Here is a 71777-nt window from a genome sequence, read left to right as displayed (position 1 = left end):
GAATAATATACTATAATAGTATACAATATACTGCAATAGTATATAATATGCTGTAACAATATACCGTTATAATTGGAGCATTTTTCAAATTTTCAAAGTTTTCAGGTTCTTGTTCAAATTTTAGACGACGTTTTCATGGTAGAGATTTTGCAGTAATTTTTTTAAATTTGGGTTAAAGCTGAGTTGAACTGGAAAAGAAGAATTTGTATTGTATACTAAAATGATATACTATATATCATTTTGGTATGCAATTTATTCAAACGATATACTGTTACAGTATATTATATAATGTAATAGTATACTATTACAATTTGGTCGTTTTTGAATTCGTTGAAATTTTCATTAGGTTCTTTTTCAACTTTTCAACGAAGTTCTCATGTTTTTTTTAATTTTTTTTTTTTATTAAAACAAAATATTTAGTTTGAAATATTTGATTGGAGTTGTGGCTAAAATTTGAGTTAATTTGGTAAAAATTCTGAAGTAGATTTTTGAAATTGAGTTGAACTAGCGAAGAAGACTTGTACTATACACCAAAATAACATACTATATACCATATATAATATTTAATTCATTAGTGTATAATTTATTGTGTTGAAGCGAAGAAGAATTTGTACTATATACCAAATTGGTATATAAAATAATATACTATATACCATTTTGGTATACAGTTTATTCCAACGGTATACTGTTACAGTATACTATATAATGTAACAATATACTATTACAATTTGGTCCTTTTATAATTTTTTGAATTTTTTGCAACTTTTCAACAGAGTTCTCATATTTTTTCAATTTTTTTCTTAAACCAAAATATTTAGTTTGAAATATTTGATTGGAGGTTGAGGCTAAAGTTTGAGTCAATTTGGTGAAAATTCTGGAATAAAATTTTGAAATTTAGGTTGAAATTGAGTTGAACTAGCGAAGAAGAATAGTTTGTATTATATACCAAAATAACATACTATATACTATTTTGGTATATAATATTTAATTCAATTGTGTATAATTTATAACAATGGTATACTTTACATTATATGGTATAATGTAAGTTAAATTTGGTATTTAAAAAAAAACATTAATGGTTCCTTTTTCAATTTTCTAACAGAGTTATCGATATCATATAACCAGTCAGTATATAATATATAGCATGTGGGTATCATAGTATATTGCAATATATATTTCAACTGCTACTAACATATTATCTTTGATATACTATATGCTAAAGTAAGTTATTTTCCAATAATTAATGAATAAAAATGTGTAGGATTAGATTATGAAAAAAAAAGGAAATAAAAATTGATTTGAAATAATGATAAATAAGAATTAAAAAATGAAAGCACAAAAGAGAAGAGAAAATAGTTATAATGTATAAGTTATTCTAATAATTGAATTAAAAAATAAGAAAAAAGATAAAATGTATATTATACCGGTTATATTTTAAAAAAAGTGAAAAAATATTTACTATCAGTTATCTTTTCTATTGTATAAAGTAGAAGAATAATAAAAAAGAGCAAACAAATCAATTAACTTAGATTATAAAGAGGAAAAGAAAAAAAAAAAGAAAAAAGGAGTTAAATGAAATTAGAAAAGGAACAACAATTAAGAAAATAAACAAAAGGAAAAAAATAAAAATTAAAAAATAAAGAAGGAGCCAAAATTAAGCGTGAAAATAAATAATAATAATAATAATAATAATAATAATAATAATAATAATAATAATAATAATAATAATATGATTTGGGCAAAAAATAAATGATCTGAAAAGAAGAAAAAAATAAGAAGAAAACGAGAAAAAAGAAAAGGAGAAAAGAAAGAAAAGAAGGAAAAAAATAAAAGAAGCAGAGAAATAAAAAAGAAAAGGATAAAAAGAGGAAAGTAGGAAATGTAATTATAACGCAATATAACTAACATTTCCAGCTTCAATATTAAGTATTTGTTCAGCTCTTCACTCTCCCTACAGTCTATTCAATTTGATTGCATACATTTCTCAAATTTTTACAAGAAAAGAAGAATAGATTGACTTCATTTTCTTTTTTTGCTAAAATAGTCTAATAACAAAGTATGTCTTCACGCTAAGGCAATAGGTTATCTATCTTTATCTTGGTCATTTTCGAGTGGTATCATAGATTATAAGATGTTCTTTTTGATCTGTAGAGTAAGAAAAATGTGGGGAGGGTGATTTGCTTTCTGATAATCAATAAGTAGTGTATACTTCCATAGGTTTCCGATTCTTATATCAGCAATCAATAGACCTTGTATTATGGTGTTACGGGAGAAGAGGCGGATCCAAGATTTAAAGTTTATGAGTTTCTATTGTAATCTCAAATTAATATACAATAATAACTGAGTTCACAGTTATATATTTATAGATATTTAATGAATTTTTTAATAAAAACACAGGGTCTCCGCAAAAGTTACTGGGTTCCCGGGAACCCAGTAACTATACTCTACATCCGCCACTAACGGGAGATGCTCCATAAAATATTCGGAAAAGGGCCAAAAATGCCCCTAAGATATTGAAAATGGCTCACGTTTGCCCTCCTTCCACCTATTGGGCCATAAATGTCATTAACGTTAGTTTTTGAGCTCAAACTTACCCATATATCTAAAAGAAGGGCCAACAAAACCCCTAACGTATTGAAAATGGCTCAGAAATACCATCTGTTAACCTTTTGATCCGCAAATGCCCCTAACGTTTGTTTTTGGGCTCAAACTTACCCATATATCTAACAGAACTAACCTGGTCAATTTTTTGACTTTAACTTCGCCATGTGGCATTTTCTTAATCCGCACGTGTATTATTTGTATTAAATAAACCCACTTGTATCTTTTAAAATATCCAACGACCCTGACCAGTTCATATATATTTGGACGGTCGGTTAAAAATAATTACATTCGCTAGTTAAATATATAAAAATATGTATATTATACATTAATATTTTAATATATATTTTACTTGATATTATTTTTAGGAAAAAACTATACGGTATAGTTTTCCCTATGAATTATGATCTATAACTCGAATTTATTAAGCAAACATGACAAAGGAACGACAGTTTTTGCTAATATTTTAGCTCTATCGTTATATATTAAAACACTACTAGTTCCCATTGAAAAGATCATGTGAAGTCCATTAATGTGCTAAGTAGTTGGATATGTATATAATTAAAGGTTTAAAATAGTTTCCTTTCCATCAATTTCTTTGCTTCTCCTTTAGAATCATATAAATAGAACATTATTATTTTTATGTTTGCAAATTAAAATTTATATTTGTTAAACTTGTTAAGATTTGTAAAATATGAAGGGAAAACTACACCGTATAATTTTTTCTAAAAATAATATCATGTAAAATATATATTAAAATATTAATGTATAATATACATATTTTTATATATAATCAATGTATATTTTTTATATATTTAACTAGCGAATGTAATTATTTTTAGCTTACCGTCCAAATATATAGGAGCGGATTAGGGTCGTTGGGTATTTTAAAAGATACAGGTGAGTTTATTTAATACAAATAATACACGTGGCAGATTAAGAAAATGCCACATGCCGAAGTTAAAGTCAAATATTTGACCAGGTTAGTTATGTTAGATATATGGATAAGTTTGAGCCCAAAAACAAACGTTACGGGCATTTACGGACCAAAAAGTTAACGGAGGGTATTTTTGAGCCATTTTTAATACGTTAAAGGTATTGTTGGCCCTTCTGTTAGATATAGGGGTAAGTTTGAGCCCAAAAACTAATGCTAAAGGCATTTATGGCCCAATAGGTGTAAGGAGGACAAAATTGAGCCATTTTCAATACCTTAGGGTCTCCGCAAAAGCTACTGGGTTCCCGGTCTCCGCAAAAGTTACTGGGTTCCCGACCTATACTCTACATCCGCCACTGACGGGAGATGCTACATAAAATATTACTACTGTTTGATATGACTTCATTTTTTTTTTTGTCAGCAAAGAATAACGATTATTCTTAATCTTGCTTGAGTTTGATGAGAACTTGTATAAACAAATTAACATAAACAAAATGAGATTTTGTCCACTTAAGTCAAAGTTAGAATATTCGCTCTTTCTGATCTTATTCTCTCTTTTTCCCGACGTGCGGAAGAGGAAGGAAAAAGGGTGAAAACGAAATGATTATTTCAAGATACTTCACTAATTTCCTTTTTTATTTGTTATGTATTCTTTAATTTTGGAAAGAAAGAAATATCAGTTGATGGAAATAAATAAAATGACATTTACGAATTAGTTTCATGATAAAAAGAAATATTTCCTCGTAACAAACAAAGAACCAGTGGTCACTGTCCTCCATTTATTTTATGATGTCCCCGTAGAAGCAGAGAACAAGGGGAGGATCAGAGCACAACGTGCATTCAAATTCGGAATTAAGATAGTGTGACGTCTTCATAAGCACCAATTCTTTGTTGATTCAATTGCTCGCTCATTCTGCAAATTTCATTGAACAAATTAAAAAGAGAAAATGAGGGAGTGCATTTCCATTCACATTGGCCAGGCCGGTATTCAGGTCGGCAATGCTTGCTGGGAACTTTACTGCCTCGAACATGGCATTCAGGTATTTTCTTCATTTTCTTGTTACTTGGCGCAGAAGAAAATGTTTCTATTGTTTGTTTGGGTATAAACATTTACGTATTACATATGCTACTCGTACAAGGCTTATGACATAGACTGAGGATAATGTTTCGTGATCTTTCAGACTTTAGACTCTAAACTCTAGAGTATTAAATGCTGCTGAAAATTTAAATGTCTATGATATGTTGGTTGTGGCATGGAATAAGAGTCGGGATATTTGCGAAATAAAATGATCTTTATTCATAAGAAGACCATGTAATTCTGCCAACAAAGATATAGGGCAAAGAGTTGAGAATTTACACTCTAATGCTATTGTGAGGAATTAAGGAACAAATAAAAACCTACATTTTGGTCATGAAGCTCTCATCCAAAGACAAGTTTGAGAGGAATTGACATCCACTGCAAATTTCTATAGAGTTATTAGTCATATACAATACCGTTTTAGGGCCTCACCAAGTCTTAGGCATATAAGCAACACTGGGATAATTGAAGCCAATGATATGAAATCTCCGAATTTGACTTTAATAGAAAATAATTTCCGTGGAAAACTTTCTACATCCATCGATACCAAACAATGAGATCAAAGACTATCAAGAGAATGTGCTACTTTTCCCCGTACCAAATTAATTTAAGTATATATGATGGAATAGTTGTTCTTAGTGGCAACTGAAAGTATGGAATTAAGCTATTTTGAAATCTCTTAAGCAAAGAGTAAATGATACTGTAAATTAGTGTTTTCCACTCCACTAAGCTATTTGTGTCTTTGATAGCCTGATGGGCAGATGCCAAGTGATAAGACTGTTGGGGGAGGTGACGATGCCTTCAATACATTTTTCAGCGAAACCAGTTCAGGGAAGCACGTTCCTCGAGCCGTCTTTGTTGATCTTGAGCCCACTGTTATTGATGAAGTGAGAACTGGAGCATATCGTCAGTTATTTCACCCTGAACAATTGATCAGTGGCAAAGAAGACGCCGCCAACAACTTTGCGCGAGGCCACTATACAAGTGCACTTTCTCCACCTAGCTAATTCAATTGTATCTTATTTTCCATGTAATTCTCATGAATTAATGAGAGTTTTTTTTTTCTTTAATTAACCAGTTGGAAGGGAGATAGTTGATCTTTGCTTGGATCGTATCAGAAAGCTGGCAGATAACTGCACAGGTCTGCAGGGCTTTTTGGTCTTTAATGCCGTTGGTGGAGGTACTGGTTCTGGCTTGGGTTCACTACTGTTAGAACGCTTGTCAGTGGACTATGGCAAAAAATCCAAGCTTGGCTTTACGGTGTATCCCTCTCCTCAGGTTTCAACTTCTGTGGTGGAACCATACAATAGTGTTCTCTCAACCCACTCCCTCCTTGAACACACAGATGTTTCCGTCTTGCTTGATAATGAGGCAATTTATGACATTTGTCGTCGCTCCCTTGACATTGAACGCCCCACCTACACCAACTTGAACCGACTCGTCTCTCAGGTATTGGCCCTTTTTTATTCCGTTTCTCTTATACAGGGTTCCACATTGGAAATTTATAAGGAAAACAATCTTATAAGGTGTAAGGATAGACCACACCATGTTAAGAGTGTATTTGGATTGGATTAGCCGAACATCTTATAAATGAAGTGAGTTTTCTAACTTGTTTTTTGATCAGGTGATCTCATCCCTGACTGCTTCTTTGCGGTTTGATGGAGCATTGAATGTTGATGTGAATGAATTTCAGACTAACCTGGTTCCGTACCCAAGGATCCACTTCATGCTTTCATCTTATGCCCCGGTTATATCAGCTGAGAAAGCTCACCACGAACAACATTCCGTGGCAGAAATCACCACTACTGCTTTTGAACCAGCTTCTATGATGGCCAAGTGTGATCCACGTCGTGGCAAGTACATGGCGTGCTGCCTGATGTATCGAGGGGATGTAGTGCCCAAGGATGTGAATGCTGCTGTATCCATTATCAAAACCAAGCGCAGCATTCAATTTGTGGATTGGTGTCCCACAGGCTTTAAGTGTGGTATCAATTACCAGACTCCAACCGTTGTCCCTGGAGGCGATTTGGCCAAGGTACAGAGAGCAGTATGTATGATATCCAATTCCACCAGTGTTGCTGAGGTTTTCTCAAGAATCGACCACAAGTTCGATCTAATGTATGCGAAGAGAGCCTTTGTTCATTGGTATGTTGGTGAAGGCATGGAGGAAGGCGAGTTTTCTGAAGCACGGGAGGATCTTGCTGCCCTTGAGAAAGATTACGAGGAGGTGGGTGCTGAGTATGGCCAGGGTGAAGAGGGTAGTGAAGGAGAAGAATACTGATTGAGGGGAGAGAGTATGTGTGACTGATTATTAGCTGTTTTTCTTATTGCCTTTTCTTGATTTCAGTATATATGCTGATTTAGCACTGTCACGGTATTTGTGAAAAGATATCTTAACTCTGTACATGTACTTTATCACTGCTAAAACTTTTCCTGGTTTTAATATATGGCATCTTTTGAATTATTATGTCCGTGGATATTGAAAAGATTTAGAAAAATGGGATAGGCGTACAATCTTTATCCAGTTATCAGTTTCTTTCCTCTGCCCCCTACTTCTACAGTTATGCTGTTTAATTTACTCAGCCAAGTCCGTTATCTATGGTAACCATGATATCCTTGTTTTTGATTGTGATATGTTGGGTGCACGAATAAAGTTCCACATTAGTTGGCGAAAATATTGGGAGACTATATATAAGGTGTGGAGATCTCTTAATGGTGTGAGACCTTTTACCGTGCGGGTTCACTATAAGGTTAAGAGTGACTCGCTTACGCTGCTGAATAATCTTCACTTTAGCGAGCCCGTAGTAGCCCTGGAGTTAGGTTATGATGGTCGTAATGAGCTCTACTATAAAGAAAAATCTCCTCTATTCGTAATGATAATTCTGACATCACCACAGAAAATTTGATTCTTTCGCGCCTTGTTGGCAGAGCGGCATACAACCAAGATTCATTTTATGGGGCTTTCTCCTTTGCTCTAGCGAGAAAAAAAAGTTTCTCTCTTATAGAGGCTTCTAAAAAGGCCATTTTCTTCGAGAGGGATTCCCATTCAGCATGTAAGTTTTGTCTCTCTTGCATCTCCAATCGGGCTTGGTGTTTTAAGTTTATAAAGCCACGAAAATGATGCGCTTGAATTGCTTTTACATCTTCATAAAAAGGGAATCATGCATCTCGACACATAGACTTTGTAAGACCTCCGCGAGACCGGCTCTGTATTTTTTCAAATTTTTTTAGTTTTTTCGAGGGAATGTCAGTTAATAACTGACGGAAATTTTCAACCGACTTGTTATCAGTAACCCAGTTTGTCAAAATTTTCCTGGATGTCGAAAATTTGGGTATTTCCAGTAGTGTAAGTGCATTGTTTATTACTCCTTTAACTCTTGAATGTAAATGAAGAAACTTTTTTTGTGTATGCAACGATGAAGAGTTCATGTTTTAAAATTGAGGCTTGTGAGCTCTTAAGTTTTTTCTTCACAGTTCTTCTGCGCTTAAATTTATCTATTGAAGAATTTGTTTCTAGAGTTCCAGAATACTATAGTGTTTTCTGCATGCCCGTTGATGGATAAAATAGTTTTCCTTGTCCGAGATGAATGAGGAGCATTCTGCATTGATATTTGGCACTGGCTTAGAACTAAGAATAATTGGTTAAGCCACCAGGCATTGTCAGTCTAAGGATTAGTATTGAATTGGATCAGATGTTAAATCATACCTTGTATTTTGAATGGAATAAATAAATATAGAGGTCTGTTTCTAGGGAGCACCATGTTATATATGTTGTAATATATGCATCCTGTCGATTTAGTGTTTAATTACTTGCCATATAATTGCCAACATAACTTAAAGTGGAATATGAAGTAACATTAACAAACTTAAAAAGCAATTTCTTGACATGCTTTTTATTCATAGTAAGTATAGCATTAACATTAACTATGTAATAAATAGATCAATATTTTTCATTGTCTTGAGGATCAATTCAGCTTTTGCAGTCTCAGCTGTATAATGGGAACACAGTTTTGGACTCGGATTCTCTGTAATCCGAATATATGAATTACATTTAATCAAATGTGACAATACACGTGACAGAGAGACCTGCGCACCAACTATAAATCACACAGGCGTTTCTCTCGAAATTGCTCAGGCTTATTCAGCCAAAACATCTTCTTAATATTCTTCTATATTTGCTTTTTGCAATGGCAAGGAGGACGAGTAGGGGTAGGCAAAAGATTGAAATGAAGTATGTCGAGTCAAAAGAAGCACGCTATGTTACCTTCTCAAAAAGGAAAGCGAGCTTGTTCAGGAAAGCGGAGGAGTTTTCAACTGTGACGGGAGCAGACGTTGGTGTTTTGCTCTTTTCACCAAGTGGAAAACCATGTTCCTATACCTCCACTAGTGTTGAAAAAATAACAGAAAAATTTCGTGAATGGAAACTACAGAATGCTGATGAGGGAAAATCAAGTGTGTTTCAGGCATTTGATGATCTCTGCAAAGATATACAAGATGAGAACGAAAAGGGAAAAAGTCGAGAACTAAGGTATAAGGTAATGTACCCCGGCGCTGAAATACCGCCTGATAAAGAAAGGTTGGAGAAGTTGGTGGAAATGAAGCTGCGGTTGGTCAAAATTAATGAAGCAGCAAAAAATCACATTCGGGCTGAGCGACTCAAGTTTGATTTAAATGTTGTCCCTGAATATGAAGTGGGGGAGAGTTCGGGAACTCATCATTCATAAACGTGGCTGTGGCAATTGGAGTCCTTGAATTTGGTACTAGTGTTTGGAGGAGAGTTTAATTACCAGTTATCGAGTCTTTCCCTTTGGTCAATTGTTGTCTTTGTTATTGAGTCAGTCATTGTTTGTCTTTCAGTGGTCAAATTATCTGAGGTTTTAGACCACAGAAAAGAAGTTTATGAAGTTGTTATTGGGTCAGTTGTTGTCTTTGTTATTGTTGGTCTGACGTCTTTCCATCATACAAAATTCAATAAAATAAACTCTTCTCTTGTACCAAACATGCCATTGAATTTTGTGCCATCTTTAATCTTCTATGATGCTTTGTTTTGTCTAGATTGGTAAACCTATTGAAACCTTTTATTGAACTAGTGAACAATGTGAACTGATATAAAGAAATAACCTCTTCAACTCATTGGTGTCTTTTCATGGTTCCAGCTCCCCCCGTGAATTTGGCGCATTAACACCTAAGCTTGCTATATGTGAGATGGTGGAATGAGTTGAGTTGGGTTTTTGGCAATCAAGCGCCTTACTCATGGTAGAAAAATACTTGAGGGCTGTTTAGTTGGTGAGATAAAAGATACTAACAATTTCAGGTTAAAATACGGGTTTATCTTATTTCGTATTTGGTTGAATTTTGGGATTCCTTGATTAGTTATACCATACTTGTTGTATTATTTTTAACCCACATTGAGGGTAAGATGACAATCCCGAAGATACTAATCCCGGAATAATGCCCCAAAATAACAAAGATGCTCTTCCCAAGGGTTTTCTCTCAAAATCCTTTAAAAAATTCAAGGTTAAAATATAAGTTTAACTCAACTTATTTAGTATAAAACCAAACACATGTTCTATGTTATACCTGGTATATTTATTTTTAGTCGAATGAATCAAACATTTATCAATAAAAGTATATCCACTAAATAATTCTGACATTATTTATTCCTCTTATCATAATCTCGTCATTGTAATCCTGATCAAATATCTTCTGCTTTACTTACATTGTTTGATCAAAATCTCTACTTGACCAAATTGGAAATCTACTTGTATTGTAGGTTTAAGAGCACATTATAGAAGCGGGTAAAACGTTGCAGGACTTAATCCAATATCTTACGGCACGAGCTGACCCAAAGACACCCCTCTCTTTCAAGCAGATTCTCGGCATGTCAAGTAAATTGAACAAGAATAGGATTTGATATCAAATTGTCCAAATTTCACTCTAGTGCTAACGTTTAAGAAAAAATTCAAATATATTTTGATATTGGTTGGTTTTGTCTTTTCTTTTCTAGTTTTTTCGGAGAAAATTACAAGATATATTAATAAATGATACATAATACAATATAAGTAACAACTTTCTCGATTCTACAAGTAAAATGAACTACAATAGTAAGTTTTTATAATCAAAGAAATAAGAGTTACTCTTTTCCTCGAAGAAAGTAGGTGTAAACATAATTAGGGGCCATAAGTTGAAAATCATATTCGTGCAATCTGATTTTGTGTAATCTCTCTATGTGAAGTGTAATATAATGTGGGATTTGAATTCAAAATTCCAAACCAAAAGTTTCATAAAAATGTTCAGTGTTTCTTTTGTTTTTTTGAAGATTTTTATGTTCAGCTGACAAATAACATCCTCTAATATCTAGGATATCATCAAGCTTAGCTTGATACATAGTACATACTTAGCACTTGTACTTGCAAAAGAAAATTCTCTTACGTGTCTTAACTTTGCGGGTGAGCTATTACACTCTAACTTATAAAAAATGGGCCTGCATATAAAAAATTACTTTTAAATAATCGATAAAACAACACATATCTGCAATAAACACTTTTCTTTTAAAGATCTTTTCAAATATACTTCGAGTTCTCTTTGCAATCTTTCCACATATTTTTTTTTCACAAATGTTTATAGATTAATAATAATTGTCACAAATTAATTCATATATTTAATAATTTATAATTATTGTTATAAATTAATTAAGCCAATATAATTATTAATCGACAGCTAGAAATGAGCTAATAATAGTTTGTACTCCAGCCAAAAGTAGATTTATACAATTTTTTAGTTCTAACTAAGTGACTTTTAAAAAATATTTGTTTGAGACATTGTTACAAAAATATTATTTCAACTCCTTGAAAATTTTCAAAATCAAAATTTGAAATTTTCAAGAGCTCAAAATTTCCCCTTGCATATTTCTGGTTTTTGAAATTCTCAAGCAAACGCTACCTTAAACTTAGTCAACAGTCCAAGTGGGCTACAAACCCGGCCCTTAAAGAATATCTTCACACGCGCGAGAACGGAAAGCGTGCGAATTTGGTGTTTAACAAGGGCAAGGGGCAGTAGTATACACAGAGACGGAAAGTTCAATCCACAAGCAGAGAACAAGAGAAATCCTAAATGGCGACGGCGATGTTCAGATCTAGTATTCGCTCCGCGCTCCGCGGCGGCGCTCCTCGTGTAACTCCGGCCTCCAAGAGGACCCTCTCTTCTCACTCATCCGTTGAGGAAGAGGCCCGTATGTAGTCTCATTCATTTTTAATTTGAATTAGGTTTTATTCATTCGTACTTGCATTGAATCCGATCTTTAATCTTCAATATACAGTTTTCTTCTTTCTGGATGCGCTTTCATATGCTATTGTTTATTCACTTTGTCTAGATCTTATGCTCCGTGTATGCTGTATTTACATGTTTTATTGGAATGTAATTAAGTGAAATTGACTTAGAGTTACATTTCATAAAAGAAGGCAAGATGTTGGAATAAAATTTGCCTGAGCCGAATTAGTAAAGAAGACTTTTATAGCGTATCCTGACTAGTTTGGGATTGAGGCTCAGTTGATTGATTTGTTGTGTTTAAAGTGCTATATTTACATGTTTTATTGGAATGTAATTAAAGTGAAATTGAATTAGAGTTAAATTCTGTAGAAAAGACAAGTATCTTGGAATAAAATTGGCCTGAGCAGAATTAATATAGAAGATATGTATAGCTGATCCTAACTAGTTTGCGATTAGTCCTAGTTGCTTGATTCGTTGTGCTTAAAGTGATTAACTTGGATGTGTATCTTTCATATGATGTGGCCAGGTGAAGCCTCTAAGTGGGAGAAAATTACTTATGTTGGAATAGTTTCCTGCACTATTCTTGCTGCGATTTGTCTGTCAAAGGGTCACCCTCACTCTGATGAGCCTCCTGTAAGCATTTTCTTTGAATTTCTTTTACTTTATTTAATGTCAGGAATTTGGATTTTTTGTGTTCAACAGTATGTTCCTCTGTCTATCTTTCAATTTTAGATGCCGACCTTAGGCTAAAAGTAGAAAGTCATGTTGGCGTTATCGATCAGAGGGATTTTCGCTTCTTCCCTTCAAGTAGTGGAAAAATTCTCTTAATGGCCTAGAAATAATGAATTCACCACATAAGTGCAATGTGTAGAAATATATCACATATTCATGATGAGCCGTCAGCCTTAAAAGGTTTAAGCAGCTGGAAAATTGCCAACACTTACGAATGCAAGGAGGATATTTATGTTCTTTTTGTATTAATTCAAAAAGAGAGTTGTGACAGAACATTATAAATCCATGATGGAGGTTTTGCTTGGTTTCATCGAAAATATATACAACTATGAATAAGATGACATAAGTTCTCTCTATTCTGAAATCTTTCAGTTATTCCTCTTCTATGCTTGAGAAACTCTAATAATTTAAGAAGGTAGTTAACAATACTATTTGAAGCAAGATATCAATGCCCTAAAAATAGTGGATAAAGCGCAATAGGGTTGGCGGAGGGAATAGGAAACAGTAAGTAGGGAGGTGCAGTTAAAGAAGAGGATGAATGTCTTCTTTAAGAAAGACAAAATAGGGGAATATGGTTTTAATTTCATATTGTTAGATTTTCATTATTTGTTGATATATCCAATGTAAAGAAAGGGTAGAATGTACTTATCAGGAAAAAAGAAAAGAAATGGTAGAATGTTATTCCAGCAATTCTATGTTATGTGACAATTTGACTTGTGTTATATAAGTGGTAGTTGAATAAAATATTAAAATAGTAGTTGAGAAGTTAAATTGATATGAGCGGAGTAGCTTCTTCATTTTTTTCTCTTATTTAAAGGGTTTGCGGGATTTCTGTTATAGAAGGGACTTTTGAACAGTCGAGTCATAGTACGGAGACACTTGCTGCAAGTGGCCTCCTGAGAAGCAAATATCTAACTTTTATTCCCAACAAGGTTTACTCCTGTTATGCATGTTTTGGTGATTTATTTGGGGTTGCACAGAGGGAAGTGGCTTGATGGGATTAAAAGGATAGTCTCAGGAGTAAAGTGTCTCGATCTGTTTACTTCACGATGACAATGTGGAAAACCGTTGTATTGTCATATGTTTTTGAATACAAGTGGGTAATATGTTATTTCCCTCATCCTGTGTGACTTAATATTACAACTTCAATTATACCGTTGCTTATTCTGCTCGCAGGCTTACTCATATCTGCACATTCGCAACAAGGAGTTTCCATGGGGTAATTATGTGACATAAGTCATTTTTTCATTTTGCTTCTCGATAATTTCATGTTACGAACTCTTACTTATGGATTAACTTATTTAAACGTGATGGTTGAAAAAAATTGAGTTGGCGTTTGGACCATATTTGGTTGAAGTTGAAAGAGTATTTGGATGTTGATATGTTTGGATATGCATTTCATCCGGAAAAAAAAGTTGACGTTTTGTGATGAAAATCATTATTTCACTTGAAATGCTCAAACAGGTTTTTCAATATTTCACCAGAATTTTAAATAGTGAAGTTCAAAATTTGCAATTATTGATTGTCAAACAATTATTTGCAAATACTGAACTAAGAAAGATTTGGATCATGTGCCTCCAAGTAGTCTTTTACAATTACACTAATTAAAGCTAGAATTTGTCTCAATCTCACATAAAGTTTTAGAAGATAGTGCATTATATGAACAATTCAAAAATGTAGGACAAAATTTGCATGGCCCTTGAAACTAGGTACAATATATGCATTTTGCTCTTCTAGATTTTACCTATGTGATTGCTCTCTTGATCCCTAGTCCCTTTTGGAATTGCATAAATTGATTATGTGATTTGTTGAACTAATTACATATTGTTGGCACCATCCCCAGATAATGAAATGAGTGGATTTTTCTTCTAGTTGCATCTGTTGCGAATAGGAAACTGTGAGCTGAAATCAAGAATGTCATGTTCTGCTGCATATCTATTCCTGTTTTGGTTGATCAATCCAAGCTCTGAATTGCCTGTGCTGCAGGCCTTGTTTTCAATTTAAACATGATTTCACGTATTCTCATTATTTTAATTAATTAATTCAGTGCTTATAGTATGTTATTATACAGTTTCTGTGGTATACATCTCTCTGAGGATGTAATATCCATGTTTGCCATATTTTGTGTTTGCATTTAGATCTTCTGTCTGGCTACACTGTTTTAATACCATACTTTCTCTCTGGCCTTTGGTGAATGCAGGTCCAGATGGGCTTTTTGAGGTCAAGCACCACTGAAACTGCGTGGTTTCTCTGGAAGGCGTTAAAATAATTTCTATCCATCCGCGAGGATCATCACATTTGTTGAATTTTCATTAGATGTCTACTTTTGGTTCTTTGCTTATAAGAAACCATTGCCTTTTCTTTGACATATTTATATCTTTTGCTGTATACTTACAATGTGCTTTCTAAAGAATAAGAATTCAGGGATAATTATTCGTTTCGATATGGTTGCTCTTAAATGTCCCATTATTAGAGGGAATTATAATTAGCTGAATTTCTACTAATTTGCATTCTGAATGCCTTAATGCATGACCTTCATTTACTGGATATTATTGACATAGGGGGGTGCGTGTCCGGTGATTCATGGTTTTTGTAAACTTATAGGATATGATTGAATCCTATCTCTCGAGTGATGGAGGTTGGTTATTTAGCTTGAGTAATACATGTGATATAATTTGGTATTCGCGACAATGACCCTCGCCGAAATTTTGGTATACATATAGTTTAAGAGCTGAAAGATGACTGTAAACAGGTCTTCTTCGAACGCTTGAAGGACGGTGTTGATGACTTTTCTGCTAGTGCCGGTATCTTTCCCTTGGCAATTCATTGTTTCTTCTTCACAACCTTCAAATTGTTTACCAAACTTAAATACTTTATATACGGAAAAGGTCCAGATATGCTTACGAAATTGTACATATTTGCCCGTCGTTAAAAGATGGACTCAATCCTGCCCTTTCTGTGTATAAGTTGGGTCACATATGCCTTTTTTTTAAATAGACCTCACTAATAAAATATTTAGCACTATATTTTGACACATGTCACAATCTGGTGCATTCCATCTATACTCTGATTTTAAATAATAAACCAACCAGACCCATCACTCTTACTTTGTTAAACTGACCCGACCCGATATTCTTTTTTAATAAATCCCAATCTTATTTTATTAACCCATTCTCACACCTCGCTTTCTCCCAATTTCTCCTCTCACCATAGCTGCCCCATTAGGGTTTTTTCCCAAATCGTTGACCCAATTTCAGAATTATATAGGGTTTAGTCTTTGAGTTCCAACAACCTTGGTCCTTTATTTCTTTTCTTCGTTCGTGAAATGTCGCAAACATCGAGCTCTTTTAACCGGAGTGTAAGGAATTGTCCATGTGAAAATGTTGTGCTCCACCTCACTTCGTGGACTCCTGAAAATCATGGGAGACATTTTTTTAAGTGTTATAAACCTGGTGTAAGTTATTGTTTTCTTTTAAATTTTCAGATTTGTGTTTATAGTTTTTTTTTTGTTTTTGAATTATAATCAAATTTAGTTGTTATGTTGCAGCCAATATCATGCGGAATGGGATGATGACGAATTTCATCCAAGAGCCACTATTGTCATCAACAAATTAAAAAGGAAAAAGGATACTCTTGTTGATGAAAATGATTACTTAAAAAAAGAAGCTGATTTTTTTGAGAGAGAAACCATGTATTTGAAGGAAAAAGTTGTTGTTGTTCAGTTTGAAACTAAATCATTTGGGGATATAGTTGCTGATTTGGAGGCATCTTCTGTTATTGGTAATCTCCCTTCCTCTACTAAAAATGATGGGAGATATGCAAAAAAGAGAGAAAATGTATTAGTTATGTTATTGTGCATCATTGTTGGGTTTATTGTTGGTTATGTATTACATAATTAAGTTATGTAGCTTTTGAATATTGGATGGAATGTAATCATATTTTGTGACTATATGAATGAATGGAATGTAATGACTTTATGAATTTTTTCTTGTGTAATGGTTTGATCTTAATGTAATGAGTGTGCAACAACCTAGATGAAATGTTTAACCCAAAATGATGGTTTGAACTAATAATGTGCATCTTAGAACGAGTTTCAACAAAAGTAGTTCACTTGTTAACAGAGTGTAAATGCAATCTGATCAAATATGCCCTTCAACTAAACGATTTTGATCAAATATGCCCTCCATACATATAAGTTCTTTCGAAACCTATACAATAAAACCACAAACATACACATGCTTCCTTACTGAAACCATTTCAAATCAAGCAGAATCCAACAACTACAAACCAACAGCCAGAACAACAACCAGAATAACATTTAGAACAATATTCATTTGCATAAAACCATTTCAAGTCAAATAGAAAAGGTTTGAATTCACCAAAAACCAACGGCCAGAATTTCATCCATAATGTAAGTTTTTAACCGAAAAAATATATATCCCAAAGGTCTGAAATCAGCAAAAACCAACAGCTAGAATTTTATTCATAATGTAAGTTTTTAACAAATAGACATCTACCCCAAAAAGGTTCCTAAACTTGCTAAACTTTGCAATTTGATGCCATCTTCAATTTTTTTTTCTTTTTTTTTTTGCTTCATCTTGGATCTGCTTGAGTGTGACAGTTGGTTTCCCCTTCCAAGTTGCCTTAGTTGGTGAGTAAGGCAAATTTGATGGTATTGCCACTCCATCTACATCTTCATAAAATTGAATTCTTCTTCTTCCTGTTGGTGGCATTACATGCAGCTTTCTAACTGCAAGTCTTGTTTCTGATTCAGCAATAACTATTGGCCTCAGAGGTGGATCTTCATCAGTACTAATAACAGAACCATAGCCTTATGATAAGCCAGTTGTGGCATAAGAGGATTCTTGTGTCTGTTGTGTCATAGGTTCACTATCAAAGTCCATTCCTTCATCTTCAAAAGCAGCAGATGCAAGTGAAAATTCTGGAGCTGAGGTCTGACTTGAACCACCTTTCTGGTGTTTCCTTTTTCTTGATTTTGAAGTGTCTGCATTAGTTTCTCCTGGCACCCAAAATAAATTATTAGAAGTTGTGACAAATCATAGAAGCCAAATCAAAATTCTTTACCTTGAAACAACCCCTAACATTGTGGTTTTCCCCACTACAATTGCTGCATGTCATCACAACTCCCTTTCTTGAGTAACTCCACTCCCCGACTCTCTTTCTTGCTTCATCTGGTTCCCTGGTTCTCTTTGCTCTAGGTCTGCCCACATTCTTGGAAACATCAGGAGGTTCCATTGCCTGAGCTGGTTCTACTTTCCAAAAAAATTTCCCCTACTTTCCAGGATTAGATTGTTTAAGTTCTTGTTATAGACCTCAAGTTTCTTATAGTCATCAACAAAACTGCCCTCTAACTTCTTAAGTGCTAAATTCTTGGCCCTCTTAAGTTTAGACATTGACATATTTAATTCAAATCCAGTCTCTAAATCATCTTTCATTTCCTTCAGGCTATATTGAGGATTATACTGTACTTTTCTCTTAAATAGGTGAGTTAAAGTATTCTGATCGGCCCTAAGATTTTTGAAGCAAGGATCACATGTATGGACATCTTTCCATGTCTTCATTTGATAGCTATCACTATTGCCATCCCGTGAGATATAACATCTAAATGGACATAATTAATTTTGATCACATGCAACCCTCTTCTATTAGCCAATGCATCAATGTCCTTCTAGCTTCTTCAATATCTTTAAATGTTATACCTAACTCCAACTCCTTAAAATGTTCTAACCTATCAGTTACAACCCCTTTTTTTCTTCTGGACTAATAGCTTTAAGTTCTGAATAATCATATTTAAAACTTTCAAGATCATCAAAAATACCACCACCTAAACTACTTTCACATTTAGAAGCTGCATCAATGTCTACAGAATATTTCTCTTTATGATGAATAATATTTGAGCAAACACCATAGCTTCAAACTCATCCACAGCAAAAAAGTTAATCATATTAAACTCTTTAGAGAATAAGTACTTAAGAGTCTTCACACCATCATCATCACTTATCAGGTAGTACCTCCTCAAAGGTCCAGTCACTAAAAGTTGCTCGACTGAGCTAAATCCTAAATTTTTGGTAAATTCTTCACATATACTTTTATAGTTGACAAGGCAAGAATCATAACCAGACAAAGTGTACACATGCTTTTTATCATACACTATTTCAAGTGAAAATATCCAATTATCCCCATAGTGAAATACGAGGTCCACTTTAGCAATCATCTTCAGTTTGTATCAGATGCAAAGGCATAAAAAGAGGGACAAGTGAAGGTCTACAACAGTAAGTAGAAAGCCATAAGCAAGACACACGTAAAAAATCCTAAAAACAAACAGTTTCAATACAGGACCACAACCAGATGACAAAATCATCAATTACAACACATTATTTACTTTGTTTTATTCTTTAGTAGGATAAAGTACAAAATAGATATCAATAAACAATAACCCCATTATAAGAAAAGAAACCCTAGCCCCACATATAAAATACAAACAAACAAATTCTAACCCACAAATAGAAAAAAAAAAGAAGACAAAAAGATAACATACCTTGAAAAAGCATACAATCTTCGAATTGTCTCTGAAAAGAAAACCCTAGAGGTTTAGCTTTGTGGTGTGGTCGGTTGAGGAAAAATTGGGAGAAGAAAGCGAGGTGAGAGAGTGGGTTAATAAAATAAGATGGAGGTTTATTAAAAAAGAATATCGGGTCGGTTTAATAAAATAAGAGTGATGGGTCGGGTTGGTTTATTATTTAAAATCAGGGTATAGATGGAATGCACCAGATTGTGACACGTGTCAAAATCTAGTGCTAAATATTTTATTAGTGAGGTTTGTTTAAAAAAAAGGCATATATGACCCAACTTATATACGGCAAGGGTAGAATTGAGTCCACTTTTTACGACGGGCAAATATGTACAATTTCATATAGTTTACTGGCAAATCTAGACCTTTAGAAACTTTTTTAAGTATATTGAGATCACAATCTCCAAAATATTTTTCAATAATATTTCTCCATTATAAGATTGTCTTTCTTATAACATAGGATTGTATCCCTCCATAAGCGTTTTTGTGAAACACAACTTAAGCGATTTGACTTCACAGCATCGGAAAAAAAAAAAAAACTCAATTATTTATAAAATAAATATTAGTAACTGAATATGCCATTTTAGAAATATAAACAGACGATTTCTTTAAAAAAGTTGTTTAAGTATGTTCAAATTACAATCTCAAAAATATTTTGATTTAAGATCGTCTTTCATATAACATAGGCTATTATATCTATTCTTAAGCATTTTTTTGAAACACAACTTAGGCGATGCACTTTAATATATAAAAATAGACAAAATATATAAGTTACCCCGGAACTCAGGATCAAATTCCGGTGACACACTATTTGAACACGATTAGCCTTTTACATTAGGGGTGTTCGTCGGTCGGTACGGTATTTAGACATTTCGATTCGATATTTTCGGTATTCGGTTTCTTAAAATGCTATACTAATACCGTACCTAATTAAATTCGGTATGGTTCGATTTTTCTCCTTTCGGTTTCGGTTTATTCGGTTCGGTAATTTCGTTTTATTCGGTTTGAATACTAACTAGCGCATAGAATCATAGACGGATTTTTAATTAAAATACTCGAAAGTATAAAACAAAAAACGTTTGTTAACAAAAGTTTTGTCCAAAACTAGCAAATACCAACCTAGAAAGAGAAAGCTGTACACAAAAGAATAAATTTGATCATTAGAAATGTCTTGTTACTTGCTTAGAGTTAATTGATGAACTTAGAGAATAATGGAAAGTAAAATTTTAAATTTTTTATATTTATATTATAACTAATAATATGTGTATTGTGTAATATAATACTCCATCTGTTTTAATTTATGTGAACCCATTTGACTGGGCACAGAGTTTAAGAAAAGAGAGAAGACTTTTAAACTTGTGGTGTAAAATGAGGCACATATATTTTGTGTGGTTATAAATCATTGCATAAAGGTAAATTGTTTCCAAATAGGAAAGAAGTCATTATTTTTGGTACAGACTAAAAAGAAAATAAGTTCACATAAATTGAAACGGAGGGAGTATATATTTCGGTACGGTATCGGTATTTCAGTATTTTATTTTAAAATATCAAATACCATACTTAATACCATTTTTTTTAAATTTAAACCAAATATCATACCGAATACCAAAACTCTATTTTTACGCATCCAACTTATTCCAAAGTGTATTTAAGACATCATATTTGCTACGTGGTCTGTGAGTGCGTAACCAAATAAATAAGAGCGTGAACCCTTAAAAATAATTTCCCCAATCCTCGTTTATATATATATATATATATATTTTAAATTATTGGTCCCCACAACCCCACCCTTTCCTTCTCCTCCTCCTCCTTGTCCTCCTCCTCTTCTTCCTCATACCCCTAACCCGAAATATAGGGACAAAATAAAAAGCATGGGGAGTTAAAGCGTCCAACTAACCTAAAAGGTTTTTACAACTAAAAGAGAATCATCTATAAAATACTCTTTTTCTGTATTATCTTTAAAATTTTCAATTTAGATTATAGTTACTGTAAATAAACCCAGAAAAGATTAAAAGACTGTGAAAACGTATATTACTCTTCTCTGTGAGTAATGCTTTTTCTCTCAAAAATTTGGGGGCAACGTGTGCTAAAATCATAAGAACCAAAACGAAGAAATATAAAGTGAATTTTTTTGACAAAGGTCCATCGAGATTTGACCTGAGATTATCATTTTCCTCTCTGTTTTTTTCTCAAAGGTGAACAACGGAGAAGTTTCAATTTAGTTTTTATGTCTTCCGTTCTCTGAGCTCGTTTGGATTAGCTGATTTGAAATAGCTGATAAACATTATGTGCGGAAAAATACTTTTAAGGGGTGAAGCTGATTTAATAAATAAGCAGTTACGTGTTTGGATACAAGTGCTGAAATTGATAATAAGCTGCTGCAATGTTTAATAAAAAAGTGCTGATAAGTTCTTTTTCTATTAAAATAACTTAAATAACCTTAGAACTGTTTATACTTTTAAGAGTGTAATTTCTTCAAAATTTTAGATTCGAGATCGATTCAAATACAAAATATTCTATTTGTCATTTTATTTTAAATATAACTGTGATTAGATAAGATAATTTTTATGATAAGCATAGTTTAATGAACATAGTTTGAACTGAAAAGAGGTTTAAATATGTAGGTTAGGGTTCCTATAATCTTGCAATAAAATTTATAATTCAAAATATAGTCTTCAGTTTTAGTAGTTAATATTTGTTATCAGAACAATACTGCAATAAGATAATTGAAGACCTAATGCATAACTTTATAGGATTCATCACGAAGGACACTAGTGTTTACATAAATACAAATATGCAAAGAAATAGAGAATTTGCTTACCTCAAATATTAGTGAGAAGTGCAGACTTGAAAATGCAAAGGTTTAGGTTTGAATCAATACGTGAGGAAATAGATTTGTGGTGAAGAAATAGGTTTGACGTAGGGATACATGAGTTTTATTTTAAAAAGGAATATTTTAGGGATAAAATAGTAAAAATTTTGGTCAAACTTAAAGTGATTATAAGCTAAAAAATTATAAGTTAGGGGTGACCAGCTTATAGCTTTTGGCTTATTTTTGGCTTATAAGCACTTTTAACTTTGCCAAACGCATAGATAAGCATAAAAGTGCTTATAACTTATAAGCTTAGCCAAACACCCTCTTTGTCTAAGGTTTGTTATGGGAGGTATCATTGCAAAAGTGAATTTGTGTGAAGGTTAGGAGGTGGTTATGGCTTTTTTTTTTTTTCGAGGTCTCCGGCGACGGCAAAGGGCAAAAGAAGATGGGAAGTTAGTGTATTTTAAATCAGGGTTATAAGAGTAATTTTTGATATTTTCTTTTATTTTTTTCAGTTAATAACACGTGTCACGATCTTATTGATGCGTGACATTACATATATTTTGAAAAACGGATCAAGAAAAAAAAAGTGAGTCTCAGACACACTTTGTAAAAGATTGAGTGTGTAAAAGATTAACCGTGCTTAGAAAGTGTGTCATAGAGATTTGGTCCTAAGTTTCGGGGTAAACTATGTATTTTTCCTCTAAAAATATAAAAGAGAAACTTATTGTTAATAATACCAAATAATACCGGAGCACGAACACGGAAGAATAAAATTCAATTGTCAGATAGGAATAATACCAAATAATTCATAGTTCTGATTGATGAGTCGCGAGCCGGTGTTAACGAGAGGCTGGAAGTTTGGAGACAAGCTTTTGAGTCTAAAGGTTTCGAGCTGAGCAGGAAGAAGACGGAATACCTGGAGTGTAAGTTTAGCACTGAGCCGGGAGAAGTGGGCGTGGATGTGAGTCTTGACTCACAGGTCATCCCAAGTAGAGGCAGTTTCAAGTACCTTGGGTCGGTTATCCAGGGGGGAGGGGAGATCGACGAGCATGTCACACACCGTATTGGGGTAGGATGGATGAAGTGGAGGTTAGCATCTGGAGTCCTGTGTGACAAAAGAGTGCCACTGATACTCAAAGGTAAGTTCTATAAAGTGGTGGTTAGACCGGCCATAATGTATGAGGCTGAGTGTTGGCCTGTTAAGAACTCACATATCCAGAAGATGAAAGTAGCAGAAATGAGGATGTTGAGGTGGATGTGGGGGCACACTAGGATGGATAGGATTAGGAATGATGATATTCGAGAGAAGGTGTGCATGGCTCCCAGTGATGACAAGATGCGTGAAGCGAGTCTCATATGGTTCAGGCATGTACAGAGGAGGAGCCCAGATGTCCCGGTAAGAAGGTGTGGGCTAGGCTTGTGCATGGATCGGATCGGATCGGATTTAACACATTTCGGATCAGATTTTCGGATTTCGAATTCTAGAAAATGCAATCCGAATCCGATTCGAATTAATATCGGATTGGATCGGATTTTAAATTTTGGATCGGATCGGATTTCGAATCGGATTATTATGCCTCAAAGTTGCAAACTCATATGTATATTTTCTTTGTAAAAGAGGCAGTACAGTAAGAAAAAATTATGTTTATACAATTATGAGAGTACTATGGTGCCAATAGAGCTAAATTCATCAATTGTAAATGTAATAACTTGGAGGAAAATCTAAAGGAAGTACTAATTATCCGAATTAAAGTTTAGAATTTATACATGCCCTAATAATTTCGGATCGGATCGTGTTAAAATTATACCAATCCGAATCTGATCCGAAATCTGAAATTTTAATAAACACAATCCGAAATTTGATCCAATCCGAAATTGAAAGGATCGGTTCGGATTTCGAATATTCGATCTAAATGAACAGCCCTAGTGTGAGCGGCTGGTTGTGGAGGGCACGAGAAGAGGTAGAAGGCGGCCGAAGAAGTATTGGGGAGAGGTGATCATGCAGGACATGGCAAGACTTTAGATTTCCGAGGACATGACAGTTGATATGAAGATGTGGAGGTCGAGTATTAAGGTTGTAGGTTAGGAGCTAGTTGAGTCTTGCCTTAGTTCGTACCATTATAAGACTAGTCTGGTAGGGTTTTTGTCTAAGCTAGCTAGTGGCAATATCGTGTCATACTATTTCGCTTTTCAGTGCCAGACCTATTTACTAGCTATCGCTTTTGCTTTGCATATTTCTTCTCGATTTAATGTTTGTTCCTATTTTTCGTACGATTTGTGCAGTGATACTCATATTGTCCCCTTATAACAGCCTCAGCTAGATATAAGGTCTGGGATTTGACTGGCTTATTGTTGTTGTCAGATAGGAAAATACTGAAGAACAATCGGAATAGGATTTTATCAATGGAGTTGGAAACATCTCAACTGGAAGATACTAGGATTACTACGGTAACAGGGTCAACCTCTTTCATGATGTATACGCCACCCAGTGGATCCAGCCATAGCTTGGGGAAGCAACCCTTAGCACCAACACCTAAGAGTGCTGCCTCAACGATACCGGTGCAATTAATTGCAAAGGAACATCAACCAGAGCCGATTGAGGTTGATGCGAGAAGTTTGGGGAAGACGAATCCAGGACAACTGGCTAAAAATACAAGCTCTGAGATCCTTGAGAAGACAACTGGAAAGGAGAAGGTGAGTGAGAATCGGGAAAATAGTAGGGGTGCGAATCGAAACCTGGTTATGCATTACTTAGCTGATAAGGAGAAGAATTGGGCAAACATATTCTCTAGCAATAGGTTGGCTGCAAAAGGTATGAGCTTAAAATATGTTGCCCCTATGATTAAGGAAGGTGAAAAAATTGTGCAATTGAGAAAAGAAGATGTAGAGAAGGAGACAGAAAAATGGAAAACAACAGTAATCCTATATGTAGTAGGGGATACCCCAACTATAGGAGCTCTGGAAAGATTTATAAAAGCTCAGTGAAATTTTGTTGCAAAACCTAAGATCTACTACCACAATGAAGACTACTTTGTCATCAAATTTAGTACAATGGAGGACAGGAATGAGGTAATCTTCTCTGGACCACATACTTTGAATAATAGGCCTATAATTCTCAAAGCTTGGGAGCCAAACTTTGATTTCAGTGAGGAAGTTTTAAGCACAATACCTCTGTGGGTTAAATTCCCAAATTTACCTCTTAATTGTTGGTTTATGGAATCACTGAGTAGAATTTGTAGTGTGATGCGGAATCCTATATATGCGGATGAATGTACATCGAAGATAGAGAGGATTTCTTTTGCTAGAGTGCTAATAGAGATGGATGTGACCAAGCCACTGCCCCGAATTATTAAAGTCCATGATCTAGATGGGAAAGTATTTGAGCAGGAAATATGGTATGATTGGCAACCACAGTATTGCAACAAATGTTTACAAATTGGTCACATGTGGTCTGTTGAACTGCCTCCGAAAAAACCAGCACAACAGCCAAGAGGTTATCCTAAAAAACAGATGCATGAGTGGTAAACAAAGGGTGGAAAGCTGGGCGTGCCGCAAAAGACAGTTGATGCTTAGAAAGATGAGCCGCCTAAGTGTCCAGTTGTTCATCCAGTTGTGCAGGAACCAGAGCAAGTAGACAAATGAAAGATGGAAGTGGGCAAGACTGCTACAAAGAATGTCCAGGGACCAAGAACTGGCAAAGATCTACTCAACATTACTAATGGGTTCAGTCCATTAGGTGACCAAGGGAACATTTTGCAGCAACATCCTGGTGGTACAAATGATAAAGGCAAGTGTAGTAAAAGGAGTGGATTTGGTAGTACTGAAATCCCTACAATTCTAACATGAAGTTGATTACATGGAATGTAAGGGGAATGAATAAGTTGTACAAATAAAAGGAGATTAAGGTATTTATTAGTAGAAATAAAATAAAGATGATAGCTATAGTCAAGCATAGAGTAAAGGAGCAGAATGCCGGACAAATCATAAAAAAGATAGTCCCTGGTTGGAGTTGGCATGATAATTACAATTCAAACACTAGAGGGAGAATTTGGATTTTGTGGGACCATAATGTTATAGACTATACTCCACTGCAAGTGGCAAGTCAATATATACATGGGTTGGTGAAGTTTCAGGCTACTGAGTTCTATTTCACTGCTATCTATGGCCTACACACTGTTGAAATAAAAGAAGTTTGTGGACAGAACTGAAGCAATTAGTGACCTTACAACAAGGATCATGGCTATTAATGGGAGATTATAATGCTATGCTTCAGGTAGACGATAGAATAAATGGTGCAGATGTCCAGGAACAGGAGATTAAAGATTTCAAGGACTTCCTAATTGACACAGAACTAACTGAAATAAAGACAGTAGGAAGGCAATACACTTGGACAAACAATCACATCTACAGCAAAATTGACAGAGCACTGGTGAATGTGGAATGGATAGTGAATTGGCCTCATCTGGAAGTTATGGTACTAGACCCTATGTTCTCGGACTATTCCCCCTATGTATTACTTTCGAAGATCAAGCAGGCACATGTGGTAGACTTTTTAAATTCTTAAATCACCTCTCTGATCATCAGGACTTTTTGGCAAGAGTGATAGAGGATGGAGCAAACCAGTAAATGGAATTTATCTGAAGGGTGTTTGGCTAAAATTAAAAAATGTTAAAAGTATGAAATGAAACTGTTAAATAAGGAAGAATATGATGCTGTGGATAGGAAAATCATTGATATCAGGGGCAATTTGCAAGAGGCACAAGGGCAAATGAGGTGTCCCGGGCATGACCCTGTATTGTTTGACAGGGAGAAAATACTGAAGATTGAACTAGAATAATAGACAATGGTTGAAGAGACGATTGCTAAGCAGAAATCAAGGGTAAAATGGTTGCAATTGGGGGATTCTAATAGCGCTTATTTTTTTGCCTGCATGAAGAATAGGACTGCTACTAATCAAATCAGAAGACTTGTAACTACAGATGGGTGATGTTGCAATCAGAAGATGAAGTAAACAAATACTAAATTTTTATAAGAAACTTTTGGGTACTTCAGCTTTTCAATTGCCTGTTGTGCAGGATTCACTGTTCTCAAATGGGCCTAAGCTGAGTAGAAATCAACAACTCCATTTGATCTCTCCTGTTACAAAAGAAGAAATCTACATGGCAGTGAAGGATATGGATGATATGAAGGCACCTGGAGTGGATGGATTTAATGCTTGTTTCTACAAAAAAAAAGAAGCTTGGCAAGTTATAGGGGAAGAGGTAACAACTGCTATCCTGAACTTCTTTGAGAATGGGGATATGTATAGGCCAATGAATTGCACTTCTGTAACTCTTGTTTCTAAAGTAAACAATCCGTCAATGATTGAACAATTCAGACCAATTTCATGTTGTTCAGTGATATATAAGATAATTTCAAAGGTGCTAACAAAGAGAATGCAAAAGGTGATAGATAGCATGGTGGATATGAGTCAATCAACTTTTGTCCCATGAAGATTGATTGCTGATAACTTTATTCTCAGTCAGCTAGTGAGGGGCTATGATAGGAAAGGTATTTCTCCAAGATGCATGCTAAAAGTGGATATGCAAAAGGCATATGATTCAATGGGGTGGATTTTTGTAGAACAAGTTCTGAAGGGGTTGCACTTCCCTTCTAAGTTTACTCAGTAGATCATGATGTGCTTAAAAACTATCTCTTATTCTATCCTCATAAATGGGAAGCCATGTGAACTTTTTCCTGCAAAGAAAGGATTGAGACAGGGCGACCCAATGTCCCCATTTTTGTTTGTTTTGGTGATGGAATATTTCTGTAGAGCTCTAAAGCAGTTAGGACAAGAACCAGACTTCAATTACCACCCAAAGTGTGAAAAGATGAAAATCATACAGTTGGGATTTGCTGATGACTTACTTCTATTTTGCAGGGGAGATGTGAAGTCTGTCCAAATGCTATTTGACTATTTACAGGAGTTTTCCTCATCTTCTAGACTTAATGCAAATAGGGACAAAAGCTCCATTTATTTTGGAGGAGTGAACGATATAGTGCAACAACAGATTATGGAGGGAACTGGTTTTGCAAAGGGTGACTTGCCTATAAGGTATTTGGGAGTTCCCTTGAGCTCAAAGAGACTCTCAGTTATTCAATGTCAACCCTTGCTTGATAAGATGCTAGGTAGAATTCAAATCTGGACATCAAAGCTCTTATCCTAGGGAGGTAGGGTCTAGTTGATAAAAAGTGTTATGTTCTCAATACAAGTATTCTGGTCACAAATCTTTGTGCTACCCGTAAAGGTAGTCAAGCTAATAGAGTCTACTTGTCGAAAATACTTATGGACTGGCGGGGCTGAACCATCTAAAAGGGCTTTACTTGCATGGGAAAAGAGTCTGCTACCCCCAAGTAGCAGGTGGAATGAATGTTTTGGATGTGGCTAGTTGGAATAAAGTAGCCATATGTAAGCGTATATAGAATTTGTGTACAAAAAAAGATAGTTTGTGGGTAAAATGGGTTCACACTTACTATATAAAAAAGCAGCAAAACTGGAATATTGCACCAAAACAAGCCTCATGGGTAGTACAAAAAATTTTGAAGGCTAGAAAGTATGTAGATCAAGCAAGAATGGGGGAACCTGAGTTTCAGACAATGGCAATATTCTCTATCAAGAAAATGTATGTCTCGATTAGAGGTATTTTCCCTAAGGTGTCACGGAGGAAATCAGTGTGTAGTAACCTAGGAGCTCCTAAATGTATATTGATAATGAGATTAGTAGCACATGGAAAGTTGAATACTAGGGATAGGCTGCTAAAATGGGGGTTGAGTGTTCCACAAAACTGTCCTCTATCTGTTACTGAAACTCAAAATATAGCACATCTATTCTTTTCAATGTGACTTATCTGCACATATCTAGAATAAGATCTTACAATGGCAAGGTATAAGCAAACATCTCGCTAAGCAGCCTTAGGTGCGCCTCCTGTCTTATTTCAGAAGAAGAAGGAGGGTACCATGCGCTTATGTATTGATTATCGGGCCCTTAACAAGGTCACTGTGAAGAATAAGTACCCTATCCCTCTCATTGCTGATTTATTTGACCGCTTGGGGCAGGCCAAGGTGTTCACCAAAATGGATTTGAGGAAAGGTTACTACCAAGTGCGGATTGCCGATGGAGACGAGCCCAAGACAACTTGTGTTACACGGTATGGGGCTTTTGAATGGTTGGTAATGCTATTCGGTTTGACAAACACTCCTGCAACCTTCTGCACTTTGATGAACAAACTATTCCATCCCTTCTTGGATCAGTTTGTTGTCATATATTTAGATGATATTGTGGTTTACAACAACAATATGGAAGACTGCGGAACACCTTCGCAAGGTATTCAAGGTAATAAGGGAAAATGATCTGTGCATCAAACATGAGAAATGCAGCTTCGCACAGCCCATAGTACAATTCCTCGGGCATACAATCAGGCATCGGGAAATTCGAATGGATAGAGACAAGGTGGAAGCTATCCAGGACTGGGAAGCTCCAACAAAGGTACCGGAACTTCGGTCCTTTCTCAGCTTAGCCAACCATTATCGGAGATTCATCTTCGGTTACTCGGCTATTGCAGCCCCCCTCACTAACTTGCTGAAGAAGGACAGAGAGTGGGAATGGAGCGACATCTGCCGGAAGGCATTCGAGAAACTCAAGGCAGCAATCACCAAGGAACCCGTATTGGCACTGCCTCATTTCTCGAAAGTTTTTGAAGTTCAGACTGATGCGTCTGACTTTGCTATAGGAGGCGTACTGATGCAAGAGGGCCATCCTATAGACTTTGAGAGTCGAAAGTTGAATGACGCTGAAAGGCGTTACACGGTCCAAGAGAAAGAAATGTCTATTGTAGTCCACTACCTGAGGACTTGGCGTCATTACTTGTTCGGGGCACATTTTGTTGTCAAGACTGACAACGTTGCAACAAGCTACTTCCAAACACAGAAGAAGCTATCTGCCAAGCAGGCCCGTTGGCAAGATTTCTTGGCCGAATTTGACTACACCCTGGAATATAAATCGGGGAAAGCAAACATAGTTGCCGATGCTTTGAGTCGCAAGACAGTACTAGCAACCATGGTTATCTCAGCAAGCAGTGGCATCATCAAGACCACAAGGAGGGCATGCAATATGACCCCGTGGAAAAACAGCTTCTTGCCTTGGCCAGTCAAGGCAAAACTCAGAGATTTTGGGAAGAAGGCTGGCCCGCGGCGAGGGGAGCCGCGGGCGCCGCACAGGCGAGCAGTGCCGCTACCCAATGTAAGGATTTGGGCCCGTGACACTACCACTTGTCGCGGAACTATTTTTCTGAGGGTTCGGCGAGGGCAGCAAAGTTAGCCTGAGTGCTACTTAGCTTCAGCCCTTAGACAATAAATAGCACAATCGTGCTAAAGCGATGGCAATCACACGAAACAAGCAAGAAAGCTATGAAAGAAAGAGACTCAAATTTGGGAGGCAAGTGCCAATTTTCTGTTGTATTATGCAATATCTGATGCTTTACAAAGAATGAATACAAAGCCTATTTATAGAACTAAAATGGCCATACAAAGGGGGTGGTTGGCAAGGCTGTTACAGCAGCCTGGTGCATTCCAGCATGGAAAGCTGCCTGGTACATTCCAGCATGGAAAGCTGGAAAGGCAGACTTTGTGGGATCTGATGTCAACCATGGCCCAGAAGGTCAAAGATGCCTTCCCACTGATGGCTGCTTGTCTCTTGGTTAGCAGACTTTCTGCCAAAGGTGCTTTCAGTGGGCATCTCATCATTTCTGTGTAGGCCTATGTGTTTTTCCACTGATGGCAGCCCGAGATTTGAGCTCGGACAAGCCACGCCATTGCTGGTTTTACTGAAAATTAATAGGTGCGATGGAGGGGCGGTGCACACTCCCCCACTTAAAATGGCGACGACCCCGGTGCCACACAACTGAAGATAATTGTGGACTTGTTCCCTGAACTGCCACAAATCTTCATACTTCTCCCATGATGCCTCCTCTAGCAAAGTTCCTTTCCAGTGAACAAGGAACTGTGCGCTCGAATTGCCCCATCCTTTTCCACGGACCAACTGATGGTCTATGATGGCTTCCAATTGCTTGTCTGTTGCTTACGGAGTAGCAAAAATTTGGCCTCGGCTGGACTGTGCCCGATCCTTGTCTTCCATGTCTTCAAAATATGGTTTCAATTGGCTAGCATGGAAGACTGGATAGATTTTCAGATGACGCGGCATGTCCAGTCGATAAGATATTATCCCCACTTTGGCAACAATTTCGAATGGGCCCTCATATCGGCGAATCAGACTATGATGTAAGCCTCGCAGTGATTTGAACTGCCATAGATTTAATTTTACCATGACCCTGTCTCCAATCCTATAGTTGACTGGACGACGCTTCCGGTCCGCAAATTTCTTCATTTTGTGGGCAGCCTTGTCAAGATATGACCTGGCTAGATCGGCTTGTTCCTCCCAAAACTTGGCCATGTGAAAAGCCCCCGGATTCTTCAATCCGACGTTGGCGGGCAATGATTGAGGAGTGTTGGGCTGTTGCCCAGTTGCAAGATCAAAGGGACTCTTCCCAGTCGCCTCGCTGCGTTGCAAATTGTAAGAGAATTGAGCTATATCCAATAGCTTAGCCCAGTCTCTTTGATTGGCGCTGACATAATGCCTCAGATAGCATTCAAGCAAGGCATTAATCCTTTCCGTTTGCCCATCTGTTTGCGGATGGAAACTTGTTGAGAAGTGCAGTTGAGTTCCCAACAAGCTGAACAATTCTTTCCAGAATGCGCCGGTAAAACGAGGGTCTCGATCGCTTATGATGTGCTTAGGCACGCCCCAATATTTTACGATGTCCCTCAAGAATATACGTGCTGCCTCTTCAGCTTTGCAACCGGCAGTGGTATCAGAGCCTAGGTTCTTGCATGGCTAAGAACTCACAGCGTAACATTGAAGAAACTCACATTGAAGCGAACCCAGAACCACAAAGAGGGATGGGTCGAAAGCGCGACAAAAGTAGGGCCAGTGACGCATCTCCGCCTGAAAGCGAGTTGCTGCCCTATGTAGAACCCGAAACTTCCAAAGCTACATCTCTCGATGAGAGAGTTGGGCTGATAGAAAAGGGTCTGAAGGTCGTACACCGTCGTATTTCCGCTGCAGAAAACAATATCTGTTCACTTGAGTCAGTTGCCCTTGATGGACTTGAAGAAGTGAAAGGGAACGTTCAGGAGCAAGACGACGGGCTAACCAACCTTGAACTCAAGCTCACTGAGGCTTTGTCTGCCTTACAGGCAGAAGTTGAAACTTTAAAACTGCGTCAAGAGGAGACAGCAGGAACCACTGGGCGAGGTCCCATCACTGTCTGGGAAACACGTATTGAGGCTCCTAAACCCAAAGAATTTCGGGGTGAAAGAAGCGCTCAAGACGTGGAAAACTTCTTGTGGCAGCTGGATGCTTATTTCGAACATGTAAGCATTACCAACGATGCTGCCAAAATCCGAACGGCAGCCATGTACTTATCAGATACCGCCATACTTTGGTGGCGCAGAAAGAAGGCAGATATGGAGAAAGGAACATGCTCCATTGACACTTGGAAGCAGTTCAAAGAGGAGCTAAAACGACAGTTTTATCCTCAAAACATTATGCACGAGGCTCGCCGACAGTTGAGGGAGCTTAGGCAAACATCCTCCATCCGTGAGTACGTAAAGGATTTTACAAAACTCACCGTTCAGATTCCCAACTTGACCAGTGAGGATTTATTGTTCCATTTATTGGGAGGAGGCATCATGGGAGAAGTACGAAGATTTGTGGCAGTTCAGGGAACAAGTCCACAATTATCTTCAGTTGTGTGGCGCGGTGTCGTCGCCATTTCAAGTGGGGGAGCGTGCACCGCCCCGCCATCGCACCTATTAATTTTCAGCAAAACCAGCAATGGCGTGGCTTGTCCGAGCTCAAATCTCGGACTGCCATCAGTGGAAAAACACATAGGCCCACACAGAAATGATGAGATGCCCACTGAAAGCACCTTTGGCAGAAAGTCTGCCAACCAAGAGACAAGCAGCCATTAGTGGGAAGGCATCTTTGACCTTCTGGGCCATGTTTGACATCAGATCCCACAAAGTATGCCTTTCCAGCTTTCCATGCTGGAATGCACCAGGCAGCTTTCCATGCTGGAATGTACCAGGCTGCTGTAACAGCCTTACTAGCCCTGCCAACCACCCCTTTTGTATAGCCATTTTAGTTCAATAAATAGGCTTTGTATTCATTCTTTGTAAAGCATCAGATATTGCATAATACAACAGAAAATTGGCACTTGCCTCCCAAATTCGAGTCTCTTTCTTTCATAGCTTTTTTGCTTGTTTCGTGTGATTGCCATTGCTTTAGCATAATTGTGCTATTTATTGTCTAAGGGCTGAAGCTAAGTAGCACTCAGGCTAACTTTGCTGTCCTCGCCGAACCCTCAGAAAAACGGTTTCGCGACAAGTACGAAGTTGAACAAATTACACGGTCCAAGAGAAAGAAATGACTGTTATAGTCCATTGCCTAAGGACTTGGCGTCATTACTTGTTGGGGGCATATTTTGTTGTCAAAACTGACAACGTTGCAACAAGCTACTTCCAAACACAGAAGAAGCTATCTGCCAAGCAGGCTCGTTAGCAAGATTTCTTGGCCGAATTCGACTACACCCTGGAATATAAACCGGAGAAAGCTAACGTAGTTGCCGATGCTTTGAGTCGCAAGACAATACTAGCAACCATGGTTAGCTCTGCAAGCAGTGGCATCATCAAGACCATCAAAGAGGGAATGCAACATGACCCCATGGCGAAACAGCTTCTTGCCTTGGCCAGTCAAGGCAAAACTCAGAGATTTTGGGAAGAAGATGGTCTCTTGTACACCACTGGCAAAAGAGTTTACGTGCCCAAATGGGCAAATCTCCAGCGTACTCTGCTGAAAGAAGGTCATGACTCTGCCTGGGCAGGTCATCCAGGGCAAAAACACACATTGGCCCTGATTGAGTCTTCTTATTATTGGCCTCGGATACGGGATGACATCGAGGTATATGTATACACTTGTCTAGTTTGTCAACAAGACAAGGTGGAATCCAAGCTTCCTGGGGGTTTACTTGAGCCGCTGCCAGTTGCGGTGAAGCCATGGGACAGCATAACCATGGACTTCATCACGTGTTTGCCAAATTCAGAGGGATTCAGCACCATTATGGTGGTTGTCGATAGATTCACCAAGTATGCAACATTTTCAACCACCACTGCCGGTTGCAAAGCTAAAGAGGCAGCACGTATATTCTTGAGGGTCATGGTGTGATGATGTCACAACTCGCATTTAGGAGTTGTGATTTCGGCCAAGAACTGGTGAGAAAAGGTCCTTCTGATGGTCTGACGTAGAGCAGTCTACTTGGGCAACTTGGGCTTTTTAATTTTAAGCATATATAAGGGGAGTATAGGTGATGAAAGCTCTGACCTGCCTCCCCCATGCGTGCTGCCACTGAGCCGTATAGAACGAGCTACCTTGGGGGCAACCTCAAGGTCCTGCCTAGATGACTCAAAGGAGTGTCAAAGGTATCCACACGAGTTTGGGAACTCGTATGGACGGCGTAATGCCTTCGAGCCTGCGTTGGGCATCAAAGTGGCGCTAGAGGCTCGAAGTGTGGGACGGCCAGCCCCGTGGGCTGCCTAATGTCGGAAGGAGACCTCCGTGCCGATTGGATACTTGACGCACCTGTCATAGGGGCCTCATGTGTCGACTTGTGAGCATGGCTTTGGTTCAACCATGCAAGCAAGGGTCCGTTGGCCTAAAGGTGCAGGTGTGGGCGACACTGCACTACTTCGGAATAGAAGCATGCTGCAGGAGGGCTATGTATAGGCATGACACAAAAGACGCGCATGACAATGGCCAAGGGCTAAAGGTTGCCTTACTCGGGCGAGGCACGAGCTAGTCGCGGATACACTAGGCGAGTGTCAAGCTTGAGGATTGGGCTGTGCACGCGGGAGCCGGACGGGCTAGCAGGTGCCGCTACCTAATGTAAGGATTTGGGCCCGTGACACTTGGTATCAGAGCTGATTAAGGCCATACTATGCCATGGCACAACATCAAGGCAAAGGGTGGATATGGCGAGTGCATTTTGGATGTCAGTGCTGAGATCACGTCAAAGCAGAGATTGATGTTCATATGCCACCAAAGATCGAGAAACCGATACTGATGGTCGACGAAAGAAATGTGTGATTCCATTGTCTTTCATGAGTCTAAGGTGCTACTGAATGAGGTAATATGCCGATGAGCCAGATGGCCAAGAGAAAGCCATGTTTTCCAGGTCGTGCAACCATATTACGAAAGAGTGGGAGCCTTGGACTATAAACTTGGGCATGATCATAGCGGAGATCTTGCCAAGGATACGTGCAACACATCAAGTTGAGTGTCTTTCCTTCGGGAGAAGACCTTTGGGTTGCCTGAGGGCATTGCCAAGGTGAGGAAACGAATTCGAGGGTATAGCGAAGCTTCGAAATGGGGCGAGTTTCCAAGTTAGAAGGTGTCATCATTCTGGAAAGAGGTATGTCGAATGATCGGGGACCGTGAGTGTCCAAGTGCGAGGCACACCGAACCGAGAAGCCGTGCTAGCAGGGCCAAGAGGGTGCCTGTCTATAGGGCGAGTATTGAACTACTACCGGGAGCATTGGCTACTTGCTGAGGAAATGACAACTGGAAAACAAAGAGCTTTGTTCGGAAATGCGGCAATGCTATGACTTTGGGAATGTAGTACTCAGCAAAGGTCGTCCCAAGTGCTGGCCGAATGCCAAGTGGGACGACAGAGCTAAGATGTATCCTCCACATTGAGTGTGGGAGGATCCCGCCTATGCAAGAGGCATATGGGCGAAGTCGTGGGTCTGGAAGCGAACACATCTTCAAGGTAGTGAAGGCAAAGAAAGCTACGGGAGCTATGCCAAGAGGGCGTCTTAATGCTACGGGAGCGAAAGGCTACGAGAGCTATGCCAAAGAGGGCATCTTAAGGCTACGGGAGCAAAAGGCTACGGGAGTGACGTCAAAAGAGCACATGATGTGCTAACCTGTGAAGGAAAGCTTCAGACGGACATGAAGGCCGTGAGGGTCATGGTGTAATTGACTAGTGTGGGTCAATCACAAAGTTAGACACCAGAGGGTGCAAGTGCGGAGGCACTTTCCAAGTGAACACCAAATGGAGGTGAAATGCAGAGGCACGCTTGGAAGATACTTGGGGGAGAAGTGCATGGGGCATGACTCCTTTTGAGAAAGGACTTCGAGGAAGTCCAACCCATAGGACAAAGGGAGCTTGAATGGGCATACCTGAGGGGGCAGACTCCGGGATGTCTTAAGCCATGATGTGTCATCGGGGACGATGACATTATGAGTGTGGGAGGATGTCACAACTCGCATTTTGGAGTTGTGATTTCGGCCAAGAACTGGTGAGAAAAGGTCCTTCTGATGGTCTGATGTAGAGCAGTCTACTCGGGCAACTTGGGCTTTTTAATTTTAAACATATATAAGGGGGGTATAGGTGATGAAAGCTCCGACCTGCCTCCCCAATGCATGTTACCACCGAGCCGTATAGAATGAGCTACCTTGGGGGCAACCTCAAGGGCCTGCCTAGATGACTCAAAGGAGTGTCAAAGGTATCCACACGAGTTTGGGAACTCATATGGATGGCGCAACGCCTTTGGGCCTGCGTTGGGCATCAAAGTGGCGCTGGAGGCTCGAAGTGTGGGACGGCCAGCCCTGTGGGCTGCCGAATGTCGGAAGGAGACCTCCGTGCCGATTGAATACTTGACGCACCTGTCATAGGGGCCTCATGTGTCGACTTGTGAGCATGGCTTTGGTTCAACCATGCAAGCAAGGGTCCGTTGGCCTAAAGGTGCGGGTGTGGGCGACACTGCACTACTTCGGAATGGAAGCGTGCTGCAGGAGGGCTATGTATGGGCATGGCACGAAAGACGCGCATGACAATGGCCAAGGGCTAAAGGTTGCCTTACTCGGGCGAGGCACGAGCTAGTCGCGAATGCACTAGGCGAGTGTCAAGCTTGAGGATTGGGCTGTGCATGCGGGAGCGATGCTTAGTCCTGGGCTAAGGACAAGGCATGTCCTAGTCCAATCCCCCCAGGGCGCGCATGGATCGTGATCCTAAGATGAAGCGCCACGACATGTCTAGGGCCAAGGGCCTAGGCATCTTACGGGCGTCACAAGTTGGGGCGCGCCTACGGGCGAGTCCCACCAACAGGCACAGGATCGTGCTTGGGAATCCTGGGAAAGGAAGAAGGTTGGCCTGCAGCGAGGGAAACTGCAGGCACCTGACGGGCGAGCAGGTGCCGCTACCCAATGTAAGGATTTGGGCCCGTGACAGTGGCACTAGATTGGCATGATGAGTTGAAGTGGCCTGAGATCTATGCAAAAGGGAGGAAAGCTGAGGCAAAGGTGTATATAATGGCTCTAGCAGCAAGCTTGTATTACATCTGGAGAGAAAGGAACCTCAGAATTTTTCAAAACAAGCAGTCTGATCTTGAACATAATTGTAAAGCAGGCAAGATTGGCTAGGAAGCTTGAGCTACTTAATTTTTATCCTTAGAACTAAGGTAAAAGTAGTTGGATAGGGGTGCAGATAAATAGGTGGGGCTGGTAGTATGGTTTAGTTTCTGAAATTCTTCTGATGTTGAGGCTTCATGTCCAACAATCAAATTGATTTTCTTTCTCTGTATAGATAGTTCACTGGTAATAAAAATCTTTTATTTACCAAAAAAAATTACCAAATATTAGTAACCGAGTAGGCGATAATCAAATTTAAATTTCAGTTGACCAATGACCTCGTCATCCATTTAGTATTTTTTTCCCCTTTCTCCGCAAGGCGTTAACATCGGGAAGAAAAATACCTGAAAAATATAAAATTGCCTCAATAAAAGGGAAAAACAGTGCAACAACTGGTAGAACTTCACTATTGAGTTGTTATTCATCAAAAGACACATGACTATTGTCCCAAAGTACAGAGAATGTTGGATGGCATTTTAAAGTGAAGCCTCACATAGCTTATACACAGGCTTGTTCGAGCTTATTGATATACAAACTGTGACACCAATTCAAAAACTGCTTATGAATAGTGTTGTATCTTTTAAGCACGTCCACGGCAATCTCATGCCACTAACATCTAGTTAAGCAATCAAGTCTACGACCAGGGGATTAGGAATTTGGGATTTGACTATAGCAAAGTCACATAAACTGGAGGTGCACTCATTTTTGGTAGCACATCTTCTCTGATAGTGTTTCAGGACCTATGCCACAAGTAGGTACATTTACTTGTGTAGAAGCTAAGCAATCTAAAAAAAATTAGAGAACCTAGCATGTCCAAATTAGAAAATAATGAAAATGATGCAAGCATATTTTTTACATGAAAGACAGTAGTCTCTGAAAATATCAAAGCGAGCAGTTTCAAAGCTTGATATTCACCCTATCAGGCGTATTACCAGCAACTCAACCAAAACATAATGACAACAACAATATACCCGGTGTAATCCAACAAATGAGGTTTGGGAGAGGGTAGTGTGTATGCAAACCTTAGCCCTACCATGAGAAGGTAGAAAAGCTGTTTCTTATAGACCTCGGCTCAATGACCATCATCAACCAAAACATAAAATCGATAAATAAGCAATCTTTGTGATCGCCGTTTCACTATAACATTAAAAATAGGCGATTATAAAATTATGACATAGGCGGTCACCAAATGTAAATGGGCGATTACTGATATATAACATAGTCGATTTCATTAAAAAGCTAATAAAAATCAAATTTTCTAGAAAATGCGATAAACCATGTTATCAGTAACAAAACAACCGACAAAAATCACGAAGAAAAAAGAATCAAATGGTGACTTGTGCATGAGACTGGATTCTTTAAGTGTGAATTATATTCTTTTAAGTCGACTAGAAAGTTGATTAGCCATTTGAATTTCTGATTAGCCATGCCTAACCATAGCAGGAACTTTGTGATACTATCTGCAATCTGAAAGCAATTAGCACATTTATAGGTGATATAACTTTCTTTATTCATATGTTTGCCAATATTGAAGAGCCTTCATTGAATTGGAATTTATTTTCTTTATGCATTTAGTGTTCTTCAAATTGGGGGAAAATCACAGAACGCAAAAGATAAGTAGAGAAAAAAATCTTAGACTTCTTTTATCAAAGTTGACATGAATGAACAAGAGAAACAAAGATGAAGTTCTTTCCGAAAAAGACTCAATCAATTGATTGCAGGATACTGCTACAGAGTAAAGAAGGAGAAAAAAAGATGAAAGAGCATCAGTCTTTACGGTAAAAGGGCGCGTCTTTTTTTCCGTGTAAGAGATTTTATTTTTAAGATGATGAAAGCTCGCTGAAGAACATCAACAGTTGCTTTAGTTTTTTTCTTTCCTTCCTCTTTCCATGCAAAAAGATAAATAGCTAATAATAGGATCACCTGATTATTAAACTGCGTTTGCACAAGTGTTGGAAATTCTTTTTAAGTAAAACTAAAATTCCTTTGTGTGTGCTTGTTAGTATTTCTAGGAAGCGTTTTCATGAAAATGTCAACCAAATATTTTTTTCTGAGATACAATATACACCCCTCTCCTTTAAGGATCAACCTAAGAAAGTAAGATGCTACTTCAAAAGAAGGATAATTCAATGATCAAAATTGATAATCAGATGCTTTTGGCAGTATGCTCTAGATGGAGAAACTCTTACCATTAATCATGGAACATTGCAAGAGATACACGTTTATGGGATAGAGATAACCAATTCACAAAGTTCTGGCGCAACATCGAACTTTATATTTGTTACATAGTGGGTTCTTCAGCATCGACCAGCAAGCAACCCAAGTTATCTTACTTTCACATTTGCCTTAGAATTTTAAAAAAGGCAACAAAAGAAAAGAATGTGGAATAAAACCTTGAACAAAGAAATAATAAGAGGTATCTATGTTACTCTGCTGCAGCTTCTTCATGGCTGTTCCCCTCGGTTCCTGTCTGTGGCAACGTACCCAGATCCGTACGAGCCTCTGTCTCCTCTTGAGGAATTGCAGAATTTGTCGACTCAACTTGGCTTTGCTGGCTATCATCAGGATTGCCATTTGAGCTGGAAGAATCATTCGATTTGTTTTGATCTGTGTCTGTCTCGTCATTGTCATTTGAGGGATTGATTTTATTCTCAGAACCTGAATCAGAATTAGCGTCTGATTTCTGGTTTGCCTCATTTTGGTCGTTCCCACTTCCTGTTGATTTCTCAGTTGCCCCAGCTGTAACAGAGTTGCCATTTTGGTCAACTGATACAACAGATTCAGAGCTGTTTGAGCTTGTGACTGATTCTTCATTTGCTGAGGAGTTTGAATCACTTTTCTCAGACTGCTGGTCATTTGAAATGTTCTGTGTGCCATCTCCAACAGAAGCAGCCGCGTTGGCTGCGTTCTTCTCATTCTCCTGCTGCTGTTTGTTGGCTTCATTGGTTCCTTCTGCAGAATTGGAGTCTTCACCAGAGTTCTTCTCATTTTGTTTGGTACCAGAGGCAGAACTGTCATTTTCCTGCTGCTGCTTATTGGCTTCATTGGTTTCTGCTGCAGGATTGGAGTCATCACTAGAGTTGTTCTCATTTCCTGCTGCAGGATTTGAGTTATCACTAGTGTTGTTCTCATTTTGGGTATGAGAGGCAGAGTTTTCATTTCCTTGCTGATGTTCATTGGCTTCGTTGGTTCCAGCTGCAGCATCGGAGTTATCACTACTGTTGTTTTCATTTTGATTGGTCTCAGAGGCAGCATTGCCAGTTTCTGTCTGCTGGCTAGTCGCTTCATTGTTTCCTGCCGCAGGATTAGAATTGTCCTCACTGTTGCTTCCGTTACTCGCTTCTCCAGCAGCATTTGCATCTGAAGAACTACTTTGTTCAACCATCTTATTTTCTCCAGCATCTGCCTCCGACTTGTTCAGACTTTCATCACTTCCCTCGTTCTTGTTTTTATCGTCCTGCAACTCATCTTCTCCCTTCTTAGATTGCTCCTCATTGTTCACGGCTACATTACCATCTCCTTCTGTCCCTGTCATGTTTTCAGAATCTGAAGTCTCTTTGACCAATGAACTCTCGTCCTTGCCGTTTTCTACGGTTGCAGCCTCACTTGTCCTATCGTTTTCATCATGAACCTTATCTTCTCCTGATGAGCCAGATTCTTCATTTTTGTTTTGGTTCTCTTCCTTCTCTTTGTTGACTTCATCGTTCTCTCTGCTATCTCCCTCATTCTTCTCTTCTTTGCTCTCATCATTCTCTTTTACTTTTTCCTCATTACTTTCCTCCAACTCTGCTGACTTCTTTTCGCTTTCATTTTCAACTGCTTCTTCGCTTTTATTCTTAGAGATATCTTCACTTCCACTCTCTTCACTTTCTACCTTCTCTTCCTTCACATCAGTTTCTGCATCAACGTTTCCCTCAGCTACCTTCTCTTTACCATCTTCACTTTCACTTTCCTTGTCATTGTTTTCTTTAACATCCTTCTCTTCCTTTTCTATTTCCTGGTCCTTATTTTCTTCACCCTCAACGCCACTTAGCTTTCCCTGATCTTTCTCACTTTCTTCTTCTCTAGTTTCACTGTTGTTGGTGTTCATGTCAGTGGCTTCCTCATTACTCTCACCTTTGCCATCTTCCGTATTCTCTTTGCTTTCTGCTTCAGCATTGTCTTCTCCTCTTGCTTCATTCTCGTGGATTTTCTCCGTTCCTGCATCCTCATCCACTGAATCCCCTTTCTGCTCACTATCCTGTGCTGATTTTTCTAGATCAAGATCATGCTCGTCCACTTTGGTATCGTCGTTGAAACTTTTACCCTCTTCTTCCTCTGTCACCTCCTTCAGCTTCTCATCGTCAATTTCTTCTTCCTTCTTTTGAGGTTGGAGGTCCTTTCGACCTAACCTGATAACATCATTCTCACTTTGTACCTTCTCTGAGACACTTGTGTTTTGTTCATAAGATGCTTTCTTGGTACGTGAGTGCTGGACTTGGTAAAGTAGCCAGATACAAACACCTACAAGTACACATATCTGAAGAGCATGCTTTACCTTGAATCCTTTATTTCTCTGGTTTCTACGTGGTGAATACTTGAACATGATGATTTCCTTCGAATCCAATTACCACAACTTCAAAAAAGATCCCAAAAAAATAAAGGGTAATTTAAGGGCTCGAGCCAGAGCAAGAATCCATGAAATCTAAAGAAAAAAATTCTCTCGATAAAAATACTGACTTATCAAGAGAATAATGGTGCATATAAAGAAAACAAAACAATTGACACTGTTTAACAGAGACCAAAGAGTTCAGATCCATTTGCAGTTCTATTAGACAATCCAATATAATCAACTTAGTTAAAACTAAGGAATTGGTTAGTTGCTGGATCTAACTTGCTACTTATTTACTTCAACCAGATCTAAACATGTTCAGAGTAGCTAAAATATTCATAAAGAAGCAGGTTTTCATCATCTGATCAACTTAAAAAAAAAAAAAAAAAAAAAAACCAACAATCAGACACAAACAAAATCTCTCCAAGTACAATTCATAGAATTGTCGACGTGTTACATTATTTAAAATCGAGTTGTGAATTTACATATAGAAGGCAAACCAGCATGAATTTTTGTTGAAGAAAAATGGCTGGCAAATACAGACAATTGAAACTACACCTATTAAAAACACCCAGAAATACAAACACATTGTTGTCAAAAGATCTGAATTTGTATATAAGCACGGAACAGTCATGAATAATACCCTTACCAACAAGTCAAAACAACATAAATTACAAATCTTTCCACAGTACTAAAAGAGAAAAAGCTGAAAAGGGCATACCTGATATACAGTAATAGAAGCGAGCCTCAGCGTCTGGATTCAAGATCCCTATTCTGACGAAGCAAAAGTAGGTAACTTTATAGGCAAATTTGGTCAAATGATTAGAATGGAAGAAAAGGTACAAAGTTGCAATAAGATCCTTAAACCACAATCTTAGTAATAACAACAATAGTTTACTTCTATAACTGGAACCCCATAAACAATGTTGTTGAAAAAAAGCCAAAGGGAAATGGTTTAAGAGTTTTATGGGTAGCAAGTAGTTTTTGTAGAGGTTGAATCACGAACTATCAGAAGAGGTGAAGACGTGACCCCTGAAATTAAAATGCCTTTTTTCTTTTTAGGTTCAGATCAAGATCCAGTTTTTCTCACTTTATTACGTATTTAAAAACCACACATATTCCCCTCCTTTTATATAATTTAAACAACTGTTGCGTTTACACTGATATCTCTCCTCCTCATCTCCTTATCACTCCCTTCCCCACGCGCCTATAATTGTCAAGAAACAAATTGCTAGAAAATACGACACCGTTAGATGAGATAACGTCGTCGTTGTAATCGACCAAAGGGTTAATGAGTTAATGTACAGTGGAGAACCTGCCACGTGTCATCTGATTAACAAAGGCGGTCTTCGTCGGTGAACCGGTGACCCTTTTTTTAATATTTAGTACTACGTTAAACAAAAAACTGCTGAGTCAGAAATCGGCGAGTTGAAATAATGTTCTCGAAATTTCTAACGACAGCGCTAGGGCGCAGTATCCTTAAACCCTGCGGCAGCCACGGCCGTCTCCGCCAGTTTTCCACGGCGGCAGCGGCGGTTGTGGAGCCGTACGAGGAAGAAACTACCGGCATCACGATGAAAGGTGTGAAAATCTCCGGCAGACCTCTGTACCTAGATATGCAGGCAACTTCTCCTATTGATCCTAGGGTTCTCGACGCTATGCTGCCTTACTATCTCTCCCGTTTCGGGAATCCCCATTCGCGAACTCACCTTTACGGCTGGGAATCAGATCAGGCCGTTGAGGCGGCTCGAGCCCAAGTTTCAGCCCTAATTAATGCATCCCCAAAGGAGATAATTTTCACCTCCGGTGCTACTGAGTCCAATAATATTTCAGTTAAGGGGGTTTTACATTTTTATAGGGATAAGAAGCGACATGTTATTACTACTCAAACGGAGCATAAATGTGTGCTTGATTCTTGCCGTCACTTGCAGCAAGAGGGGTTTGATGTAACTTACCTTCCAGTTGAGTCCGATGGACTTGTGGACCTAGAAAAGTTTCGGGCTGCTATACGGCCTGATACGGGTTTGGTATCAGTTATGATGGTGAATAATGAAATAGGTGTGATTCAGCCCATGGAGGAAATTGGGAAAATTTGCAAAGAATTTAATGTTCCCTTTCATACTGATGCTGCACAAGCGTTGGGGAAGATTCCAATTGATGTGGAGAAGATGAATATAAGCTTGATGTCGTTAAGTGGGCATAAAATTTATGGGCCGAAAGGTGTTGGAGCTTTGTATATTAGGCGTAGGCCAAGGATTAGGGTTGAGCCACAGATGAATGGGGGTGGACAAGAAAGAGGGATTAGGAGTGGGACTGTGCCTACTCCTTTGGTGGTAGGGTTTGGGGCAGCTTGTGAGCTTGCGATGAAGGAGATGGAATATGATGACCAGAGGATTAAGGGTTTGCAAGAGAGGTTGCTGAATGGGATAAGGTCTAAGATTGATGGGGTTGTTGTTAATGGGAGTGTTGAAAGGCGATATGCCGGGAATTTGAACTTATCTTTTGCATATGTGGAAGGTGAGAGCTTGTTGATGGGTTTGAAGGAAGTTGCTGTATCGAGTGGAAGTGCATGTACCAGTGCAAGTTTGGAGCCCTCTTATGTGTTGAGGGCGTTGGGAGTTGAAGAAGACATGGCCCATACTTCGATTCGATATGGAATTGGGAGGTTTACTACTGAGCAAGAGATTGATCGTGCGATGGATCTTACGGTCAAGCAGGTTGAGAAGTTGAGGGAAATGAGTCCGCTCTATGAAATGGTTAAAGAGGGGATTGATATAAAGAGTATCCAGTGGGCGCAGCATTAGTTTGATTGCTGAATGATTGGAATTGGGGCGATAACTGCCACTACATGGGGATGTGGAATGAAGTTGACGGTCCAGGTTCTGCTTCAGAATATCTAGTACATGTCCCTGAACTTCAAGGCTATTGTTATGAGTTTAAGTTTCTTCAATAAGATGTTTACTGTCATCGACTCTATGTTGACACTGTAATTGTGCATGATATAGTGGTAGAGTTGTGCTTTAGTGACAGAGCATAGCATCTATTCTAGTATAAATGATGGGTTGTTTCTGCCCTTTGTTTTGCTTGTGACCATTAAAAAGCTTATACTATGATTTAGACCAATTTGTGTTTGCATGATTGTTTCAGCAATGTTTATGGTGTTTCTGATTGTTTTAGGAAATAATTTACGTTGTTTTACTGCATTTGACAATTCTGCACTGGCCTATACTGTACATGTCAGGGTGTAAAAAGATTGGATGATTGCCTGTGATATAGCAGGGACTTTAATCATCTCATCGCCATCGGTGGTTTAAATTCAACAAAGGTATGTGCTATGAGGAGAAATATCAAGGGGACGCAGAATGAATGTTGCCTGTACTCTTTGATTATGTTGGTTTGGAGATTATGGGTGGCCTTGCCTTGTGTCCTTCGTTGCTGTTTGCTTGATGCCATCTTTGTTTAAGATGCTTTGCTTCTGGTTAGTTTTTGCAATTAACTGAAAGTGGTGAACTAATGCTTTCCGGTTATATGACAAATTAATCTGAGGGATTCGCGTTTGAAGATTTCAAGATTTGATGTCATGGCAATGAAACATCTCAATTAGGTGTCAACATTTGCCTTATTAATGCTTTCATCTATTGAATTTGTGTGTGTTCCTGCTATTCAAATCATGATTGAAGTTTGATTTCTGCTAGTTCTAGTTGCCTCCTTATGTTATTATATCTTCGTGTTGTATTTCTCAATGAAATCCTCCCTATGCCAGCATCTACCATTTGCCCTTGTATTGAGGCTAGTTGTTGGTGAGCTTGTAAATATAGTTTTACATTGCAAGGAAAAAGTGTGGATCATCAGTAATGCATTGCCATTATTTTTAGTTGATGTAGCATTGGTGGACATTACTGGTGAAGGGGCTGCTAAATGGATTTATGGTGTTGATTGTATCAATATCATGCTGGGGAGCGCCCTTGTGAAGAAAGAGATGCTTGCTGGCTTTTAATAAGCTTAATCTAGGTGCATGCAATGGTTGTGGATCTTCGTAAGGCATCTATGTTTTAAATTAACAATAGCCAGATCCTGCGCTAGAAATCTTGAAAACCTCATCACGTTTTGCTCTTCAAATGTTATTCCTTGAATTCAATTGTATGTAAACTGTAATGTGGGACTGCTCTCAGCAAAGGCCTACAGTCGATTAAGCTGAAGTGGATCACGGGAGATCTCCCAGATACATGGCTTACATATTTGGCTCAACATCAAATAGAAGGTTTCAAGGGAGAATTGGTGATTAAGTAATCGAGCCGCAACTAGGAAAAGAAATGCAAATAGAGAGGAATAAACTTCAAATCTGAGCATAGGTGAGAATATGCTGGGCGAGTTTTCTCGATCCCTCTAAGTCAAGGTGAACAGGATTTTGCTGACCGCTGGGCGAGTTTTCTCGATCTAAGTCTTGGTGAATAGGATTATCGACACATGCTGGTTGAAGGTCATTCATTGAGTGAATTAGTCGAGGTGTGCAAGTTGGTGTTGGCAATCCCTTATCAAAAGAAAAAAGGGGCTCTTGATGCCGTCAATTATGGCCCTCTGTGTGCTGTATGCTGCTCTCTGTAAAGAACTGTAGATCCACCTTGTTGTGGCCTTTACTGTCTTGAGAAGTATTTTGGAAGCCTTCTGGCCTCACAACTACTACCAATGAGGATTCATAAGGCTGCTGGAAGGAAGAAGATAGATGATGTCTCTGTCTGCTGGTTGGTAGTGAGAGGACTTTTAGTACTTGCATACCCAAAAGAGGGCGAGGGTTAAAAAACAATCATTTGATTTTCTTTCTTGCTCTCCCTTAGCAGCGGGAAAGGAGTCTTATCTATCCGCCTACCTTTGGTAGATTTCCTCCAACGCAATCCGTAGAAATTGCACGAATCCCTTGGTGGATAAGTTCGATGACTCAACAATGCGGAATTGAAAGGAATTGAGTTTCTTGACTGGTGGATCTGATCTATAATTAGGGGCAATACATACCAAAAGGTTTGACGCAGGAAGGTTTGAAGCAGGAAGGCACGTAAGAGTATATAACCAATCTACCGTTCTGTATAACCAATTCACATCAGTGAAGCGGTTGGATGCGTAGGAGAAGTGCACGTTTGTGAGACCTTAGTCGGGGTGCATAGGTGAGTCAGCTTACGAGCACGGAAGAGCATGGTACCTCTACACCTTTCTAAGTAAAGGTAAGATTCTTAGCCCTATAGATGACTCCAATAGAGGTCAGGTCAATAATAGCTATGCTATTGCCAATGATGTAAGGCCTTCGCCCAATCCCGAATGCACATTTTTTTGGGTTCATCTTTATTTGATGTTTTCAAGTGGGCGTTTGGACATAAGAATTGTAAAATTCCAAAATAGGGGGAAAAATATTTTCATGAAAATGATATTTGAAATTTAGAGTTGTGTTTGGACATGAATATAATTTTGGGTTGTTTTTGAAGTTTTGTGAGTGATTTGAGTGAAAATTTTGAAAAACAGTTTTTTAGAGTTTTCAAATTTTCGAAAATTTTCAAAATGCATCTTCAAGTGAAAATTGAAAATTTTATGAACAAACGCTGATTTCGGAAAAAAGTAAATTTTTTTTGGAAAAAAGGGAAGAATTTCTTGTGTCCAAACGGGTTCTTAATCTTTCGAAGACCTTGCGTGAACTTTTGATGTGGTCAGTTCTTTCTTTTGAAAAGACTAGCAAATCGTCTGCGTAACGCTCCTATATGTTATGTAGGAGGTCATTGATAGTTTCTGTGATCGCTAGATCAACCGCCAATTTCTTAGGTTAAAAGGAAAAAAGAGATATCTTTGCTTAACTTGCCTATCAAGAATTTCTACATTGATAAGCGGTCATAGCAAACTTACTTTTCTTTTTATTTGGATTATCATCGTTAATCCACACTTATTATGAATAAATAAAATGTTGACCTTTTCCCCTTCCATGTTGTTGATTAACCTGGTTCTTTACATTGTTAGGATAAATTACCTCTAATTTGGATTTTGGAAGATGAAATTTGTTGCCTTTCAATCCTTTCCGGACACGTGATCCTCGAAGTCGTCATATGTTTGTATGTTTGTGCTTATGATTTTCCTTGGAAACAATATGCTCTGTCAGAGTAGAACATCCACGGGAATCTGCCAAGCAAATCCGTCTAATGTATGACTGTCCGGAGGAAGCTGCCATCCATGTGGCTTAGTAGCTACGGTACTGAATTCAATCAAACATTGGATGTATATGTGAAAAGACAAAATACAAAATTTAATAATATTTATGCTTTGAGTACAATAGGTTTGTGCTAAATAATTTAAAAGTTAAATTCATCAAGTTCAAGTCTTGAATTGGCCTTTAATACCATCTTCCTTTAGCTAAGTAACACTTACAGAGAATCTTTTCTAATAAAAGGTGAGGTAAACCATAGTTAGAGGAGCGATAGGCATACTTGTGCTCTTTGTGCTGTAGCACCTGCCAGAGGGGTGTGCAATTAAGCAGCTAACATATCCTTCCCACATTAGTATAAGCAAGTGTAATCACGCTCCTTTGAAGGAAAACTATAGTTTGAAGTCAATTCAATTACTTGGCCGTTTGAAGTCAATTCAATTACTTGGCCAGACGAATAGGTGAAAGTAATTAAATTAATTTCCTTTAGACACACCTTGAAGAAGTAATGCCTTTCTGACACTAGGATCATTATCATACAAGAAAACTCACTAAACTTTCAAGTACTTCCAAAATATGCAGGGAGCCTAATAATCATGATGAAAGTGGTGATTGTTGAACACGTAGTAACTTTGTCAGCCAATGGGAGTGAAACTAACATGAGAAGATGTGTTGCCGCTTTGCAGTGAAACTAATTGTCACGACCCCATTTGACCCCATTTCACCTGCCGTAGGATGTCGTGATGACATCTAGTCTCTAATATTAGGTAAGCCTAACGGATTTGCGGAAATACATAATATAAAACTGAATCCCAATTCTCAACACATGAAATAATTATAAAACTGCAATTCAATAATTACAACTCCCAAAACCCGATGGAAACAAGTCACAAGCTTCTAAGAGCAAATACTAGATGTTTCTATACATCAGAGTCTAAAGAAAATAAGAAAAAATAACATAGTAAGGATAGAGGAAGACTCCGAGGTCTGTGGACGCTGGCAGATGTACCTTGAAGTCTCCACGTGCGGTCCAACTCACTGGTATCTGGTCTGTTGGGAAGAACCTGGATCTGCACAAAAAGATGTACAGAAGTGTAGTATGAGTACACCACAACGGTACCTAGTAAGTGCCAAGCCTAACCTCGATAGAGTAGTGACGAGGTCAGGTCAGGGGCCTACTGGTTTAAACGAAAAATAAGGCAGAAGATGTAATAGTATTTTGAAATAACTGAGAATTTAAACAACAAGAAGTTTCAGAAAATATCAGCACGGTAAATAGAAATAAACAACAGGGGCACTTCCGAGGTACCGCCTCGTAGTCCCAAATGTAAATATGCAAAACATGGGGATCTCCCGAGGTACCGCCTCGTAGTCCCAAAGTAAATATGCAAGACAGGGGGATCTCCCGAGTAAACGCCTCGTAGTTCCAAAGTAAATATGCAGTACAGGAAATCTCCCAAGTAAACACCTCGTAGTCCCAAAGTAAATATGCAGTACACGGGGATCTCCCGAGGAACCGCCTCGTAGTCCCAAAGTAAATATGCAGCAGGTAATCGAAGGAAAACACAAATTTACAGCAAGGATCTTACAGTTAAAGATTTAATTCAAATCAAGAAAAACAGGCAATTCAGCTAAGCATGTTGCACAAATTGCAAGTAAGAGTTAAGGCACATAGACATGCGATACTAGGCTAAACATGATCACTACATATGCTAAGGCAACTCAGTAAATGAATTTTAAAAGAAGACAACTCAGTTAAGGAAATTCAAAAGATGACAAATCAGCAAGAACTGAATTTTCCATAATCAGCCCGTGTACGCACTCGTCACCTCGCGTACACGACGCTCACATATCACAAATGGTTACGACAGTTCCAAAACCTAAGGGAATTTCCCCACACAAGGTTAGACAAGTCAATTACCTCAAATCTCGCCCAATCAGTCAAGTAGTATGCCTTTTGTAACGACCCGACTTGTCGTTTTAAGAATTTAAGCCCCGCCTGATGGCATAAGACCCTAAGCAGCTTCTTATTATGTGTATTGACTTGCGTGCGTGGTTGAATTCAGTTACCAGATGATTTGGAGTAATTTGGGATACTTGGTCACCAAAACGGAAGTTTAAGTCTTAGGATTTTTACCATAGTCGGACATGTGTGAAGACGACTCCGGAATAAAATTTTGATGATGTCAATAGCTCCGTATGGTGATTATGGACTTAGGAGCGTGTCCGAAAAATTATTTGGAGGTCCGTAGAGGAATTTGGCTTGAAATGGCGAAAGATGAATTTTTGGAAAGTTTGACCGGGGGTGACTTTTTGATATCGGGGCCGTAATCCGATTCTGAAAATTGAAATAGCTTTGTTATATCAATTATGACTTGTGTGCAAAATTTGAAGACATTCCAGATTGGTTTGATGTGTTTCGGCACAAGATATAGAATTTGAAATTTCAAAGTTCATTAGGCTTGAATTGGGGTATGATTCGTGGCTTTGATGTTATTTGATGTGATTTGAGGCCTCGGGCAGCTTCGTATTATGTATTGGGACTGGTTGGTACTATTGAACAGGGTCCCGAGGCCTCGGGTTTGATTCGGGGTGGTTCCGGACCAAGTTTGGGTGTTTTGATGTTGCTGGTTGCTGGTTCTGGTGTTGTTCTTCGCATTCGCGAGGAGCCTCTCGCGTTCGCGAAGAAGGATTTTGCTGTTAGGACTTTGTTTTTCGTATTCGCGAAGAAGGAAATTTTGATGTTCATCGTCTGATTTTAAAGGCTGATATCTCGCAATCTATAAGGAATTTAGAGATTATCCAAAAATAAAAGTTGTAGACCTTTGTGTCTGATTTTCAGAAAGATAAACAATTTATCATTTGGAGTTGTGTATAAAAAGTTATGTTGGATATACTATAGGCTGTCCGGGAAGAGTTTGAAAATTTCTGTTACACAGAGCTGACTTTGGAAACTTATATCTCGTAATCTACAAGGAATTGGGAGATGAGCAACAAATGAAAGTTATAACCCTTGGAGTCTAGTTTTCAGAAAGTCAAACCATTCATCATTTGGAGTTTTCTACACAAAGTTATGACCATTATACTAGAGGCTATTTGAGAAGAGTTTGAAAATGATTTTTGAAGAATTTGTTCTTCGCGAACGCGAGGGGAGTCTCACGAACGCGAAGAACAAACCCCTGGGCAGTAGAATAAAGTCCAAATTCGTGTCATTCTTTCATTTTTGGACCAAGGAAACTCGAGTGAGGCGATTTTTCGAGAGTTTTTCAAAGAAAACATTGGGGTAAGAATTCCTAACTTGATTTTGGTTAAATTACATGAATCTATTGTTGTTTTTATCACTAAATTAGTGAATTGGGTTGAAAAATTTAGAAAACCCTCTTGGTTTAAATTTAAGGTTTGAAGGTCGATTTGTTATTGGAATTCGATAAAATTGGTACGGTTGAACTCATATCGGAATGGGTGTTCGTATTTCATGAAAATTATGTCGGGTTCCGAGGGGCGAGCCCCGCGTTGACTTTTTGGAATAAATTTTTAAGTTGACGTATTATTATCCGGAATTATTTTCGATGAATTTTAATGAAGTTATACAATTAATTTGGATAGATTTGAGCTGTTCAGAGGTCAATTCAAGCAAGAAGGCTATTTTGGAATATCGGCCTAACTTCAAAAAGGTAAGTGTCTTGCTTAACCTCGAGTGGGAGAATTACCCCTTAGGCATCGAGTCTTATGTGTTATTTGTGAAATGTGAAAAGCCGTGTACGCGAGGTGACGAGTACGTACTCGGGCTTGTATGTGCAAAATATATTGGGTTTAAGTCTTAGGCATATTGTGTAGTAAATTGGATAATTAATGGCATTTATTTAATCATCTATTTGCCATGCCTAAATCCTTGTTGGTTGAACTTGTTTTTATATAACAATGTGATATGATTGTTATTTTAATATTTATGTAATTCCGTGAGTTCGTTGGTTTGATAATTCTGGGAATTTAATTTCATTTTGAATTTTTCCTATGCAAATAATTAATTAAGCAAGTTTAAGAAGAAGCGTTAATATAATTATCTAAATTTGGATTAATGAAGGCTTTGATTTATGCTGAATAATTTCTATCTCTATTGATTATTTTTGTGGTGTTATACACATTGTGTGGAGCCTTCGGCTATTTGTTGTGAAGTTTATTGATTTGGTTGTATCTTTGGAATTTGGTTGTTGCCATTGGGCAAATTATGATATGAATTGATTTTGGTATATTGTCGTGATAATTTTTCGTATAAATTGTTGTGTTGTGTGAATTGTTATTTTGAGAATATAAGGGTGGCATTTCACTGTTGTTATTTTGAGGATATAAGGGTGGCATTTCACTGTTGATATTATGTGGGTATAAGGGTGACATTTTACTGTCGTTGTGTTTGTTGGAATATTGTCTGAGCGGAGCGATAAGGGTGGCTATAGGAGCGATAAGGGTGGCAATAAGAGCGATAAGGGTGGCTATTGATATTGTCTAGGCAGAGCGATAAGGGTGGCTATAGGAGCGATAAGGGCGGCATTAGGAGCGATAAGGGTGGCTATTGTCAGGGACGATATGTGATGATGTGGGGTTGTGGTGTTGATAATTTTCATGTGATGTTGTGATTTTTTTGTGTTTACTTTTATACCTTGTGCAATTTGTCTTGGTGTTGGTAAATTTATAACAATCTGACTTATGTTGAAATTGAGAGCCTGTGGCTATTGTCAGGCGGTTTATAAAATGAAATGTGGGCACGGGGTGCCGTGAGTAAATAATGAGGATATTTGGCACGTGAATTGTCCGTGCAGTTGTGATATGAAATGTGGGCACGAGGTACTGTGATGAAATGATAATGATAATTGGCATGTGAATTGTCCGTGCAGTTGAGATATGAAATGAGGGCACGAGGTGCCGGAGAAATATGATGATTTAATTATGGGCACGAGGTGCCGTGGAAATATAAAAAGGGGGCGAGACCTGTATTTTTATGATTATAAAATGAGGTGTCACATGGTGACTTTTTAATTGAAAGAATTATATTCAAAATATTTATTTTGAAGGAATTTTACTTAGAAAGTATTATAAGAAAAAATTATATTTGAAAGATATTTATTGAGAAAATTATATTTGAAACGATTTATTGAAAGAATTATATTTGAAAAATAATTATTTGAGAAAATTATATTTGAAAGAGAGTTATCTGGAAGAATTATATGTGAAAGACATTTATTTGAAGGATTTGATTTAATTGGGTGTAATTGTGTTTATTAATTGTTGAGTAATATTAATGGTATTCTTATTGTCCGTTGTGCATATCACTAGTTATTTTATCCTACCCTTATTGTTATTTGTTTCTTATTATTTTGTATATTATATAATTCACAGGTTATTAGACTAGTGAGTGCCTTGACTGTACCTCGTCTATACTCCATTGAGGTTAGTCTTGATACATACTGGGTATCGACCGTGGTGTACTCATACTACACTTCTGTACATTTTTGTGCAGAGCCAGGTATTGGAGACATCGGACTTGAGAAGAGTTAAAGCAGGATCGTAAGGATTCTAGGTACAACTGCTTGGTCGTCGCAGTCCCTTGAAGTCTTTTCATTTCATTGTACTGTTAATTTTAATCAAACAGTATTATATATTCGATCCTCGTGATCATTCCATGTATTCAGATAGAGTTCGTGACTCAGTACTACAAGTCTTGGGAGGTTGTACATTCATATTTGTCCCGCTGTTAGTTTTGGTTACTTATAAAAAAAATGGCTCCAAAAATGTAATTGAAATCGGCTTACCTAGTCATAGAGACTAGGTGCCATCACGATGCCTGTGGTGGAATTTTTGGGTCGTGACAAGTTGGTATCAGAACTCTAAGTTCATAGGTTCTATGAGTCACGAACGAGTCTAATAGAGTCTTGCGGATCGGTACGGAGACGTCTGTACTTATCTTCGAGAGGCTACAGAACTATTAGGAAATTTTTATTTCTTTTATTCCTGTCATGCAGAATTTGTTGAATTTGGAATTTGAACCTTTGTATCTCCATTCTCTCACAGATGGTGAGGACACGTGCTACTGGGTTAGCTGAGCAGACATCCACACATACTGCTAGGACTGCAAGAGGTCGGGGCCGAGGTAGAGGCCGAGGTAGAGGACGAGGAAGGGCACGTGCTGCGACTAGAGCACCTGTCAGAACAACAGTTGAGGAGCCACTAGTAGCTTCAATTGGGGGACAAGTACCAGAAGCACTTGTTGTTACCCTCGGACTTCAGGAGACTTTAGCGTAGTTCCTGAGTATGTTTGGTACATTAACTCAGGCGGTATTGATTTCTGTTGCACCAAATATTCCACAGATTGGGGGAGTAGCTCCGACACCTACCACAACTCCAGAGCAGCAGGTTCACGTTGGTCAGTTCCGGGTGTAGTACTGGTATAACCTGTTATTCTGGTTCGGACTGAGGTCAGGCCCGAGGCATCAGAAGAAGAATAAAAGAGACTTGAAAGGTTTAAGAGGTATAGTCCACCTACTTTCAGTGGCACAACTACAAAGGATGCCCAAGAATTTCTAGAAAATTGTCACCATATTCTCCGTATCATGGGTATTGTGGAGGTGAGCGAAGTTTCCTTTACTACATTTTAACTATCAGGCGCAGCGTATCGGTGGTGGCAAATCTATGAAGAAGGTAGACTAGACGATGTAACAGCACCAACTTGGGCTCAATTTTCAGAAATGTTCTTGAAAGAATTTGTTCCCCAGACTCTCCGAGATGCGTGGCGCACAGAGCTTGAACGGTTACGTCAGGGCACTATGACAGTGTCAGAATATACTATTAGGTTCAGTGAGTTAGCCCGTCATGCATCTATCTTAGTTTCTATAATCAGAGAACGGGTTCGCAGATTCATTGAGGGGCTCGATTATGATATTAAAATATGCATGGCTCGAGAATTGCAAACTGATACTCCATTTCAACAGGTAGTGTAGATTGCAAGAAAGATTGAGGGTGTTTTAGGCGAGGAATGAGAGTCTAAGGAGGCCAAAAGGTCTCGAAGATCTGGAGGTTTCAGTGGATTTTACTCTTCAGCTAGGAACCATTATAGCAGAGGCTCGAGCAGTCGGTCAGCTCAGTCCGCACATCAGATTACTCGGGGTGCTCCAATTTACAGTGCACCACTAATACGAGATTCTTATAGTGGTTATTTCAGTTATCCGGCACGGACTCAGTACGAGCAGCCGCGACCTTAGAGGGGTTGTTATGAATGTGGTGATACTAGGCATATCATGAGAGATTGTCCCAGACTTGGGAGGGGTAGATTTCATCAGAACACTCTAGTTACAAGCTTCATTCCAGTCGATACTCCACGTGCACAGTCAGCTAGAGGTAGAGGACAGGCGGTTAGTGGGCGCCTAAGAGGTGGAGGCCCGACCCGTTGATTTAATCCCTATGATTTGGCTGAGGCCAATACACCAGATGGTGTCGTTACAGGTACGATCCTGATTTTTATTATAAAAGGATATTTTCCTTAATTTGATGTGGTTCTGAATATTGAGGTGAGCCCTCCTATTATGCTCCACTTATGGGTGAGCTTCGTAAATTTGTGACCCACTTATATGTTTATCCCTGTTAGTAGATTTGAAGGTGTGAACCCGTGTCTGTCATTTATTTTTGTACACCATTGAGGGCTATAAGTCCAAAATTAATTTTTATTATTCATTACAGTGGGTTTAATGTATTTCAGAATAATCGATTCCAATTTTTATGAATTATACGCCCTACCGGTATGAGGGTTCATTATGTATTGTGAAAATTGTTTATGAAATATATTGAAATGAAGAAAGAAAGGAAATTGAAATTTCAGTTGGCACAATGTGCAAAATACTTGTGATTCGGAGTTGAGGACGAGTTCCTCGCATTTTATGTATGATGTGAAATATTTAAACCGGGCTACAAGTCGCGTTGGAAGTTATATAAGGACGAAGTCCTTGTGGTGAAATATTTATGAGTTTAAAATTCTCCCTTTGTGAAATGTAATTTGTACAATAATATTAATAGGGAGTCATGCTTGTTAGGCTTATCTGATAATTCTTGTATATTTTCTGTACATATTCAGCCATTTTCGTGCTGTAAACATTGAGTTTTAACCTATAAGATGAGTGCCCAGGTGGCGCTAAAGGTGACTCGTTAAATCTGGCAAATAGTTATGAGGTCTTCATGCCTTACATTATGTTGTCAGCGTTGTGAAAAATTTGAAACGAGGTACTGGTTAATATGAGATTAATTGATGATGCTGGAATTAATTATGAACAACTTTTAAGACCTGAGATGTGGCGATGAGCATACATATGATGTACTTCATGTCCTGATATCATAATGATAATGTAATGCTTGTAATGTTGAGATCAGTGTTATTGATATATACCTTATGGATGTGTTGTTAGGAGTCGTTTTGGTGTTACTTTGGCAGGTGGATAGGCCCCATTTATAGGGGACACTCTGCCTAAATTTTTTGAAAAATTTGGGAGTTAGAAAAACAATTGGGAGATTGATATATGTGAAAGAAGAGATAAATTATTTTATGTGTTTGAGGACGAATGATCATAAGAGGGGAAGAATGTAACACCCCAGAAATTTTTTTGAAGCACTTCAACACTATCAAGAAAATTGATGTGTATGTAGGCACGAGTTGCTATAGCCAGTTGAGACTAATACCGTACGTTGTTGTGAAAATCAGACCTTTTGAAATATTTGAAGTGTAAGGAATTGATCTTAAAGTTTACAAATATAGATAAAAGAAATAAACTCAAATGAGATGATGTTGTCAGGCTTATCTCAAATGCAGTAACATGGGATCAACCGTGAGTATATGTGTAAAAGTAAAAAATAATCATCAATTCGGTAACCTCAGAATGATTATTAGCACGTTCGAGGACGAACGTTTGTTTAAGAGGTGGAGAATGTAACAACCCAACTTATTTTAAGAATTTATTCCACGCCTGGCGGCATAAGGCCCTGAGCAGCTTCTTATTATGTGTATTGACTTGCGTGCATAGTTGAATTCAGTTACCGGATGATTTGGAGTGATTTGAGACACTTGTGTTACACCCTATATTTTTGTACGTAAAACTGCGTCGTGAGCAAACTAATGTAGGACCAAAAAATGAGATCATCTTTGAAAATATATAAAGCAAGTTAATCATGTTACCTCGGAAGTTACAAATATTGAATATCATGAACAACAAGTACAAAGAGGGTTGGAAGGTTTAGAAGCTAAAGGAATTGAAGAAAATAATATTTCGTCGAAAGCCGACAAATTGGGAATGTTATAGCATGTACTTTTGGGATGAGACCAGGGTGTTTTACATGATAAGGAGGTTATGTTACGAGTTATGTTATTCGTATGATAGTCGTGTGTTATGTTTTGAAGTCAAGCGAGTGGTGGAACAAAAGTCGATGAAAGTCATCACAAGTTACGTTCATAAGTTTTACTGAAACTTTGGGTCAAATGTAACTGCGATTTTCTCCCAATATACTTAGAGTTATGGGGTGTTCCACCCATCAAATTAAAGATCTATGAGTCTAATTTCCAACACATTAAACTGTTTGTCAATACAATATCGGAGTAGAGAGATATGGGCATTTTTGCGAGACTGCGCAGACTATCACCTACTTGCTTAAACGAGAATCCAAAACTGGGCCAGTTCGAGTCGTCCAAAACTGGGCCAGTTCGGGTCATTCAAAGAGGCCTTTTAAAGTCCTATCCCCTTCATATATTAGGATGATAATAGGTCAAAATAACCAGACTTAATCTCTGCAAAAATCCTCCCAAAAATTTCCCACAAACCCCAATTGATTTTCTCTCCCTTTCAAGTTCTAATTGGAGGTAAAGCCTAGAGTTTGAAGAACCAAGATAGGAGCTGAGTTATCCCACAAATAAGGTAAGTTTACTGCTCTCTTTCATACATTCTTTACAGTTGTAGATGCATGGTAAGTTGTTCTATATTTGTAAGAACTCACGGGACGGTGATCGGAAGCCGTGAGTTCTAGTTATTCACTTGTAGCGGACTGTTTTATGGATTGTTTTGTGGACTGTTTGGTGTTGCTGTTGGGATGCATAATTTACTACTGTTTTGTGGAGTTTTGGAGGAGGAAGGGTGTGGAGAAATACCATATAAATGCAGGATGTTGGGCTGATCGTTCGTCGTAACATTTTCGGGGTTGTTGACACTACTACGGTGGTCGTTTTGTGTATGAAGAGATTGGGGTGTGTTCGGCTATTTTGTAGTATTGTGTGGTGTACATAAAGTTGGAAAATAATGTATATATGTTGTTATTGTTGTTTTTGGTGTTATTGGTGTTATCTTGAATTTGGAGGAAGTAAGGATTTTAGGGGAGATGTTGTCCGTTTTAATATAAAATAAGCACGTCGTTCGTTGTGGGATAGTTATACGTTTTATAACCTAATGATAGTATTATTATCGTTGTTGTAGATTAAGGTGAGAAGAGGCGAGTTCAACTTGGTGATTGGAAAGAGTGTGATAAGGTATGTTAAGGCTAAGCCTTCCTTCATTTTGGCATGATCTCGTAGCTACATATGTTAGTAATGAGACATAAAGAGAAGTTCGTATTCATGAATTTATTCACATTATTCTAGTCTCATAAGTTACAATATTATTCCTTATCGAGACTCTATATTCAATTTAGTATTGTCTTCTTCCAGTCAAGAGAGCAGCAAGCCTATATATACAGTATTACAGTATTTTCATTACCATCGAGCTATAATCGATGGGCAGGCCCCTATTGGGCAACCTCTGATCAGATGGAAAGTTATATACCGAGCCTACTGTGGCCGAGCGCCTATGAGCGAGCCCAGCATGGCCGAGATACATAGCCTAGTATGGCCGAGCGCCTATGAGCGAGCCTACTACGGTAGAGCAGTTATATATACCGAGCCTTATAAGGCCGGACAATTATTTTATTTACTATATTGAAGGAGTTGAGTCAGTATCTACAGGTAAGTATATCTCCAAATCATCTTTGACTCCCAATTACTTTTAGTTATTATATTATCAGTTCAGTTTCAACTTTCAGTTATGTTATTGCCTTATATACTCAGTACATTATTTTTTACTGACGTCCCTTTTTTGGGGACGCTGCATTTCATGCGTGCAGGTTCAGATAGACAGACGGGTAGACCTCCTCAGTAGGTATTTCCAGAGTTCAGCCTGATCGGTAAGCTCTACGTCCTTCGGAGTTATCGGGTCTAGATTTTCATGTACATCTTCTTTATGTATGTATATATGTTATGGGTAGGTCGGGGCCCTGTTCCGGTCATAATATATTCATCAGTAGAGGATTGTAGACATATCATGTCAGTTAGTGCACTATGTTGGGCTTGTAGGCCTGGTATGTATATTTTGGTGGTTTGTTAGTTGTAGTAGTTATGACGGCCTTGTCGGCCCAACTTTATATTGATGTTTAGTCAGCGCTAGTTTCCATTCAGTTTTATATTTTGCTTCGCAAATTGTCTTGCAAGGTGGCCCCATGTCCAAATTATGACATTATATGTTCAGAGTCCCTTAGTCGTAATTTGGTACACCAGGTTAGTTGAGGCACCGGGTGCCAGTCTCGCTCCCAGGTCGGGGCATGACAAACTTGGTATCAGAGCAGTTCTGTCCTAGGGAGTCTACAAGCCGTGTCTAGTAGGATCTTATTTATAGATGTGTTGTGCACCACATTATATAAGCAGGGAGCTACAGGGCATTTAGGAGTTGATTACCCTTCTTTCAAATCTAAATCGTGCTGTAGAACTGAGTTATAGGAAATTTGAGTTAAACTTACGTGTTGGTATTTTCATACACAGATGACGGTGACTAGGAATACTACGGCTAGCCAAAGGGGAGATACAACAACATGTGAGGGGACCAGCAGGGTACCTCCAATAGATGGGTCCCAGTCTGAGGCCCAAGGCGAGACCCCTACTCAGCCATTACCGGCTCCTCCACCACCTGAGGAGATTCCTAGGGATACCGCACATCTAGTTCCCCCTCCACTTTCACCAGATTAGTACTTGAGGAGTGCGGTGCATTTGTTGACACAATTGGTAGCTACCCAGCAACAAGCTAGGGCATCAGCTAGTGGAGGATCTTCTGAGGGGTCTGGGAGTTCAAGGGTCCGAGAGTTTATTGCTTTGAGTCCCCTAGAGTTTACGGGGTCAGATCAGAGGGAGGACCCGCAGGATTTCATAGATCAGCTTCACAGGATCTTTCGGGTTATGCATGCCACAGATAAAGAAGTAGTTGAGCTAGTAGCTTTTCGACTTCGAGATATAGCCATCCTTTAGTACGAGGGATGGGAGAGGTCCAGGGCACGTGATGCACCTCCAGCTAGTTAGGAGAATTTTGCAGATGCTTTCCTTGACCAGTACTTACCGCGGGAGATCCGACAGGCTCGGGTCGATCAGTTTCTAGCCCTTAAGTAGGGCAATATGAGTGTTCGAGAGTATAGTCTCCGTTTTGACTCATTAGCCAGATATGCACCATCCATAGTTGCTACTATGCATGACAGGATCCACAGGTTTATAGCAGGGTTAGCCCCGGGGTTGACCGAGGCATGTGCCACCGCTGCATTGCATGATAATATGGATATCTCCCGGATTCAGGCATTCGCTCAGAATATAGAAAGGGGTAGGTGTCGACAGCAGGGTACAGAGAGGATTGAGCAAGGGCAGCGTAAGAGGATGAGATTTCCTAGGTCTCAGGAGCAGTCTCAAGGTAGTTATAGGCCCCAGTACTTCGAACGACCACCTATGCCTCCGCCACCTCAGTTACAGGGTTACAGGTATGACCGCTATACTCAGTCAGGACCATGTGAGAGCTCACGGACGTCGGTTTTGCAATGATAATGAGGTTCAAGGCAGACATGGTCATTTCTGCCGCGGTGTGACATCTGTGGTAGAGGACACTTGGGCTAATGCCGAACAGGTTCTGATGCTTGTTATACATGTGGGCGTCCGGGGCATATGATGCGAGATTGCCCAAATAGAGATTCTGGGGGTATGGCACAACCAGCAAGTTCAGCGACAGGATCATCTATGTCTGTGCATCCTTCTGGGTGCGAGTCTCAATCTTCGGCTGGTAGAGGTCGAGGTAGAGGTAGAGGTATAGGTTCTAGTTCAGGTGTTAATCAGAACCGTATTTATGCTTTAGCGGGTCGACAGGACCAGGAGTCTTCACCAGATGTTGTGATAGGTATATTGACCATTTGCTCTCACGATGCTTATGCCTTGATAGACCCAGGATCTACTTTATCATATATTACCCCATTTGTCGCGGGAAAATTTGGTATAGTGCCTGAAATACTAAGTGATCCTTTTGCGGTATCTACACCGGTCGGAGAATCGATTATTGCTAGACGGGTTTACCGAGGTTGTACAGTGATAATTTGTAATCTTCAGACCTCAGCCGACCTAGTTGAGCTAGAGATGATGGATTTTGATGCTATCATGGGCATGGACTGGTTGTCAGCTTGCTATGCTGCAGTTGATCGCCGAGCAAAGGCAGCCAAATTTCATTTTCCAGGTGAGGCAGTCCTTGAATGGGTAGGTAATACAGCGGTACCCAGAGGTAGGTTTATTTCCTATCTGAAGGCGAGGAAAATGATTGCAAAAGGGTGCATTTATCATATTGTGCGAGTTAGAGATGCAGATGCTGAGATATCTACACTTCAGTCTATTCCCGTAGTCAAAGAGTATGCAGATGTGTTTCCAGATGAGTTTCCAGGTATTCCTCCAGAGCGAGAGATTGATTTTAGCATCGATTTGCTTCCAGGAACTCAACCAATATCCATCCCTCCGTATAGAATGGCACCTGCCGAATTAAAGGAGTTGAAGGAGTAGTTAAAAGATTTGCTGGAGAAAGGTTTTATCAGGCCCAGTAACTCACCTTGGGGTGCACCGATACTCTTTGTGCAGAAGAAAGACGGCTCGTTAAGGATGTGTATCGATTATAGGCAGCTGAACAAGGTAACTATTAAGAATAAGTATCCACTTCCAAGGATTGATAACTTGTTTGATCAGTTGCAGGGGGCTAGATTCTTTTCAAGGATAGATTTGAGATCGGGATACCACCAGGTCAGAGTTCGGGAGAAAGATATTTCGAAGACAGCCTTCAGGACCCGATATGGCCACTTTGAGTTCCTTGTCATGTCCTTCGGGTTGACGAATGCACCCGTCGTATTTATGGACTTGATGAATAGCCTATTCCGGCCATTTTTAGATCTGTTCGTGATAGTATTTATTGATGATATTCTGGTCTATTCAAGTTCAGAGGATGAGCATGTGGACCACTTGCTAGCGGTACTCCGAACCCTCCGTGATCGTAAGTTGTATGCTAAGTTTTTTAAATGTGAGTTCTAGTTGAAGTCTGTAGCATTCTTGGGGCATATTGTATCCGATAAAGGTATAAAGGTAGACACTCAGAAGATTGAGGTCGTGAAATCTTGGCCTAGACCTACCACTCCGATAGAGGTTCATAGCTTTCTAGGCTTAGCAGGATACTACCGGAGGTTCGTAGAGGGTTTTTCTTCCCTTTCGGCACCATTGACGAAGTTGACGCAGAAATCAACTAAGTTTCAGTGGACGGAGGCTTGCGAGCAGAGTTTCCAAGATCTTAAGAACAGGTTGACCTCAGCGCCAATTCTAACACTTCCAGAGGGTCCAGAGGGTTATGTCGTATATTGTGATGCCTCAGGTGTCGGGTTAGGATGTGTCCTGATGTAACATGGGAAGGTAATTGCGTATGCTTCAAGGCAGTTAAGGAAGCACGAGAAGAATTATCCAACCCATGATCTCGAGTTAGCTGCGGTTGTCCATGCACTTAAGATATGGCGGCATTATTTATATGGTGTTCATGTTGATGTATTTACAGATCATAAAAGTCTGCAATATATATTCAAGCAAAAAGAGTTGAATTTGCGACAGAGGCGATGGCTTGAGTTATTGAAAGATTATGATGTTAACATTCTCTACCATCCAGGGAAAGCTAATGTTGTAGCAGACGCCTTAAGCCGCCGATCTATGGGTAGCTTAGCACATGTAAAGGCCGAGAAAAGACAATTAACTAGAGAGATTCATCAATTGGCTTGTTTGGGGGTTCGGTTAGTAGATTCCGACGATGGTGGAGTTGTACTCCAAAACACTGCAAAATCATCTCTCATAGCTGAAGTCAAGGAAAGGCAGTACGAGGACCCAGAGTTGGTCGAGTTGAGAGAGCGAGTTCCGCAGGAGAAGAATCCATTGTTAGAGCTCAAGGGAGATAGGGTTCTCAGATTCAGGGGTCGTTTGTGTGTTCCAAATGTAGCAGGGCTAAGAGACAGGATTATGTCAGAGGCACATTATTCATGGTACTCCATTCATCCTGGGTCGATGAAGATGTATCATGACATTAAGAATGTGTACTGGTGGAACGATATGAAGAAGAACATTGTTGAGTTTGTCGCCCAGTGTCCTAGTTGCCAGCAGGTGAAAATAGAGCATCAGAAGCCCGAAGCGCTAATGCAGACTATAGAGGTCCCGACATGGAAATGGGAGGCGATAAACATGGACTTTGTTACGGGTTTACCTCGTTCTCATCGTAAGTTCGATTCTATATGGGTGATAGTCGATAAGCTCACTAAATCAGCTCATTTTCTACCGATCAGATCTACATATACAGTAGAAGATTATCCAAAGTTATATATTAAGGAGATAGTGCGGCTATACGGAGTACTAGTATCTATTATATCTGACCGTGGGGCTCAATTTACAACATATTTTTGGAGGTCATTTCAGAGAGGTCTAGGGACTCAGGTGAATCTCAGCACAACTTTTCATCCATAGACTGATGGACAAGCCGAACGCACAATTCAGACGCTCGAGGATATGTTACGAGCATGTGTGTTGGATTTTAAAAGAAGTTGGGATGAAAATCTATCTCTTGTTGAGTTTGCATATAATAATAGTTACCACTCCAGTATCCGGATGGCTCCATACGAGGCTTTGTATGGGCGTAAGTGCAGATCTCCTATAGGGTGGTTTGATGTTGGAGAATCTGGGTTACATGGGCCAGACCTAGTTCAGCAGGCCGTAGAGAAAGTAAAGCTTATCCGGGAGCGACTGTTGACAGCTCAGAGTCGCCAAAAGTCATATTATGACATGCGGCGACGAAACTTAGAGTTTGAGGTTAATGACTGGGTATTCTTAAAGGTATCCCCTATAAAGAGCGTGATGAGGTTTGGCAAGAAAGGCAAGCTTAGCCCACGGTATATTGGGCCTTACAGGATTATTTAGAGAGTGGGCCAAGTAGCTTATGAGTTAGAATTGCCCTCAAAATTGGAGTCAGTCCATCCGGTGTTTCACGTATCTATGCTACGGAAGTGCATTGGTGATCCTACCAGAGTGATGTCCACAGATGATGTACAGATTACGGAGGACTTGTCATACAAGGAAATTCCAGTTGCCATCTTAGACCGATAAATTCGCAAGCTACGAAATAAGGAGGCAGCCTCCGTGAAGGTTTTATGGAGAAGCAATAGTGTGGAAGAGATGACATGGGAAGCGGAGGAATAAATGAAGTATAAATACCCCCACCTATTTCAAACTGAAGATATGGCTCGAGATAGGATGCTACAGCACAACTCTATTCAGGCTAGTAGGTCATCAGGTAAGCTCTTATTTTCTGACTTTCAGTATTTATGATTTACGACTCTTTGAGGTAAAGTGTTGTTATTTATAGACATTGGCCATGTGTGGCATGCATAGTATGTTTTCTGGCTGCATGCAAGTTGGTTATAGTCTAGTGTACGGAGGAAACTCTGGCAAACTTTTTCCAAAGTCTCTAAAAGTAAACATTCGAGGACGAATATTCCCAAGGGGGAATGATGTTACACCCTATATTTTTGTACGTAAAACTGCGTCGTGAGCAAACTAATGTAGGACCAAAAATGAGATCATCTTTGAAAATATATAAAGCAAGTTAATCATGTTACCTCGAAAGTTACAAATATTGAATATCATGAACAACAAGTACAAAGAGGGTTGGAAGGTTTAGAAGCTAAAGGAATTGAAGAAAATAATGTTTCGTCGAAAGCCGACAAATTGGGAATGTTATAGCATGTACTTTAGGGATGAAACCAGGGTGTTTTACATGATAAGGAGGTTATGTTACGAGTTATGTTATTCGTATGATAGTCGTGTGTTATGTTTTGAAGTCAAGCGAGTGGTGGAACAAAAGTCGATGAAAGTCATCACAAGTTACGTTCATAAGTTTTACTGAAACTTTGGGTCAAATGTAACTGCGATTGTCTCCCAATATACTTAGAGTTATGGGGTGTTCCAACCATCAAATTAAAGATCTATGAGTCTAATTTCCAACACATTAAACTGTTTGTCAATACAATATCGGAGAAGAGAGATATGGGCATTTTTGCGAGACTGCGCAGACTGTCACCTACTTGCTTAAACGAGAATCCAAAACTGGGCCAGTTCGGGTCGTTCAAAGAGGTCTTTTAAAGTCCTATCCCCTTCATATATTAGGATGATAATAGGTCAAAATAACCAGACTTAATCTCTGCAAAAATCCTCCCAAAAATTTCCCACAAACCCCAATTGATTTTCTCTCCCTTTCAAGTTCTAATTGGAGGTAAAGCCTAGAGTTTGAAGAACCAAGATAGGAGCTGAGTTATCCCACAAATAAGGTAAGTTTACTGCTCTCTTTCATCCATTCTTTACAGTTGTAGATGCATGGTAAGTTGTTCTATATTTGTAAGAACTCACGGGACGGTGATCGGAAGCCGTGAGTTCTAGTTATTCATTTGTAGCGGACTGTTTTATGGATTGTTTTATGGACTGTTTGGTGTTGCTGTTGGGCTGCATAATTTACTACTGTTTTGTGGAGTTTTGGAGGAGGAAGGGTGTGGAGAAACACCACATAAATGCAGGATGTTGGGCTGGTCGTTCGTCGTAACATTTTCGGGGTTGTTAACACTACTACGGTGGTAGTTTTGTGTATGAAGAGATTGGGGTGTGTTGGGCTATTTTGTAGTATTGTATGGTGTACATAAAGTTGGAAAATAATGTATATATGTTGTTATTGTTGTTTTTGGTGTTATTGGTGTTATCTTGAATTTGGAGGAAGTAAGGATTTTAGGGGAGATGTTGTCCGTTTTAATACAAAATAAGCACGTCGTTCGTTGTGGGATAGTTATACGTTTCATAACCTAATGATAGTATTATTATCGTTGTTGTAGATTAAGGTGAGAATAGGCAAGTTCAACTTGGTGATTGGAAAGAGTGTGATAAGGTATGTTAAGGCTAAGCCTTCCTTCATTTTGGCATGATCTCGTAGCTACGTGTGTTAGTAATGAGACATAAAGAGAAGTTCGTATTCATGAATTTATTCACATTATTCTAGTCTCATAAGTTACAATATTATTCCTTATCGAGACTCTATATTCAATTTAGTATTATCTTCTTCCAGTCAAGAGAGCAGCAAGCCTATATATACAGTATTACAGTATTTTCATTACCATCGAGCTATAATCGATGGGCAGGCCCCTATTGGGCAACCTCTGATCAGATGGTAAGTTATATACCGAGCCTACTGTGGCCGAGCGCCTATGAGCGAGCCTAGCATGGCCGAGATGCATAGCCTAGTATGGCCGAGCGCCTATGAGCGAGCCTACTACGGTAGAGCAGTTATATATACCGAGCCTTATAAGGCCAGACAACTATTTTACTTACTATATTGAAGGAGTTGAGTCAGTATCAACAGGTAAGTATATCTCCAGATCATCTTTGACTCTCAATTACTTTTAGTTATTATATTATCAGTTCAGTTTCAACTTCCAGTTATGTTATTGCCTTATATACTCGGTACATTATTTTGTACTGACGTCCCTTTTTTGGGGACGCTGCATTTCATGCGTGCAGGTTCAGATAGACAGATGGGTAGACCTCCTCAATAGGTGTTTTCAGAGTTCAGCCTGATCGGTAAGCTCCACGTCCTTCGGAGTTATCGGGTCTAGACTTTTGTGTACATCTTCTGTATGTATGTATATATGTTATGGGTAGGTCGGAGCCCTGTTCTTGTCACAATATATCTATCAGTAGAGGCTTGTAGACATATCCTGTCAGTTAGTGCACTATGTTGGGCTTGTAGGCCTGGTATGTATATTTTGGTGGTTTGTCAGTTGTAGTAGTTATGACGGCCTTGTCGGCCCAACTTTATATTGATGTTTAGTCAGCGCTAGTTTCCATTTAATTTTATATTTTGCTTCGCAAATTGTCTTGCAAGGTGGACCCATGGCCAAATTATGACATTATATGTTCAGAGTTCCTTAGTCGCAATTTGGTACACCAGGTTAGTTGAGGCACCGGGTGCCAGTCTCGCTCCCAGGTCGGGGCATGACAACTTGATCCCTAAAACGGAAGCTTAAGTCTTAGGAATTTTACCGTAGTCAGGACTATGTGAAGACGAATCCGGAATAGAATTTTGATGATGTTAATAGCTCCGTATGGTGATTATGGACTTAGGAGCGTGTCTGAAAATTTTTTTGGGGGTCCATAGAGTAATTTGGCTTGAAATGGCGAAAGATGAATTTTTGGAAAGTTTGACCGGGGGGTTGACTTTTTGATATCGGGGCCGTAATCCGATTCTGGAAATTGGAATAGCTTCGTTATGTCAATTATGACTTGTGTGCAAAATTTGAAGTCATTCCAGATAGGTTTGATGCGTTTCGGCACAAGATATAGAATTTGAAATTTCAAAGTTTATTAGGCTTGAATTGGGGTATGATTCGTGGCTTTGATGTTGTTTGATGTGATTTGAGTCCTCGAGCAGGTTCGTGTTATGTATTGGGACTGGTTGGTACGATTAGACGGGGTCCCGAGGGCCTCGGGTTTGATTCGGGGTGGTTTCAGACCAAGTTTGGGTATTTTGATGCTGCTGGTTGCTGGTTCTGGTGTTGTTCTTCACGTTCGCGAGAAGCCTCTTGCATTCGCGAAGAAGGATTTTGCTGTTAGGACTTTGTTCTTCGCGTTCGCGAAGAGGTCCTCGTGTTCGCGAAGAAGGAAATTTTGTTGTTCGTCGTCTGACTTTAGAGGCTGATATCTCGCAATCTATAAGGAATTTGGAGATGATCCAAAATTGAAAGTTGTAGCCCTTTGTGTCTGGTTTTAATAAAGGTAAACCATTTTCATTTGGAGTTGTGTATAAAAAGTTATGTCGAATACACTATAGGCTGTCCGGGAAGAGTTTGGAAATCTTTGCTGCACAGGGCTGACTTTGGAAGCTTATATCTCGTAATCTATAAGGAATTGAGAGATGAGAAACAAATGAAAGTTATAGCTCTTGGAGTCTAGTTTTCAGAAAATCAATCCATTCATCATTTGAAGTTTTCTACACAAAGTTATGACCATTATACTAGAGGCTATCTGAGAAGAGTTTGAAAATGACTTTTGAAGAATTTTTTCTTCGCGAACGCGAAGGGAGTCTCACGAACGCGAAGAACAAACCCCTGGGCAGTAGAATAAAGTCCAAATTCGTGTCATTCTTCCATTTTTGGACCAAGGAAGCTTGGGTGAGGCGATGTTTCGAGAGTTTTTCAAGGAAAACATTGGGGTAAGAATTCCTAACTTGATTTTGGTTAAATTACATGAATCTATTGTTGTTTTTATCACTAAATTAGTGAATTGGGTTGAAAAATTTAGAAAATCCTCTTGGTTTAAATTTAAGATTTGTAGGTCGATTTGTTATTGGGATTCGATAAAATTGGTATGGTTGAACTCGTATCGGAATGGGTGTTCGAATTTCATGAAAATTATGTCGGGTTCCGAGGGCGGGCCCCGCGTTGACTTTTGTTGACTTTTTGAAATAAATTTTTAAGTCGACGTATTATTATCCGGAATTATTTCCGATGAGTTTTAATGAAGTTATACAATTAATTTGGATAGATTTGAGCTGTTCGGAGATCAATTCAAGCAAGAAGGCTATTTTGGAATATCGGCCTAACTTCAAAAAGGTAAGTGTCTTGCTTAACCTCGAGTGGGAGAATTACCCCTTAGGCATCGAGTCTTGTGTGCCGTTTGTGAAATGTGAAAAGCCGTGTACGCGAGGTGACGAGTACGTACTCGGGCTTGTATATGCAAAATATATTGGGTTTAAGTCTTAGGCATATTGTGTAGTAAATTGGATAATTGTTGGCATTTATTTAATCATCTATTTGCCATGCCTAAATTCTTGTTGGTTGAACTTATTTTTATATAACAATGTGATGTGATTGTTATTTTAATATTTATGTAATTCCGTGAGTTCGTTGGTTTGATAATTCTGGGAATTTAATTTCATTTTGAATTTTCCCTATGTAAATAATTAATTAAGCAAGTTTAAGAAGAAGCGTTAATATAATTATTTAAATTTGGATTAATGAAGGCTTTGATTTATGCTGAATAATTTCTATCTCTGTTGATTATTTTTGTGGTGTTATACACATTGTGTGGAGCCTTCGGCTATTTATTGTAAAATTTATTGATTTGGTTGTATCTTTGGAATTTGGTTGTGGCCATTGGGCAAATTGTGATATGAATTGATTTTGTTATGTTGTCGTGATAATTTCCTGTATAAATTATTGTGTTGTGTGAGTTGTTATTTTGAGGATATAAGGGTGGCATTTCACTGTTGTTATTTTGAGGATATAAGGGTGGCATTTCACTGTTGATATTATGTGGGTATAAGGGTGGCATTTTACTGTCATTGTGTTTGTTAGAATATTGTCTGGGCGGAGAGATAAGAGTGGCTATAGGAGCGATAAAGCTGGCAATAGGAGCGATAAGGCTGGCTATTGATATTGTCTGGGCGGAGCGATAAGGGTGGCTATAGGAGCGATAAGGGCGGCAATAGGTGCGATAAGAGTGGTTATTGTCAGGGACGATATGTGATGATGTGGGGTTGTGGTGTTGATAATTTTCATGTGATGTTGTGATTTTTTTCTGTTTACTTTTATACCTTGTGTAATTTGTCTTGTTGTTGGTAAATTGATAACAATCTGATTTATGTTAAAATTGAGAGCCTATGGCTATTGCTAGACGGTTTATAAAATGAAATGTGGGCACGAGGTGCCGTGAGTAAATAATGAGAATATTTGGCACGTGAATTATCCGTGCAGTTGTGATATGAAATATGGGCACGAGGTGCTATGATGAAATGATAATAATAATTGGCATGTGAATTGTCAGTGCAGTTGAGATATGAAATGGGGGCACGAGGTGCCGGAGAAATATGATGATTTAATTATGGGCACGAGGTGCCGTGAAAATATGAAAAATGGGCGAGACCCGTATTTTTATGATTATGAAATGAGGTGTCACATGGTGACTTTTTAATTGAAAGAATTATATTCGAAATATTTATTTTGAAGGATTTTTACTAAGAAAGTATTATATGAAAGAATTATATTTGAAATATATTTATTGAGGAAATTATATTTGAAATAATTTATTGAAAGAATTATATTTGAAAATTAATTATTTGAGAAAATTATATTTGAAAGAGAGTTATCTAGAAGAATTATATGTGAAAGACATTTATTTGAAGGGCTTGATTTAATTGGGTGTAATTGTGTTTATTAATTATTGAGTAATATTAATGGTATTCTTGTTGTCTGTTGTGCATATCACTGGTTATTTTATCCTACCCTTATTGTTATTTGTTTCCTATTATTTTGTATAATATATATTGCACAAGTTATTAGACTAGTGAATGTCTTGACTGTACCTCGTCTCTACTTCATTGAGGTTAGTCTTGATACTTACTGAGTACCGACCGTGGTGCACTCATACTACACTTCTAAACATTTTTGTGCAGAGCCAGGAATTGGAGACATCGGACTTGAGAAGAGTTAAAGCGGGATCGTAAGGATTCAAGGTAGAGCTGCTTGGTCGTCGCAGTCCCTTGGAGTCTTTTTATTTCATTGTACTATTAATTTTAATCAAACAGTATTGTATATTCGATCCTCGTGATCATTTCATGTATTCAGTTAGAGTTCGTGACTCAGTACTACCAGTCTTGGGAGGTTGTGCATTCATATTTGTTCCGCTGTTAGTTTTGGTTACTTATAAAAAAAATGGCTCTAAAAATGTAATTGAAATTGGCTTACCTAGTCTTAGAGACTAGGTGCCATCACGACGCATGTGGTGGGATTTTTGGGTTGTGACAAGTTGGTATCAGAGCTCTATGTTCATAGGTTCTACGAGTCACGAACGAGTCTAGTAGAGTCTTGCGGATCGGTACAGAGACGTCTGTACTTATCTTCGAGAGGCTACAGAACTGTTAGGAAATTTCCATTTCTTTTATTCCTGTCGTGCGGAATTTGTTGAATTTGG

At 38.6% G+C, this 71777-nt stretch overlaps 5 protein-coding genes across 6 annotated transcripts; 4 read left to right on the top strand and 1 right to left on the bottom strand.

Annotated features, from left to right (window-relative positions):
- Window positions 1-4414: 4414 nt before the first annotated feature.
- Window positions 4415-7077, top strand: LOC104110651 (tubulin alpha-3 chain-like). 2 transcript variants are annotated; one of them, XM_070195935.1, is made up of 5 exons: window positions 4415-4575; window positions 5363-5597; window positions 5692-6062; window positions 6238-6696; window positions 6773-7017. In XM_070195935.1, the coding sequence occupies exons 1-5, from the start codon at window positions 4483-4485 to the stop codon at window positions 6896-6898; spliced, it is 1284 nt and encodes a 427-aa protein (XP_070052036.1). In that variant the 5' UTR covers window positions 4415-4482; the 3' UTR covers window positions 6899-7017. The 2 variants fall into 2 exon arrangements, with proteins under 2 accessions (XP_070052036.1, XP_009618479.1); XM_009620184.4 differs by having other exon boundaries at window positions 6238-7077.
- A 4503-nt stretch (window positions 7078-11580) lies between these two features.
- LOC104110649 (cytochrome c oxidase subunit 6a, mitochondrial) lies at window positions 11581-15057 on the top strand. The gene is made up of 4 exons (XM_009620182.4): window positions 11581-11844; window positions 12409-12515; window positions 13791-13833; window positions 14815-15057. The coding sequence occupies exons 1-4, from the start codon at window positions 11727-11729 to the stop codon at window positions 14847-14849; spliced, it is 303 nt and encodes a 100-aa protein (XP_009618477.1). The 5' UTR covers window positions 11581-11726; the 3' UTR covers window positions 14850-15057.
- Window positions 15058-25075: 10018 nt separating this feature from the next.
- LOC138905341 (uncharacterized) lies at window positions 25076-25549 on the top strand. Its single transcript, XM_070193852.1, has one exon. The coding sequence runs from the start codon at window positions 25076-25078 to the stop codon at window positions 25547-25549; it is 474 nt and encodes a 157-aa protein (XP_070049953.1).
- Window positions 25550-39740: 14191 nt separating this feature from the next.
- On the bottom strand, window positions 39741-43355 carry LOC104110647 (uncharacterized). Its single transcript, XM_009620178.4, has 2 exons — window positions 42899-43355; window positions 39741-42201 (listed from the first exon to the last, which is right to left on the bottom strand). The coding sequence occupies exon 2, from the start codon at window positions 42169-42171 to the stop codon at window positions 40012-40014; it is 2160 nt and encodes a 719-aa protein (XP_009618473.1). The 5' UTR covers window positions 42172-42201; window positions 42899-43355; the 3' UTR covers window positions 39741-40011.
- Window positions 43356-43571: 216 nt separating this feature from the next.
- On the top strand, window positions 43572-45312 carry LOC104110646 (cysteine desulfurase, mitochondrial). Its single transcript, XM_009620177.4, has one exon. The coding sequence runs from the start codon at window positions 43614-43616 to the stop codon at window positions 44979-44981; it is 1368 nt and encodes a 455-aa protein (XP_009618472.1). The 5' UTR covers window positions 43572-43613; the 3' UTR covers window positions 44982-45312.
- The last annotated feature ends 26465 nt before the right edge of the window (window positions 45313-71777 follow it).

The sequence above is a fragment of the Nicotiana tomentosiformis genome, chromosome 2, assembly GCF_000390325.3.
Source record: "Nicotiana tomentosiformis chromosome 2, ASM39032v3, whole genome shotgun sequence".
Lineage (NCBI taxonomy): Eukaryota > Viridiplantae > Streptophyta > Magnoliopsida > Solanales > Solanaceae > Nicotiana > Nicotiana tomentosiformis.
Note: the sequence above shows the minus strand (reverse complement) of the source record. Positions and strands in the feature narration are given on the sequence as shown.

Coding starts and splice junctions, on each gene's coding strand:
- LOC104110651 (XM_009620184.4), top strand. CDS start 4,483: ATGAGGGAGTGCATTTCCATTCACATTGGCCAGGCCGGTATTCAGGTC. Junction 4,576..5,362: donor GCCTCGAACATGGCATTCAG/GTATTTTCTTCA, acceptor TGTCTTTGATAG/CCTGATGGGCAGATGCCAAG. Junction 5,598..5,691: donor TGCGCGAGGCCACTATACAA/GTGCACTTTCTC, acceptor TTAATTAACCAG/TTGGAAGGGAGATAGTTGAT.
- LOC104110649 (XM_009620182.4), top strand. CDS start 11,727: ATGGCGACGGCGATGTTCAGATCTAGTATTCGCTCCGCGCTCCGCGGC. Junction 12,516..13,790: donor CTCACTCTGATGAGCCTCCT/GTAAGCATTTTC, acceptor TTCTGCTCGCAG/GCTTACTCATATCTGCACAT. Junction 13,834..14,814: donor CAACAAGGAGTTTCCATGGG/GTAATTATGTGA, acceptor TGGTGAATGCAG/GTCCAGATGGGCTTTTTGAG.
- LOC138905341 (XM_070193852.1), top strand. CDS start 25,076: ATGGAGGACAGGAATGAGGTAATCTTCTCTGGACCACATACTTTGAAT.
- LOC104110647 (XM_009620178.4), bottom strand. CDS start 42,171: ATGTTCAAGTATTCACCACGTAGAAACCAGAGAAATAAAGGATTCAAG.
- LOC104110646 (XM_009620177.4), top strand. CDS start 43,614: ATGTTCTCGAAATTTCTAACGACAGCGCTAGGGCGCAGTATCCTTAAA.